Source organism: Lytechinus pictus, chromosome 2, assembly GCF_037042905.1.
Source record: "Lytechinus pictus isolate F3 Inbred chromosome 2, Lp3.0, whole genome shotgun sequence".
Taxonomy (NCBI): Eukaryota; Metazoa; Echinodermata; class Echinoidea; order Temnopleuroida; family Toxopneustidae; genus Lytechinus; species Lytechinus pictus.
In genome coordinates, this window is record NC_087246.1 from 61,995,106 (window position 1) to 62,067,194 (window position 72,089).

Genomic DNA, 72,089 nt, shown 5'->3' on the forward strand with positions numbered 1-72,089 from the left:
AAGGACCAATCATTTTACACCCAAAAGAAAACACAAAATAACAAAAATATGTCCTCTGGAACCATTAAAAAATGAAATTCATGCATTTTATATTACATAACTTTATTTGGCAGCTGCTCGTGTGTGTGACGCCACAAATCCAAAGGCTAAGCTTAGAATTCTAATAAATTTTTTAATATTTAACAGATTTTCCTCAAACCTTCACCAATTTTTTGTCTCACCTGCATAGCAGACTTGTTTTGTCCAAGTGAACTTTCATGTTAAGATTGAATGAGTTGCAATTATCTTAACTTAAATATATTTGAAAAAATTATTTGCTTCTAAATTGAAGACAAAGTGAAGATTGAAATGGTTTGATTTGTTTCAGTAGCAAAAGAGGTGCAGACTGCAGAGCTTCAAAATATTTGATATCGCTATAATATTGTCAGTACTCTATATCATTCTTATCATTCCAACTATTTTGAGGCCGCCTGAATCGCAAACCCTGTATGGCCAGTTTTTGTTTATGACAAACAATGATGAGGGATGGCTGAAAATCCCTCCAGGTAAGTTGGGGTTTATGTAATTGACATGGTAACCAAATATGAATTTAGTAATTCATAACAGGATGTATATTCCTGAAACAAAGTGCAATTGTTTGATAAATGTTAATTGAATTGGCCACTATTGTAATTTTAAGATTGTCCTTATTGTTAGCTTTACATAGACACCAAAACAGAGGATATTGTTCCCAACTGGAATTATGATATTACTATGCTATTGTCATATTCATCATCATAATAATGTATCTGGTAATGTAATGCTATCTAAGGGGATGGTCTGGGCTGAAAGTATGTGTAGCTTAATAAATAGAGTAGAATTCACTGAGCAAAATGCAGAAAATTTCATCAAAATCGGATAACAAATAACAAAGTTATTGAATTTTGAAGTTTAGCAATATTTTGTGAAAACATTCGTCATGAATATTCATTAGGTGGGCTGATGATGTCACATCTCCACTTGTTCTTTTGTATTTTATTATATGAAATTAGGTTTATTCAATTTTTTTTCCTCCAAGAACTAGAAAAATTGGATTGTCAACTGAATAGTGCATTAAATATTTATTGCTGCAACTTATTTCATTATAAGGGGGACATTCAGACAAGTATGAAATAATGAAAAAAATATGATTTTATGTAATAACATAAGACAACAGAAAGTGGAGATGTGACATCATCAGCCCACCTAATGAATATTCATGACAACTTTTTTCACAAAATATTGCTAAACTTTAAACTTCAATAACTTTATTATTTGTTATCCGATTTTGATGAAATTTTCGGCATTTTGCTCAGTGAATTATACTCTATGTATTAAGATGTAAATATTTTCAGCCCGGACCATCCCTTTAAGTTTTGAACCAGGATTTGATTTTTGTGGGATATAATATACATGTATTTTATATACACCTCAGTTCAATATGTGTTACAATGTAACTGTACATCTGATTAAGTTTATCTTATTGTTACTTAATAAAACCACTTTACTCCAAAGAAGTATTTTGAATATTGGGTTATTTCACTATGAAGTATTCTTTATCCCGCTTAATATTCAACCTTTAATGAGAGATGTGGTAATGAGTTCCATGACATTTGCTCTGGCGACAATTGCTCCGCTGTAAATTCCACACACTATTCAGCTTCAACCCCTAAACCTACCATAAAACCCTATTGCAACCCTGACCCTTGAAGACAGAATTAATCCTGGGGCAATTATCGCAGGAGCAAATGTTGGGTCACCTGGTAATCAGATGGAAATGATTGGAGAGATGAAGATTAAATGGGGGGGGGGGGTGGTGGAGATGATGAAAGGTGGGATGGCCATGATGATGAGTGATGGAGTTAAGGGTGGGGACGACGAGTGGATGGAGATGATGAGAGGAGGAATGGGGATGATGCAAGGATGGATGGAGATGATGTGGGAGGGATGGAGATGATAAAGTTTAGAGATGAGTGGGTTACAAGAGACGAGCAGGGAGATGAGGTGGATGGAAACGATGTGGAAGGGTTGACATGAGGAGAGGTTAGAGATGAGAGGAAGGATTGAGATGAAAGCTGGAGATGTGAAAATGGTTGGAGATGAAAAGGGAGTGATCATCATCAACTTCATCAATATCATTGCCATCACCACACCATCATGATCATCGTCACTATCATGACCATCATAATCACCATCATTATTAATATAATTACTTTCATTATCACCACCAAATAAATTATCATTGGCGTAATGAGCCAAAGATTTTGAGAGGGACAATATATGGCAGATTGTGCCAGTATTTTTTTTTTTAAATTGTGAGCAAGCAAACTTTTCTATATTTTTATTACATAATTTTACGTTTTGATAGATTCTGACATAATACTGAAAATCTTCTCTCTTTTCTTTCTCTTATTATTTATGTTTTGTATTTTATTATCATTTTTTTCGGGGGAGGGGGGGGGGGCTCTTTCCCCCAAGACCTCACCCCCACCATCATCACCAATTTCATCATCACTATCATCAAAATACCCGTCAACACCACTGGCTTCATCATCACCATCATCGACACCATTACTATCACTATCCTCATCATCACCACCCACCTCATCACCATCACCAGTCTATAATTATCATCTTCACCCACATCATTATCCTCATCACCACATCTTGATCATCATCTTCACGATTATTTCATCTGTGATTTCATACATAGAAACTACATGTAGTACTAAGTATATGTCACATTATTTTTTACCATGCTTGAGATTATACTTTATATGACTTGACTTTATATTATATTCTCACCCAAAAAGGACATTTCAATGATTACTAGTAGAAATCTATGAAGATGATTTATATCTCCCTTATCAAATCAGCGCGTATTGAAAAGCTTTGACAATAGAACCAGAGAATAATGTATTTCAGAACTATTTGTGAGAATTAATGAAAAGTAAAATATCAAAATGCAAACCGGCAGCAAGATTTGCGTTAAAAAAGGAATATTTCTGTTTGTTGGAATTTTTAGAGAATTAGTATGATTAACATCAATCAAAAAGTGGCATGAATATTCATCCCTGCATAAAGACATGCAAGATTAATTTTCTAAATGTGTTGGAAACTGCATTACCATGGTAATAACAAGAGGTATCCCTTTTCAGCACTGTTATTCTTTTACCTTTTCATTTTTTTCAATTTCTTTATCCGCGCCCCTTTTCCCTTTTTGCACCCCCTACATACGACCCTGACATTGATACAATAGTAATATCTATTTGATGGAAGCTCCTGTACAGTCAGTGCGTCCAAAAAAAAACTATACACTTTTGAAATGGCTGCCAAACAAAAAAATATATCACTTTGGGGGGGGGGGGGGAAAGCCAATAAAGTCAACCTTCAAAGACACCCATAAGTGTTTAGCGAGCACTCCCCACTATGTTGATTTGAGTAAATAGAGAAAAATCAAACTTGCTAAACGCTGAAGATTTCATCAAAATCGGATGTAAAATAAGAAAGTTATGACATTTTAAAGTTTTGCTTATTTTTCACAACACAGTGTTATGCACAACTCAAATGAGACGGCCGATGATGCCCCTCACTATTTCTTTTGTTTTATATTGTTTGAATTATACAATATTTTATTTTTTTATAGATTTGACAATAAGGACCAACATGTCTGAACAATATAGTATTAAATAATGCTAATTCTACATGTTCAGGGAGGAATTAATCGTTGTTTCACTTGACAAAGAGGAGAAAAATAGAATATTCCATATTTCACATAATAAAATACAAAAGAAATAGTGAGTGGATTATGTCATCAGTCTCCTCATTTGCATACCGACCAGCATGTGCATAACTGTTTTGTGAAATTAAGCAAAGATTTAAAATGTCAAAACTTTCTTTTTTTACATCCGATTTTGATGAAATTTTCAGTGTTATACTTGTTTGATATTTCTCTTTTTATTCAATCCACTATTTGTTGGGATGGACTTGTTCTTTAAAGAAAGGGTATGAAAATAAGGCTGGGCATGAATTAGCCTTACAATTTCTGCCAGTTCTGAGAGGCAAATCCTTTAATTGAAACCTGAAAAATTAAGGGTGTTGTGATGAATTAATGATCAATCATGACCAGTTTGGTTGTTCAAGTAAATTTCATAAATTATTAAATTGAACTTCAATGCATGAGTGAACACAAATTGTACTTTTCTGGGCAGCATTTTAACTTTATCATGTGGATCTTCATGGGGGTCGGGATAATAGGGAGTGAGATGGCACTTAGTGGGAGAATTAGGTTGATGGAATAAGGGTTAAGAGAACATTTAGCCCCCTCCCTCCCCTCCTGTTGACAGACAGATTGCTATTACATGTGCGTAAGAAAGTCAAGAGCACAATGTTGATTTAATGATAAATAATGAAAATCGGGAGTGGTGCATCAAGTTTTACATATCAATCATTTATTAAACAATTTATCAATAAGTCTACTCATAATCAATGTGTAATGTGATCAATCAAACATTCATATTTTTCAATAAATTATTAATAAATCAACATAATCAGTCAATATCTTGGTAATCATTCCATGAAAAAACAAGTGGAGCGCCTCTGGCAGTCTCACTCGCATCAAACGATTCACACTCTGAAACATACTATGAAATAATTATTCACAAAAACACCATTCATGTATAATGATACAATACTACGTTCATTGACATTTGACCTTGATCATGTGATCTAAAACTTGTCAGAGATACTTGATTACCCCTATATCCACATTTTATACACTATATCTATAAACTTTGAGAGGTCATGTGACCTGTACCTCACACAAAACATTCAGTGATATTTGGTTACTCTTACATGTATGTCCAAGTTTCATGAATCAGATCCATAAAGCTCTCAAAGTTATGATGGTAATTCAACAGATACCCCCATATGGCCAAAGTTCATTGACTCTAAATGACCTTTGACTTTGGTCATGTGACGTGAAATTCGCACAGGATGTGTAGTGGTACATGATTACTCTTATGTCTAAGTTTCTTGAAACAGATCCAAAAACTTCAGAAGTTATGGTAATTCAATAGATTATGGCCTAAGTTCATTAACCTTTGAACTTGGTCATGTGACCTGAAATTTGCACAGGATGTTCAGTGATACTTGATTACTCTTATGTCCAAGTTTTATGAACTAGACCAAAAAACTTTCAAAGTTATGATGGTAATTCAACAATACCCCAAATTTGGCCAAAGTTTATTGACCCTAAATGACCTTTGACTTTGGTCATGTGACGTGAAATTCGCACAGGATGTGTAGTGGTACATGATTACTCTTATGTCCAAGTTTCTTGAATCAGATCCAAAAACTTTCGAAGTTATTATGGTAATTCAATAGATTATGGCCTTAGTTCATTGACCTTTGAACTTGGTCATGTGACCTGAAATTCGCACAGGATGTTCAGTGATACTTGATTACTCTTATGTCCAAGTTTTATGAACCAGACCAATAAACATTCAAAGTTATGATGGTAATTCAACAAATACCCCAATTTGGCCAAAGTTCATTGACCTTAAATGACCTTTGACCTTGATCATGTGACCTGAAATTCACACAGGATGTGTAGTGGCACAAGATTACTCTTATGTCCAAGTTTCATGAATCAGATCCATAAACTTTTAAAGTTATGATGGTAATTCAACAAATACCCCCAATTTGGCCAAAGTTTATTGACCCTAAATGACCTTTGACCTTGGTCATGTGACTCAAAATTCAAGCAGGATGTTCAGCAATACTTGATTAACTTTATGGCAAAGTTTAATGAACTAGGTCCTTATACTTTCTACGTTATACTGTCATTTAAAAAACTTAACCTTCGGTTAAGATTTGGTGTTGACGCCGTCGGAAAAGCGGCGCATAAGGTCTCACTATGCTTCGCAGGTGAGACAAAAATCACTTTCAGTCACAAAAAGTTACATGTTGAAAGGTTTTACTAGAAGCTACATATACATTGCCACTACAAGCATACATGGCAGTATTAAAAAAACTCAAGTTAAGGATAGAGATAGAGAATTAAAAAAGACACTGTGGAGACAAAATTATCTCAAATTTACTTCTTATGCCAGGTGTAAATTAATGCAATGAGTCATTATACAGAAAAGATAAATAATATCAAGCTTCTATTTTAGCTTTGTTCCTTTAAAAAATACTTAAATGAGAGAACAAATTGTTCTTTTGTTTTACAAAAACAACATTGCCATAAGTAACAAGTCACACTCTGAAAAAAAAACCACAATAATGATAATAAAGCATGGAGTGGTTTTAAAATGAATTCTCTGTAAACTTTCTAAGTTCTGTCTGAACATCTTTACAAATCAATGGTTATAAAACGAACCCAACATGTATCTCAATAGATAATAAAAACCTATAGCTTTTTCCTTGAAGTGTTGATCCTGACCAATCACATACTTTCCATCAAAAACTTCGCATTCAATGAATTGTGAAAGAAAACATAACAAAGTACAACTTTACAACAATAACAAAAGAAAAAACCACTCCTAAGGTGGTTTCAGACCGCCTCGAAGTTCGCCAGTTCCAGGTATTCTCTGATCGGGAAATTTACCCCGATCAGAAAATACCAGGTATTTTGGCGGTCTGAAAGCAAACTACGCGTAATATCCCCGAAAGAAAATACCCGATAAATAGTAGGTACTTGGCGAAATTACGAGAACTTTCGCGGGGATTTTTCCAAGGTCGTGGGTATTTTGGCGGTCTGAAAGCAAATTACGGGAACTTTTAGCCCAGCGTGTCGTTGGGTGCGGCGCCGTGCATGGGTTGCTGCTGGGCTAGTGATTTTGAATTTCGCGCCTTGCTGCTTATCAGACCATACTGCGCATGCTCGTAACTTCAGGAACTTATCCCGAAGGGTATGTTTCAGGGCGGTGTGAATGCAGGAATAATTAATGGGTATTTTTCAGCCTAAAAAAGTTCTCGTAATTTAACGGGGATTCTTGTGATCGAGGCGGTTTGAAACCACCTCTAGTCTCCTAATAGCTTTTCCTAGTATTTATCAAAAAACGTCTACAAAGACAATATACAATCATGTACAGTAACCAGGGCAGTATTGAGCTCTATAATACCCTATAGGCCAAGATGTTCAATTCACAATGGACTTGGAATAGATTAGTTATTATCAAAGTATAAACACAAACAAAATAATTGAAGAAGTGGTTACATACATCAAGCTATAGCTCTTAATGTTTCCTTACACCAGATGTATGAGTTCTTACAAAAAGGATGATGCTTTTACAAACAAAAATGTATTGTAAAGTACAGCTTTTTTTTCATCAATCCTTCGGGGATTTGTTTAAGACATACATCACTATCCTGACTACTCTGAGAAACACAGAAACAATAACAAAAGCAAAAAAGAAAAAAATTTGTATTCCATTGAACATAATTTCTCAAGGATAACGATGGTACATGTTTAAGCCGCTCAATGAATAGCACCATATGTCTACATAAATAATATGCACCATAAAATTATTGGAAAAGTGTATCCTGTCAAAATCCTTGATTTATATGTATTTTCATTCAAATACCCTAACCACTTTCATCTTCATGAGGCCAATTGATAATGGAACCAGCCAGGAGCCCCAACAACTTGGAAACAGTCGTGTAAATAACAAATACATGTGTAGTAATATTATGATAATGGCAGATCTTTCATATGAAAGTCATAAAACAATACCTTATTTTTTGTTTCTTGTAAGAAACCAAAAATTAAATAATATGTATGAAATATAAATTGTCAGTTATCAGTTTCAACTTAAACGAAAGAGAGACATGTTGAGATATCAACACAATTCCTATTTACCAAAGGACAGGTCGTGACATAAAAATAAGAAAATCTCAGACAATTTTTCATCATCTAAGTTTCCTTTAACATTTAAAACTTTGCCTTTAAAATCTTCAGTAGCAAAACCCCTTTGATCATAAGAGTGGGCTATACATGGATCAAAAATACTTTTTTTGACATTTTAATATGGCAACAGTTTTGATCTATTCCTTGTAATGTATCTCAACATGAAATGACAAATATTTTTTGCCTCGGGTCCGAGAAAAAAGTGTGCCAGGCCAAAATCCAAAATGGCTGCCAACCCCCCCCCCCCCCCCCAATCAAAGTTTTGCCCACATATAATATGTTGGGTTTTTTTTTGGGGGGGGGGAGCAGGCAATTTGTTTAACCTGAAATGATTACTTAAAAACCATTAATTTTGGAGTTAAAAGGTGATTTTACCTACATTTACACATACAATACCCTTTTCAGCCCCAAATTAGGTTTCTTGTGGTTCTTGGATATTGGACGATACCAGTTCCATAATAGCAAATAATTTCAAATAGCTATTTGCTCTTATTCTTCTACTTTGGTTTTTACGGATATTTGCGAAAAATATATTATTGAAAAAAAAAATTGTATTATCCATAGGGGCTATACAGTATACATTGTATTGTACATACTACACTGCATTCATGTATATTCATGCATTGACCATCATGACAAGGTCTGTATATAAACTATAGTGTGATACTAAATGATTTATTGAGAAATTGAAGATACTGTATGTTTTGTCTCAGATTGAAGACATATTTTGTCAATTATGCTCATTCAGGGGGGGGGGGGAGGAAAATATCTTTAACAATGGATTAAAGTCACCCCCCCCCCCTATTATGGCACTTACACTGGCTTTCTGATTATGGTAACTTTGCCATCCAATGGTAACTTGCATGGAATCCTGAAAGCCATTGACCAGCATTACCACATGTGGTATACCTGACTCCATAATATAGGATTAGAATACCAGGTAAAAACAAGCTGCCAAATGAAGATGTGGCTGAAAATATGATGTACATGTATGTACGTACACTACATGATGTTTACATGCAATTTATGTTCATCATCGGGTTACATCATGTTCATCAGCTAACAAGCAATCAAATTCACAAGTCACAATCTAATTCTAAACATCAGAAGCTCACTACTACATGCATGCCACTGGTAAATATATAAAGTCCTAGTTGTATGCCATGGTGGTCAATGCATGGATATGTATGCAGTGTACAGTATGTACCATATATTGTACACCGTGCCACCCCTATGGATACCGTAAATTACATTTTTTCATTTGATAAGATGTATTTCGCAAATATCCGTCTTAAACTCAATTTAGAGGAATAAAAGCAATATAGCTATATGAAGCTGCTTACTACTGGTCAACTGGTGTCATCTAATATCCAAGAACCACAAGACGATGGAACCTAATTTTGCTTAAAAAAGGGTCTAAAAATTTGCAAATTTAAGTTAAATCACCTCTTAACTTTACAAATAATGGTTTAAAAGAACTAATTTTAGGAAAAACAAATTGCCTGCCCCCCAAAAAAACATGAATAGACACCAAAACCAGATAAAATGACCACCAAGAAAGAAGTTGTGGCCAAAACTGTGATTTGGGGGGATTTTGGCGGCCACTTTAGATTTGGGCCCGGCACACTTTTTTCTCGGACCACCGTGACCAGAGACAAATAATATTGTCATTTCATGTTGAGATAAGGTTAAAGGAATACGAAACAAGTGGAGTGCTTCTGGCAGTCTAGCCTGCATTACGCGATTTAATATAGCAGCAGTGCTAACTTTGGAAACTACTATAAAATAATCATTCACAAAAACACCATTCATATAATGACATTATACCACGTTCATTGACTATAAATGACATTTGGACGGTGAATAAAACTTGTCAACTTCATTCACTCTATCCATAAGCTTTCAAAGTAATGATGGCAATTCAACAATTACCCCAACATGGCCTAAGTTTATTGACCTTAAACTGACTTTTGACCTTAGTTTTGTGTCCTGAAACTCACAGGGGATGTTCAGTGATACTTGATTACTCTTATATCCCAAGTTTTATGAACTAGATCCATAAACTTTCAGAGCTAGGATGGTAATTCAACAAATACCCCCCAACACGGCCAAAGTTCATTGGCCTTAAATGACCTTTGACCATGTTCATGTGACCTGAAACTCGCACAGGATATTTGGTGGTACTTGATTAACCTAATGCCCAAGTTTCATGAACTACATTGTAGATCCATAAATTTTCAAAGTTATGATGGTAATTCAACAAATATCCCCAACCTGCCAAAGTTCATTGACCCTAAATGACCTTTGACCTTGGTCATGTGACCTGATACTCAGGCAGGATGTTCAGTAATACTTGATTAACCTTATGTCCAAGTTTCATGAACTAGGTCCATATACTTTTTGAAGTTATGTCATTTCAAAAACTTAACCTTGGGTTAAGATTTGATGTTGACGCCGACGCCATCGGAAAACGGCGCCTATAGTCTCGTTTTCTATGCAGGCGAGACAAAAACTGTTGGCACAGTAAAACCAAAAATCACCCATTTATAGCACACTCCTATTGATAAACACAATGTATTGATGATTTTGATGATTATTCTTGTAAAATAACTTTGTAGATGAATAAGTGGATTCCTTTTCTTTCTCATCACAGGAACACGAGTGAAATAATAAATAATTTGAGAATCGCAGACTTCACTGTCAAACTTTCTCGTAATCCTTTGTTATGGAATTATTCTGATAATATCGACCAATTATCTCAATTAATCACTGCATGCCATGGTGAAGATGATCCCTTCTCTTTGTACTCTGCATGTACTATGTAGCTGGAGATTTGTACCAATAAGCCTGATGCTCGTAGATTTGTTCTCACTTTTCCTCAAACGATATACCTGTTGCTCGAACAAGAAGCGCTTTTTGAGCGATGCTGGCAGATCCGTAACAAAATGGACGCTATGACGAGGGGCTGTCTGGCCTTCACAATCACGGGTCGTTGAATGTAAATTGTAAACATGCTTTTTTGCTGATATGACTATGAGGTCAAAACACGATCTCAATCCATCATGGCCCCAAAATGCATTATGATTGGGTCGTGACCATGGCCGACATTCTGCTCACTTCCATGACCATGTGTACATGTAGATCTTCTTGGGCTTGGCAACCTGTGGCCGTGTGGGCATTAGTATTTGAACATTTTCTCTGTCTCTGACTCTTCCTTTGACAGGTCAATGCTTTGAGAAACCCAACTCTTGAATCGCATTTCTCACCACCTAGCTGTAGCACTTTCTCATCTTTTTTTTCTCAAAGGCAACGCCATATATGAGCAAGCTCATTTTTCTATCGTGAAACTCTAAGTTATAGATCCAGAATTATTTGTGTCAGATCTGTCTTAACTTAAGCTTTTTTTGGCGAGCATTGCCCTTGCAGTCAATGACTAACGAAATTCATCCATGGCCATACCCTTTCTCATGGTAGTGATATTTAGTATTCAGTACCGTAGGTCTAGTTTTTCTATAATCTTATCCATAGGCTTTACCAATTCTGCGGACTCCGGCTTGGCTGTTTCGGCTCACCGACAGTAGCTGTAGCAACGTTTTCGACCGAACTTTCGCCCGACGACGCCCCGGGCTGCTCTGCTCAGGCGCTGGTACCGTATGACCCACTCACACGTATTGTTCATTGCACCGGCTCGAGTCACCGACGAAGATTGCGTTAACGTTAGGATTCCTATCCCTCAACAAATAAGGTCGCTGGCTAATTTCTTGAATCTTGCTCATAATCTTTTCTATTAAATATACAGGATCATATCTTGTTCTCCGGTCCGGTAAAAAGGGGGGAAAAACTCAAAATCAAACTTAGTTAGAGCCTTCCAATATTCTCCATGTCCAGGGTCGAATGGCGCCCACTACTGGCATAACCCTGATTATCGAAATTGAAAAACCTAGTTTATCGAATCGAAAAACCTAGTTTATCGAATCGAAAAACCTAGTTTATCGAATCGAAAAACCTAGTTTTTCGAATCGAAAAACCTAGTTTATCAAAATCGAAAAACCTAGTTTATCACTTGAAAAACCTAGTTTTTCAAATCGAAAAACCTAGTTTATCGAATCGAAAAACCTAGTTTTTCAATTTCGATAAACTAGGTTTTTCGGCGATAAACTGAGTTTATCGCCTTTATGGGACAAATGGCGTCCTTATGGGACGCCATTTGTCCCATAAAGGCGATAAACCTAGTTTATCGAATTGAAAAACCTAGTTTATCGAAATTGAAAAACCTAGTTTATCAGATTTGAAAAACTTAGTTTATCGGCGATAAACTAGGTTTTTCAAGTGATAAACTAGGTTTTTCAATTTCGATAAACTAGGTTTTTCAATTCGATAAACTAGGTTTTTCAATTCGAAAAACTTAGTTTATCACTTGAAAAACTTAGTTTATCAAATAACTCTGTTTATCAAATGAAAAACTGAGTTTATCGCTTGAAAAACTAAGTTTATCGAGAAAAACTAAGTTTTTCACTTGAAAAACCTAGTTTTTCATTGAAAAACCTAGTTTTTCATTGAAAAACTTAGTTTATCAGTGAAAAACTTAGTTTTTCGACGATAAACTTAGTTTTTCAATTGAAAAACTAAGTTTATCAAGAAAAACCTAGTTTTTCAATCGAAAAACTAAGTTTTTCGGCGATAAACTTAGTTTTTCTTGATAATCTTAGTTTTTCAAGTGATAAACTTAGTTTATCGGCGAAAAACTAAGTTTATCGGCGAAAAACTAAGTTTATCGGCGAAAAACTTAGTTTTTCAATTGAAAAACTAGGTTTTTCGATTGATAAACTAGGTTTTTCGGCGATAAACTGAGTTTATCGCCTTTATGAAACAAATGGCGCGCCGAAGTCGCATCTCATTCCTACGAAGCCCCAAACCGGACATTTTTGACAACCAAAAAAAAAAAATTATCACGTACGTACGTAGTATTATTACGTACGTACGTGATAATTATTACGTACGTACGCAGTATTATTGCGTACGTACGTGATAATTATTACGTACGTACGTGATAATTATTACGTACGTACGTGATAATTATTACGTACGTACGCAGTATTATTACGTACGTACGCAGTATTATTACGTACGTACGTGATAATTATTACGTACGTACGCAGTATTATCACGTACGTACGCAGTATTATCACGTACGTACGCAGTATTATTACGTACGTACGTGATAATTATTACGTACGTACGCAGTATTATTACGTACGTACGCAGTATTATTACGTACGTACGTAGTATTCTAATTTTCATTGGTCTATGGAATCCGATATTCGCCGAATGTGGCCGACATCGGCACCCCGCATTGGCCCAACCAACGTCAGCTTGCTAGCTGGGACCATGGTTGGACCATAGTCATGCTGGTGATGATCATGACTTTTCATCGATTATATAGGGCCTATATAACAGGGACCTGGGAACGATTTTTTCAGTGGGGGTGCTGAAATCTCTCCTCAAAGGTGGGGGGGACACAATAATTGAATTTTCCATAATTACACACACACACACACCAAGGGCGGAAATCCCAGAGGGGACAGGGGGACGTGTCCCCCCTACCAAAAATAGTAGGGGGACACAATATCAAATGCCCCCTACTATTTTTGGTCTTTCATGGAGAAAAATACATCACTTCACAATCGAAATAATAGCTTTTGGACTAAATGACCTTACATTTTGGGTGAAAAAAATTTTTTCTTTTTTTTATGCTTGTCAAATTTTCCATGCAGGCCCTGGTCCCTCTACCTTTGGGAAGAGATTTCCGCACATGTCAACCCACCTATTTAATATTCATGACGACATGCATATCACCATTTTCATAAACTATTGCTAAACTTTAGAATTAAATAACTTAACTATTTGTTATCAGATTTTCATAAAATTGTATTTGATATAAATATTTTCAGCCCGGAGTAGCCCCAAAAACAAGCTGCGTATCTGAATAAACATGCGTGCGCGTGTTTAGAGTTAGCCCTTTAGTATCTGGGCGTTGTAAATACTTTGTTTTTATTATAAAAATCAATAATGCGAGCGCGAAGCACGAGCAGAAAATATTTGATATTCCGATTTGAAAAAGGGTGAATTTAAACACTATTTTAAGTACTGTGTCGGAAAATTCTTAAGGGGGTGGGGGTCTACAAAACGTCGTTCATTTTCATTACATTTCTGTCATTCATCAACTTACCACTAGATTTCCAGGAGGTGTTGCCTATGGAAAATAACACATGCAGCACCCCCACATTTTGGGGTGCTTCACCCCCAGCACCCCCGCTTCCCAGGGCCATGGGGCAGGGCGAAAAAGACTGAAATTTGATTTTTATTGTCTGAATTGTAATTCTTTATACAAAACACGGGCGGTCGGGCTCGCCCACACTTGATTTGACATAAAACCCTCTAAGTTTCAAGTCCAACCACACCCTTGTCCCTCCGCGCTATCGAGTAGTCATGGTAGTGTGTAAACTATATAATGGTTATCACGTATCGCGCGCGACTACGTCTCATATGTATCGGCGTGCCGGAGCTTGATTGAGTCGCGTTACATGTTATAGGATCGAGGGATGTTATTGGAATATGTGAAAGACGTTGTATGATTTGCGATTGTCGGATGTGATAATTATGTACATTATAACATATATAAAAAATACAAAGGGAACCTGATTTCGTGGGGGTGCTGCCTATGGAAAATAATACACGCAGCACCCCCAGGAAAAATTTTGGGGGTGCTTCAGCACCCCCAGCACCCCCGCGAGTTCCCAGGTCCCTGCTATATAACCCACAATATTCATATGATAACCATTTCATTTGTTCTCGTCATCAGGCTGTGTTTTCAATTAAACCATTCCTTTCAGAAACTGCTAGAAACACATTGGGGAAAGGACAATTAAAGGCCTATTATGTTAGTGTTTTGGCGAGACAGTTTTTTTCAAAAATGTACCCACACGCGACTGGGATGAGCCCCTATTATTTTACCACCCTTTTGAAATTGCTTCGTTCTCTGCTTAAATTTGAATATGATATGGTATTAATTGATGTAAATTAAGTGAAGATGTATAGGTGTTTAAAAAAAGAAAAACTATTTGAAGAGGCTGGTATTTAAAGGGAAATTATATGCGGGAACAATCAAAGCAGAAGGCCTATTGTAGGCCCACATAAAAATTTAAAGCCTGCGGGCTTCGCGCTAGCGTGATCAGATTTCAGTAACTACCGGTATTTGAATTCATGTATGACCTTTTGGGAGATAACATTACGTACGTACGTAATAAATACTGCGTACGTACGTGATAATACTGCGTACGTACGTAATAATTATCACGTACGTACGTAATAATACTGCGTACGTACGTGATAATACTGCGTACGTACGTAATAATTATCACGTACGTACGTAATAATACTGCGTACGTACGTAATAATACTGCGTACGTACGTAATAATTATCACGTACGTACGTAATAATACTGCGTACGTACGTGATAATACTGCGTACGTACGTAATAATTATCACGTACGTACGTAATAATACTGCGTACGTACGTAATAATACTGCGTACGTACGTAATAATACTGCGTACGTACGTAATAATTATCACGTACGTACGTAATAATTATCACGTACGTACGTAATAATACTGCGTACGTACGTAATAATATTACGTAATAATATTACGTACGTACTTAATAATACTGCGTACGTACGTGATAATTTTTTTTTTTTTTGGATGTCAAAAATGTCCGGTTTGGGGCTTCGTACATTCCCTTCACCCAGATGGGAGTATTCCAATCTCCATCATCGACTCTGACTGTCCGATCCTCGGGGGCGATGTTGGCGGGGGGAGGGGGGGGGGCATGCTAATCGGAAATATCTGCACAAACTCAGCCTTTGGTGTCTTGAAGGCCCGGCTTGAAGGTGTACTCGGGGCAGATAATATTAAATAAATAGTGTAAAGTTCACCTAGCAAAAAGGTGAAAATTTAATCAAAATCTGATAGCGAAGTTATAGTATTGTATTTCAAAGTTTAGCAATATATTGTAAAAACGGTTAAATGCAAGTCGTCATAAATAGGTCTATTCATTAGGTGGACTGATGATGTCACGTCCCCACTTTCCCTTTTCTTATGTGAAATCATAATTGTTTCATTCTTTCATGTGAATGATATGTCTCACTTGAATATCTAATGCATTAAATCAGTTGTCAATCCATTTGGGGGTTCTTGAAGGAAAAATATAATAAACCTAATTTCATATAATATAATGCAAACGAACAAGAGGGGGATATGACATCATCAGTTTGCTCATTGAATATTCATTAAGGCATGCTTAGAACTGTTACACCGGAATAATGCAAATGTTTAAAATGCCATAACTCTGTTATTCCTTGTCCGATTTTGATCATATTGTCAGTTTTGTTTGTCTGATTTTTCTTTATTTCTTCAAAACTTATTATTTTAGCCTGGAGTACCCCTTTAAGGACGTTCCACAGTTAAAGTGAAATCCATGTCATTTTCACCAAACTTTGCACATAGATACTTTAGAACCTTAATATTCGAAATATGCAAAAATTAACATAGGTCCATGTGCTTGATTTTTTGCTATAGAGCTTCAAAGTTCACCCAAATTGATGTTCTTAAAAATTGCGCATTCAAAAGAATTTGGCATTTTTAGACCACCCAAGATTACTACAATGAGTTTAAACCTCTATTACTCAGTCAAAATACATGAAAAAGTCATCAAATTTCGCAAGAGAGTTAATAATTGTATCGATAGAATGGAGAATCTATTTATAGTGCTATTTGTTTGCAATTTTAAGTTTAACAGCACTGCCATTTCTTAAAAATTGCATAAAAGATAACAAAATCCCAATCTAAAAAATGTGAAATTTCAGTAATAAACTACAAACGTACAATAAATGCTGCACTTTATTCAAAATCCATGTCATTTTCACAAAAATTTGCAGAGTTGTAGAGGAAGGTATACCTAAGCGGTACAAACATAAAAAATAGGGGTTCATGTGCTTGTTTTTAAACTATCAGCATTTTTATTAGAGCAAATGTGCTTTTTAAAACACCAAAAATGCGCCGAATGCTTTGTATCTATGTGAAGAAAAAATCAAAACCACTCTACCATTTATTCAAACTCGGGGTAATATTCGTGATTCTTGGCAGCACTGCAGAGTAAAGTATTTTGAAATTGTAGAGAATGTTTTTTTGAATGGTCCATGGAATAATTCCACTTTATAGCTTCATGAAATAACACATCGGATCTGCAGTTAAAGTGCAGAAGATGAGAAAAATCAGCTCATGCCCGCAGCTAATTAATCACCTGTTCATCCATTGTGACGTCAGCGCGCAGAGTGTAAACTATGCGCAGATCATAATGCGCACAAACATAACTGTGGAACGTCCTTAACACCCTACACTTGAATCCTCATTGAGAGTGCTTTTTCGGGACGATTCTCGCCGATCTTCAATGGAAGTGTAGTGACCTTATTAGCACAACCCTGGCCGCAATCAAGGATGAACAAAAAATAGTGATTTCTTAATAGAGTGCAGTAATAAACCAAACTATTTGAGGCAAATGATGGAATGAATGAATGAATAATAATAATGATAACTAAGTCTTAAATAGCGCTTTTCATGAAATCCATATCAAAGCGCTTTACAATGTAGAACACAAGAAATATACAAACAAAAGTGAACATAAAAAAAATATCAAGGACACTGTAAATGGGGCTATGTTGAATATGCTTTCTTTATGAGATGCGTCTTTAAATCTAATCTAAACGATGTGATATTTGGGATACAACGAAGGGAAGCTGGAAGAGTATTCCAAACACGTGGGGCAGAGCTTGAAAAAGGACCTATCACCAAAAAGATTAGTTTTTGCTTTTTTGACCGTTAAGAAATTTTGATTTGCAGAACGAAATTACCTACTGGAAGTGTATGCCTGGATTAATTCAGAGAGATATTTTGAATTGTATACGGATTTAACGGGGAGCCCAGTGCAATTGTTTAAGGGTATAGGCAGTGTATGGTCATGTGTTTTAGTGAGGGAAACTAGACGGGCTGCAGAGTTTTGAGTTTTCTGCAGCTTTGAGATATCCTTTTCTGGAATTCCATGGAGCAGGCTATTGCAACTGCCAAGAAGTGAACTAATAAATGCATGAATGAGGACTTAAGTAGATGACTTAGAGAGATATTTACGAATTTTACCAATTTTTATTTTGCCCAAGGATACTTTACGACAAATGCTGTTGACATGGGGACGCATTGAAAGGTTTTTATCAAACAAAACACCTAAGTTAGTAACGCTTTGGAGGGATGAACATTTGCAATATGAATTGGAGGTAGCTCAGGGGTATGTCTATACGGTGGGAGGACAGATGCAGGACTTCCATCTTGTTATCGTTAAGGAGTAGATAGTCCAGGAACGAACGAATGAATGAATGAATGAATAAATGGATGAATTAATTTATTCCCATCCGAACATTTTTCATTATAGGCCTACATGGATCACTGTTAAAGGTCAAGTCCACCTCGGAAAATGTTGATTCGAATCCATAGAGAAAATCAGACAAGTAAAATGCTGAAAATTTCATAAAAATCGGATGAAAAATAAGAACGACATTTTAAAATTTCGCTTATTTTTCACAAAATAGTTACATGCACAATTTAGTCACATGCAAATGAAAGAATCGATGATGTCCCTCACTCACAATTTCTTTTTTCTTTCTTTTTATTGTTGAAATTATACAATATTTCATTTTTTTCAGATTTGACAATAAGGACCAACTTGACTGAATCATACAATGTTAAACAATTGTGCGCACAGCTTTTTTGAGGATTTACTTCCTGCCTGTACCCATTTACCTCACCTTGATCCATGGCGTCAGCTAAATCCAAATTCAAAATATTGTACTTGGAGACAGCCCACACCATTAAAGCAAAGTAGATTAGATTATTTTTTGATATCTTCAGATATTTTTCTTTGGTTAGAAAATGTGATATTGATTTGGGATATCGTACCGATCACTCAATGATCAGTATAAAGATTGTGTTATAGATAAATGTCATAAGCGATTTGATTATTGGAAGTTTAATAACTCACTCAATGAAAAAAAAATGAATATGTCGATCTTATTAAGGAAAAAAATGATAAAAATACTGTATCAGAAAAGGGACCAGAATGCATTTCTAGTGTTATAGTCAATGGGAAAATGACATTAAGATTTCGTATTGAAAGAGGATGTATAGGCAAGGTAATCCACTATCGGCATTATCTGTTTTTGTTATGCGCTGAAGTTCTTGGGTTGTTAATTCGAAATTCACACTCTGTCAAAGGAATTTATGTTGGCTTAAAAGAATACATCGATGGTACAGCTGTCAGTTTCTGTAATGTACTAAATGTTATATATAAGAAGAATTGTAAGAGCAATTACATTCATTTATTTAGTTATTTTCTCTATAAGGATATTCATAGCATAGAATGATTAAGAATATTCCAGAATGTCTCAGTAAAGCTTTGTTAGGCATGTTCTTTAATAGGCTGAGTAATCTTTATTATTTATGGAATGTAGACAATAGACTAGTGGCAGTAAAAAGGACAATAGGATTAGTTATGTTGTTTACATTGTTAATTTCACTGAGGTCATTCAAGAGTCTTCTGAAATCAGACTGCTCTAGAAATTGGCAGAATGTTCTTTTTGTAGACAGTACTAGAAGCTTCCAGAATAGTGAATAATTTGTATATAAGCTGGCAGTTTCTTCAATCACATCACATCATATCAGATCAGAACTCAGAGTTTCACGCCAGACTTTATGTCAGAGCAGAGTTTATTTCCACCCGGAATACAACATTTATCTTCTGTGTAATTATTTGCACGCCATCAATGAACTGTTTGCAGTTACTTTGAGAGAGGAATTATCAGTTCTCATCAAGATCATCAACCTGTTTTAGTGAACGCTTTTCATCCCATGGATTGCTGAAATTAACTGTTAATCATCAACATCGTCTTCACAGACATTTCAACTCGTTACAGTGACTCTTGCTATTCATCGTGCTTCAACATCAATTATATCATCGCCATCATTGTGAACTTTAATTTAAGGAATCTTCGCCAACCAACTTGGATTTTATTTGGATTAAATCATAACCTTGGATTGCACATCTAACTCTTCAAGACATGTAAGATGTTTTGTTTTTTGTTTTGTTGATTGATATATTTCCTGTAATAAAAAAACTAAATATTAATTGTTATTTGTTGCAGTATCGTAACATAAATATTTTGGATTCATTTGTTGACTGTATTGGGTTGAAGGTCAATATGCAAAAAATAATGCAATTGCAATAAGTGCTTCAAAAAGTGAAAAAGACATACAACAAGATGGAAATCAAGTTAATTTTGTGCATAAAGATTTGTTTTTGGTACCTTGGTACAGACTTACATGTTGTTACTGATAAAATAACCGATTATAATTATGATAGAATTTTCGACAAAATAAAACGTCAAATGATCTCATGGATTTAACGAAATATCACTGTTCTTGGTAGAATTCCGGTTGTGAAATCATTATTACTGCCACAATTTAATTATTTGTTTATGTTAATTCCATCTCCTTCTGCTAAGTTAATGAAAGCGAAAAGGCAAAAGTGTTGTCCTTTATAACATGAACGACTAATTTGTAATATATTTTGATATATAGGGCCTATTCAGAAAATTATATCATACTTTACACTTTCACTTTCCCTGTCTTTATATCCCTCGTATTGAGTCCTTGGCAGTCGAAGTAGTAGGGCCTAGTAGTTGTCACTGTGCCCGTCCCTGTGTTGTAATAAAGTCGAGTAGAGTCAACGCGGTGAGTCCCGTTCATTTTGGCACAATTTTGAAAATCACTGTCAGTTTTCTTCATTCAATTTCATAATATGAAAAAGCTTAGTGGAAAACATATATAAGATATGAGATTTAAGGTCTAAAACAGTGTATAAAGGGAAATAACCATGCATAAAAACCGACAAGGGTCTCAAAATAGCTCATTCACTTTTTCAAAAGTTTTAGCTCGCGCTCAACGTATCGCCCTTCTCGTTTTTATGAAGTCTTGATGTAGAAATAAAGCTAAAAAATACTTAAAACTTCAATCTTAAGGACCCACCCCCTCCACTGGTGTACAGGTGTGGGACATGGGTCCATGGACCCCCCCCCCAAAAAAAAAAATAGTCTGCTTCGGCATATGGATTAAAATAATCATAAATAGTTTAGAAAATGCCGTAGAAATAAAATCGTGGGCACTGACGAAGAGTGTGACTTTACCTTTCATTTTGAGAGCTATGCTCCTTTTAAAATATACGATTTTATTTTTACGGAATTTTCTAAACTATTTGACATTTTATATATATATATATATAGAGAGAGAGAGAGAGAGAGAGAGAGAGAGAGAGAGAGAGAGGATCTAATAAAATATGGCAAACCATTCCATAATTTGGGGGCTGCACAGGAGAAAGCACGATCTCTAAAAGTAATTTTGTATTACGAGTGTGGATGTTAAAGAGCAAATTATCGTGAGAACTGGACAGGTTGTGAGTGTGTCTGTGAACATTTCTTTCACTTTGTAAAAGCTAAGAATTATAGCTGGGGGCTTGGGCACTTGGTGCCTTGTATAAAACTAATAAAATCTTGAAAGATATTCGTTCAGAGATTGCAGAGTTCACTTTTTCTTTGGTTAGTATTTGACTTTTTGTTCTATTCCCCAGGTTAAATCGAATTTGGTGTTTTATTTAGTTTAGTTTCCATAATTATGTAATTGGAGAGTTGAGTTTCATTTTTGTATTTTTTCATGCTTCATTGATTTGATATGGTTCCTGTATCTGTCCTTGTAACTATGGTCTTGCGGGGGGGGGGGTACAAAAAGGAAATTGAAATTTGATAAAATATGACCATGTTTAGTTGTTTACAATATACAACCATTATTATAAATGTGTGTGGGCGTGTTGGGGGAGCGCATGGGGAGTAGTCTGCTGTGCAAACCCTTCACTCGGGTAAATGGTCTGAATTGCAGCCTACTCATGCCTTGTGTACTGAAGGCTGAATTGAAACGGCAAGTTTTGAATGTGCTAGTCTTTGCGTGGAGACACACTTGTTGATCAAAGTTTCAATCAGGGTCTGTGCCTGCAGACTACGTGGGGAGAGGGATTGGTAGGCTGCTGTGTATCATGAACAATCGAAATGCAATCACAGTAGTAGGTATGGACCATTGCCTAAAGTGGTATAGCGACCTCTCGCATCATGCACGATAATATGTTTCAACCATGACAAACAGCAGCCTTCCAGTAATAGGACTTAATTCCCCTCCTCTATATTGTCTTCTTTCCGTCATCCCATTCCCACTATCGTTGCCACCCCTCTCTGTGTTTTTTTTTTTAATTAATTAAATATCCAGGATAGCCATTAACAAGTCTTTTGTAATTCATTCGGTCAGTTAGTTATCCCAAATTTTACAAATATTTTCGGACCCATTATTTGGGCTAGTTGTTCAGTACAGCAATTACAATACCTTAATCATAATTTATACCACTTTTCTATAAGTGTAGAGTAAGGAATCACAACCCATTAATCCACTATCTTAATCACCTATAGCACCACGACCATTGTAATCATCATCATCTTCATCATCATCACCATCGTGCACCGCCACCCCTATGCCCCACCTTCAAAATCATCATCACTACCACCACCGCCACCACCATCACCACCAACACCACCACTATCCTCCTAAGCACCATCATCAACATTGCCTTCTAAATCATTACCATCAACACCACCACCACCACCACAACCATCTCAACGACCATCACCGCCACCACCACCATCCTCAGCACCATCAAAACCGCCTTCAAAGTCAACTTGAACACCATCATCATCAACACCACAACCACCACCATCACAACGACCACCACCACCACCAGCACAACGACCACCACCACCACCATCCTCCTCACCATCATCAACACCGCCTTCAAAGTCAACACCATCTTCACCACCACCATCACTATCCTCCTCATCACCATCATCTACGTGATAATCATGATTATCACCACCACCCTAACACCAACACAACCATATTTATACAGTATCATATATATATATTTCACCACTCTCTTCCTCTTTCTGCCCATATAGACAAAAACAGTCTAGCAATCCCTACTTTTTGTGGGGAGGGGGTGATTAAATGCCGGAAAAGGTTATTAAAAAAGAAGAAACAACGTTATATGCTTTCATCTGTCTGTCGCACTTTATTTCATGATTTCATCTCATACCCATAATAATTTTAGTATAAGAAGCAAATTTAAATATGAGTTTCTTCATAGCATAACAGAATATTAATTCAGCAAACAATAGGATCAAAGGTTATAAAAGTGGTAATAAATGAGTTTAATAGAGCGCAACATAATCTGTGAAATATGTGTTTTCATATTTTGAAAACAAAGTTGCAATGCTATTTTAAAAAATAGCTTATTAGAAATTTAATGCACATAATTCATATGTGTATTTGTTCTACTAGATTGCCTATGGCTATTAAACATAATGGACGTTAAATATAAACGTTGAAATACAGACACTGATTTCAATCATACATGGAATACAAAACAAGTATATGATATTTTCACAAGGAGTTACGAGAAAGATCCTTCTACATTTAACATTATTTACCCGTGTTCAAAATAGAGTTACATTAGTACATTGAGTTCAATAATAATGGCTGGCTTTTCAAAAAGATAATGGGGGAAAGGATATATATTTCTTTGTAATTTTATCAACTGTTAACAGATGACTATTTAGAATAAGGGTTTGACATTCTTTCCAAAGGACTTGGTATATGTGACTTAATCAGAGGACACTGAAACATCGGTTGGGTTTCGCTCCAAGGGGACCTGGATAACATTACACAAAGCTAAACAATTGAACTAAGGATATAATTTCATGATTGATAACTATGAAGAATTAACCATTACGATTAATCACTTGGTATCATGTTACAGGACCCTACATGCGAGGCCAACTGCTATATCAACAGATACATCAAATCTCCTTGAGGATAACCCATTTAGCAAATATGTGGAAATGACTGAAAAGAAAAAACAAACTGTATTGAAAATTTGGGCAATGTTACAATTTTTGTCAGCTACCCTATGAATAACATGGGGGTACAGTATAATGTGTTTCCTTGTATAACTGCCATTTGATTTACAATAGGCAAGCCAGTGATGCAATGATCCTTCACTCTTGTCTCAAAACGCAACAGTTGCTGCGCATGATAGTTACTCTGCACCAAATGCAATGGCGAAAATTATGTTATTTTGAGGCGGAGTTATGACAGTGTAGTGATAGTGACGGTGTAGTGATAGTGACGGTGTAATGATATTGATGGTGTAGTGATAGTGACGGTGTAATGATATTGATGGTGTAGTGATAGTGACCATGTAATGATAGTGACGGTGTAGTGATAGTGACGGTGTAGTGATAGTGACGATGTAGTGATAGTGACGGTGTAGTGATAGTGACGGTGTAGTGATAGTGACAGTGTAGTAAAAGTAACGGTGTAGTAACAGTGACAATGTAGTGATAGTGGCAGTGTTGTAATAGTGGCAAGGATATGTTTGAGGTCTCAAGACCATTGATCAACATAGTTAACGAACATAACATGGACGTTGATTAGATTTGATTTTTTCTATACAACTTTGTCACCTTGACCTTGCCTTCCTGAATAATTTGTTTGAAATATTCACAAATATTTGAATTCTGCTAGTTATTCATTCATTTTATTAATTTGTTTGTTGTTTATATCATAAGCCTGGTGACAAATGAATTAAAGTTTGGACTCCTTTACCACAAATTAAAATTCTACTTACATGTATATGTTCAGGCAAGCAAAGTATGATCTCTCTTAGAAATTTGGTTGAGAAAACTGTGACACATACCACAGATATGCCTTCCCGTCATTTCATGATGATAGTACAATAATGAACTTGAAATAATGGTTTAGTTAAACATTAAGACTATAAAGTTATTCTACATGACAAAAGATACGAATGATACTTCTCATAGGCAAGAAAAATGGCTCGTGAGTCAAAAACGCAGTAAAAAACAATCCTATTCTTCATGGATTAGTGATAGTCTTGTTTCAGTTAGTTCATATAAGTTTTAAAGAAAAAAGACACGCATACAGGGAGTAGAGTAGTTTAAACGAATTAGTTTCAGAATGACCATTAATCAATATCTTTTCTGATTAAGCAATATCAACCAGGGGCGGGCAATAGGGGTCAACCATCACCAATTGGAGGGACATAAAGGGAAGAAGAGTAAATAGTGTAAAGAGAGTTCTTGGTCCTAGAATATAATTTCTTTGAAAAATATAATATGTCTTCTTAAGGTTGTCAGTCTCCCCAGTAAAAATACACTTGCACCATCCCTATTATTATGCAACCATTTGATTAATTTTGAAATTAATATCTAAACCCTTGTGAATTTTTGTGCTCTGCTTGAATTGGGATAAATGACATCAACCATAATACAGAGAAAAAAATAGAAACTGATCCCCTATCCCTAGATAAAAGTAGAAATATGAATACAGTCAAAATATGCAGTAAAAGGTAGGATCACGGCTATCAATATTCTCATAGATTAACGAATACATTTTGATAAATTTATAATTCATATATTTGAAAAATGGGGATAAGAAAACACAAATTGAAAGAAAATTAATACATCCTCCTTATCAACATTGTGTTAAACGCACGCAGAGCAGCTGCAAATAAATACGTTTTAGCATGTAAACATTAAAAAAAATAAAGATAAAGAAAATGCATAAATTTGGCAATTTTCCTAAATCAACAGAACATAAAATTAATGAAAAATAAAACTCCAATGTGTACAAATGTGACTTATTTGTAAATTCAGATCACAAGCACTCATATTTTCTTTTTTTCCTGTAAAAAATAACATGCTTTTTTGATATAAGGTGAGTATAATAAAGTATGAGATACATTTTTTTTGAGGCCTTTAAAATATAAATGTCATTTGAAAATGATATTTACATATGTACATAGAAAGTGGGAGATACTAAAAAAAAATCGCCATACTATGTACATATTTACAATAATTTCATATACAAAATACTGTACAAAATTTAGCAATGAATTACCACACAAACAGTAATGCATATCAAAACATATGCAACACTCGATACACAAAGGTAAAAAAAGGTGCAATTTGATAATTTTGAAAATCATGTTAATGTGGGTTCATAGCATATCATATTTTCTGAGTATTTTCATAAGTTCACATCACAACATAATCTACTGAAAACAAAGGATTGTCGAAGAAATAATGCACTAAGTGCATGACACAGGTAGAATTTTAGAATCAAGAATCAAGTAATCCAACTCTTCATGTCTTTAGGCCAACCCTTGGAATTAGCAGACAAATTGCTAAAAAAAGAGGGCCACAATCCAGATAAAGTAAATAGAGGTAAGTTGCAAACCAACATATTTAGCAAAAGATCCATGGATTTTATCTCTTTGTTACTTGATACATGCAAAAATGCATTATTTTTCTAACCTGTTTCACTCTTAAAGTGCATTTTGTTCTATTTCATAAACATGAGCCAAAGTTGCTCATATACTCAAAAGCTGATGTTCAAATTGTAGAATAAATTAACAAACAATAATTTTCTGAAAATTAAGTATAAGAATATAAAACATTGTGGCATAATCCAAATGAAAACACAACACGTTACTGCAGTTGAGGCACTTACATGCAAATGCAAAAGTTTGAGTCAGAACTATGTGTACGATTGAACATCACAATCACTGAATGAATATATACCTATATAAGATAACCTTTTTCATACATATAAATTTTCTACAATATACCACACAATTTGCGCGAATTTAGGACAGTACTTGGAAGATGAACACATTTTGTACAATACAACAACATGACATGGTCATTCAAAGTATTCAAACTTGCTCCTTCTCTCATTGGCTATTTGACAGGACACAAGGTGTACAAGAGAGAACCTTGATTCAAGTTCAGGATGGTACCCCTATTCCTATTCATTATACTCACTTGGAAAAGATGTTCATACGGAGCAGACATTTCTTGGTCTTTATGCTCGGTGATGTCTTTGGCAATGACCATGGATACTTTTGGAGGAACTTTGAAAGTCAGCCATTCAGTGCACAGTTTGGCAGAAGAGAAATGTTCCATCCATACAGTCTCCAACATCAACTTTGATAAGAACAGCACAGATGATCGTATATAAGGTCTAGTGGGCAACACTGCAAACAAACTTTGAAATCCTGAAGGCCACAAATCGACGCTGAAATGTTAGCAACACATCAAGAAGAAAACCACTGCTTAATGAACCGATTGTCTTTGAACCTCTGACATATCATCAGATAATCTGCTTGCATGATTGATGCTACATCGGTTTCATCTGAGGTGCTCTGATTGAGAACAGAGGTGGATTGTTGTTTACTAGGTTTGTCACATAATGTTCAAACAGACACAAGATGGTAGATAGGTACATAGTTCTAGTTGGTTTCTAGAAAATATCATGTTCTACTGATGAATCTGAACTGTGCAGGCCTGTCAGGAACATTTGTGAGTCTGAAGATAAGTTCCATGTCTTCCTCATGGTGCCACTCAATCTTGAAGTTCTGAACAATCTATGACAAAAGAATAGAGGTTCACAGATTAACACTTGGGCAACTATACATCTATACGAACAATCTCACTATCCCATCCAATTTCTTAAAATGAAAAAAAAAATTATGTAAAGTGCATGTAGATTTGTCATATGAGGGCGGAGGTGGTGGTTTATTTGCCATGTATTTTCACAATCAATTATGGAGGTGCCGTGGCTGAGTGGTCTATGGTCCATGACTAGACTTATGAAAGGCCGGGATGATCCGCGGCTACAGCACCTATGCTCTTGAGCAAGGCATTTAATTAACATTGCTCTTTTATCCTATGTTAAAAAAAACGAAAGTGCTATAAGCATTTTTGGTAACTACTGGTAACTTCTCTCCTAAAATCTGTGCATATAATTGACTGAATGTTGGTGGAAATCACTGACAAAACATTTCATGCACTTCCCTAGGGTATATTTATTTCGGTGGCAGCGGTGGGATGAACTGACCCCTCTAAATACAACCTAAATCCAGTTACACAAAAAATACCATCAATCATACAAAGAAGTGTATCTGTAAGTCTACAGAAAACAATGTACAAAAAGTTACAATCAAATGTAAATATTGAGCTTATCTCTTCTCGTTACCCCCGAGTACTTACCTTGATGAGCATGATGTATAGGTCTTGTTCAGCCATCCGCCTACCCGTACACATCCTGGAACCATGACCGAATGGGAGGATGAGATAGGGATCAATGTTCTCACACTCTGCATCACCCCTCAGCCATCTTTCAGGTTTGTATTTCTCTGGTGAAGGAAAGTACTCTTCCATGAGCCCGGCAATGCAGTGAATTCTGACGATCGTCTATGATTAACAAAATAAACAAAGTATTCAATCGATCAGAAAACATGAAATGCTTTCAACTGAGTAACTCAAGGAAGTTTCATCAATTTTTCAAAATCAGTTTTGAATGATCTGATTGCCCCCAAATACATCACATATTAAATTCTATAAATGGTTGACACTGCATCTGCAAATTCCCATCAAAAATAATTTAAAAGAAGAAATTTTTCAACATAAATTGTGATTTGACTTTAATATCAATCTACATACAATGGGCATCTTTACCACGTACAAATGACTAAATAAATATTCAATAAAATGAGTTGAGACAAAAGGACTCTTAAGAAATAAAAAATACATTCCATTCAATGCATTGTTAAGACATTAAAAACAACTTACATCCGGAGGGATTTTGTAACCAGCAAGGGCAATTTCTCTCGATGGTATTCTGTTTGTACCATCAACAGTTGGGAAGACCCTGGCAATAAAAAAAATTAGAGAAATTGCACAAAGTTAGTATTGTTTACTGATGCACGCCGTTTAGAAATTTGTAATCAAGATAATACTAATTATAACAACATAATTTTGTGTAATCCATGACAAAAAACTTTTAGAAAATAACAATTGAGAAAGTTCAATTTGCAATGGAATACATAATGGAAAAATAATCTGCTTTCAGCTGCAAAATAACATCTATGAAAAAAAATCCCCGATGGCATTCATTAATTAAATTTGGGCTAACATTTGACTGAGTTTAAATGACAACTGAAATCTTTTTAATCCCCTTTCCCATATCTTAAACAATAAATTCTTCTTCAGACAAGCTCAATTTACCCTCAGTTCATTTATTAGTCTAGCGCCCTCTAACGGGATAGCCAAAAGTGGCCACCATCGCCAAAACATCTGAACAGGAGGGGTCTCATATGCACAGGGGGAGGCAAATATCATCTCAAAAGATGGAAACGCCACTCATCTTGAACGAGAGTAAATTATACACAAGGGTTCTTCAAGGGTTCATTCACTCACCTGACAGTTTCTTTTATGCAAGCCTTGAGGTAAGGAAGATTCTGCAATGACTCTGCAGTGACTTTTGTTCCTGGTGGTATAGCTTCGTTGATCTCTTGAAACACCTTCTCTTGGACATCAGGGTTCTTAGCTAAGCAGTACAGGTTAAACGCCAGAGTGCTCGCTGTCTGCAAAGGTTGAAAAAACGTTTCAAAATCAATCAAATTGTCCTGCTATATATTGTTCTAATCAGTTAAACCCAGCAATAGTATAGATTCAAGTGACAAATGTATAGGACACTCGCCAAGTACGCCATAGAGAAAATTTCTAAAACCAAATATTAAAATATTTTTTGGGGGGTATTTCGTTATTGCACAATTCCATGAAGAATATCAGAAATTAAATTTTAGTCAGTGGCGCCGGAATATGATTAGCAAACAAAATAATGAAGGGGCTCTTTTGCTTGCCCTTCCCATAATTTTTGCAGTGCGTTCCATGTTACTGAATGAATTAAGTTTCACTTGTTAAGAAAACTCACCGTTTCAACTGCTGCAATCATGAGATCATTCATGAGATCACATAGGCTATCAATATCAAAGTCTCTCCGGGCCAGTAGGCATTCCAGAAAAGTTCCTTCAGAATTTTGAGGTCCAGTGCCGACAGCTGTCTTCATCCTTTCAAGTGCTAGTGTGGCATACTTTTTCGACATTCTGTAGAAAATGCAGAGAGATTAATTCATTTAACAGGTGTTGTTAATGCTTGCTTGAAGTCTGGAAAAAATATCAGATTTTTGCCATTTTTGTTTTTAATAAAATTGGTATTAAATGAACTGTGGAAGATTCAGTCTATAACTTTTGATACAGTGGTATATATAAAATTCTGAGATATATATTAAAAAAATAACTAAAAATTTGTTTAGGAAAAAGATGAAAAATGATAAATTAATGCTATAATAAATAATGCAAAAATATGGTTCAAATCCTTTTGCAGGAGCTTGCCCGATTATCTTAAAGGAAAAAATTGGTATCTAGCATTTGATTCTGTTCACATCTTTAAATACTGATTCGTTACATCATAGAGACTAGCTCATGCAAGCTAGTTTAACTTTTGACCTAATTAAGTATAACGGAAGTTCTTCATATCCAGGAGTTGGCCAAGACGGTAATTAGGTTCCCGGAGACACAACAGGGGATATCTAATTACTAGTCAAACAAGACTCCATCAACACTATCATACTTCCTACTTCACCAGTGAGGAACTTTTCTTTCCCCGATACAGAGAGATTAAAAGCCCAGTGGTGCAGTGTCATGTGTCACTTAATATGTCAGTAGCTCTATAAGAAAATGGGCAATTTGCAGAACAAATTGATTTTGTTGTGTTGTTTTGAATCACAAATCAAAAGTGTGACACAAGCAATATATAAGTAGAATTTTAAATGCAATCAGTTTACGAGATAAATCAACATAATCCAATATGTTAAATGACAAATATGATTCCTAAAATCTAGTTTTAAATATCAATACTATTATAAGAGAAAATTTCAGAGAAAGATTCAATCTTGCTTTTTAAGTTCTGTTGCACTAAAATGACGTTATTTATCAAATTACCATATTGGAATTCAAAACTTCTGTCATATCAGGATTCTGGTTAAATATCTGCCCCATGAAGTGAACTTACCCGAAGAAGTAGTCCTGTGCCTCTGTGAACTTCGTCCATGCCTTTGTGGTGATGCCAAACTTCCAGAAGGGAAAGCTAAAAGTAAGGTCTTTGAGACTGTCAAAGAAGTTGGACACTGAGACGATCATCTCCAAGGCTTCAGGGTTGTTGTCAAGACCGGTGTTCAGACACCCCATCCTTGTGTCAAAGACAATGGCACATGTGGCTGTGGACAAAATGGGGATGGGTGTGATTTAGATTAACAACAAATAGGAACAATTTTTTTGAAAGATGAGAACAATTGATTTAAAAATTAGAAAGACAATGATTATTCATGGTGTGAGATATTTTATTCTTCTACAAGATTATGAACAAATACTGTCACTTTTGGATACCTAAGCCTAGATCTGATATCAATTTCAAGAGCATTGCAAGCATACTCACTTTGTCCTAGAGTAGACATGCAAAATATATATCAAGATAAGACCATTTAACATTTCAACCATAGGTTCAGAAAAGACACGTCTGTAAAGAAAAAAGTTCAGATAAATTCCAAGCAAGAATTGAAATAAGGAGGCCTATTGCTCTAGAGGTCAACATACATTCTAACGTCCATCTTTGCATTTTGTGGTTGAAATCTGGCACTTCTTTAGATTCCATGTCTTGCGTTTCCCTCATCAGTGTCACAAAGTCATCTGCACATTCTTCCATGATGGGAATATAAGCATTCACACTGTGAGGCTTCATCAAGAGATGCTGAACCGGTTTCCGAAGCTTCTGCCATTCGTCCCCCTCTCTGTGAGTTTCAGGATAAAATATAAACGCACAAAACTTTAAGCAAGGAAAAAAAGTCAACAGTAACAAACATAAAATGTACAAAATGAATAATCATGATTGATATGTAATCACTGCCAAATTGATTTTCAAGGGCAGAATCTTCAAGTCTTTGACCCATAAACAGGCAGATACACCTCGTATGAATATGAATTATGTTTTCAAAGGGTATTATCATGGATTGTAATCAATAATATTGACGAACCACACAGTTTGTCTGAAGACAATTTTGTTGTTGGAAAGAGTGCCAATTTCGACGGAGGTAACATACTGTATCAAAGTTCATACCAAGCACTCAGTAAAACTATGTCAGGTGTAATTCTTCTAAAAAAATCTCTGCTACTAATACTTCAGTTGATAGGGTTGAAAGGATTGAAAATTGAAAACAATATACCGGAAAAACAATCTATATTTAATGCTGCCCATGTCCTCCAACTTTAAAATCATTTTTGGAATTTGGTATGGCAAAATATGCACAATGACGCACTTCAGGATTTAAAGCATACTTGATCTTCTGACAGTGTAAGACTCCAAACCTTTTTTTCTATTTGTTTTCAACATGTCAGTCGGCATTATGACGGAAAGCCCTTGACATATATTTCTTCCATAATGCATAACACGTTATAAAATGAAAAAGGAAACTATTACAGTACAGTACGCCATTTCATACTTTGTCTTAAAATATACCTGAACATATATAATAACCAAATAGCTATTAATAGGAAACATAACTTCAATAAATTTTCTTTAGATAACTTCGATTTTGTTCAGTGGTTGAACCTAGCTTTATCTGTCTGTAGACAACACAATCTAACACCTTATGAATATTTGAAATGTACTGAAAAGAGAACATAGACATTCTCTTGCAAAGTCAAAGTCTTATGGCAGGATGTTCTGAGCTAGGCAGGGAGTAGACCAACAATATATGTGGGTGACCTACGTGTTTGCCATGCCAATGTGTCTGCTCCTTGTCTGCCTGTATTTGACCATAGCATCTATAGGCGTTCTCTTTGGACTCCTCCCCTCGTTTCTGAAAAGTTCCCGGACATCTGTAGGGTCAATGATGTGGACATGCGTGACACCTGCCAGAGTCTCCTTAAAGATGGGTCCAAAGTTGCGGAATCTGTCCACGGTAGCTTCGTGTAGTTTGTCTAACTTGTAGGGGCCTGTATGAATGCAAAATGTTGACAACATTCACGATCTAAAACATTACTTCATCATTCTTATATCATGATTTAAGACATTCACTTGAATTCAAATAGAATGATCAACAGTCCATGTTGTTTTATAATATTCAAGCAACGATTCCCTAAGCATCAATTTTTTTATAAGGTCAATTAATTTTGAAAATTTGTGTTACATACGTCTTCATTTGTACAGCTAGCTAAATGATAATCAAGAAAGTATATATATAGAGTGAATGACTTATATATAAAACATATTTTCTAACTGCTAAACTGTAGATTTCTTGCTTAAAACAAAGAAAGAAAGTTGAGATTTACCAAGGCCAGTGTAGTCAAAAAGTGATCCAAAGAAGGGTACACCTTTAGGTCCAGGGATCTGATCAAAGGGTTTGACGTCTTCTGTATGTTCCGAGCTAACCATTGTACTAACTTGTCTGTGGAGGATCTGTTGAGCCATGGATGCAACACGGCAGGCCGATGTCCGGCCGACGCTTGATGGCAACATCTTTGACAACTTTGTTCTGCAAAGACACACAAATAATTTGTTACACTATGAGATTCTGCAATGATAGGAATAAAAAATTCATTGATCTATGACTTTATCTGTGCACTCTTGGTGAAAAAGGGGTAAACCTAGCACCTTAAACGATGCTTGATTGGAAGCCCTGAAGGCAACCGTTACACTTATTGTAATTCTGCATCTTTATTCTAAAAGATGCAAAACTGCTTCTTTTTTAAAGGTTGCATCTTTATAAACGCAAAGTTGAAGCCGATATTAGGTGATCTCGAGTATGAGACAACCTGTATTCAATTTTTCCTGATATACTTGAAATGAAACAAGTTATTTCAGGAATTCAATGTTGCAAAAAGTTATTCCAGGATGTTTGCTAACATGATATAAAGGCTTAAAATAGATGCCTGGGATCTGACATGATACGTTATGTACACACTGGGATAAGAAATGGAATTCAAGCTGGTGGAGGGGAGGAAATGGCGTACTCATTTCATTGACTGAATCGGTTTCCGTGACGTGACATGAAAACCATGAAGCATTGAAGAATGTGATCAAGAATATGAATCAACATTGCTGTTTACTTAAAGATACATTCCTTTATCCGCAGTGTAATGAACTCGCGGTTACTTCCATTTTTTCTATGAAATGCCCCCCGAAATGCCCCAATCTCATGACTTGTTCTCCATCCATCCCCACTCTCTCCAGCTTATTCTTTCTTTATCATCTTCTTCTACTCATGTGTAATTTAGATGGCACTGCTCTGGGAGTCATTCCATCGAATAAATATCGTCCTCCACCTTTGCCTCAGGTTTCAAGTTCAGCCTTCGTTGGAAGCCGGGGTGATTGACTTGCTACGGGAGCAGGAGGGGACCGAAGCTGAGCAATTTGTAAACACTTAACACCAGGCTAACGGGGACAGCGTGCATTGGAACAGTTGATATATGTATAACTATAAGCCCCTCTCCACTTTCTCCATCTTTCTCACGCGCACACTTGTGCACAACGCACACCCACCATAGCACGCATTCCCAGCGTTACAAGAATCGTTCCTCTTACACCCGGCCATAACTCAACACCTGGTTATTACAGTTAACTTAAAATGGCACAGGCATTCACGTTATTCTGTGTCATGAAAATGACATTTCTATTCAAAAAACGTATCAATACTTTGCAAATTAATGTTAAAGCTCACTTCCAAAAGCTTACAAAATAGGGCCTACATACATATATGTTTAAAACAATGGACAACATCCTACCTGCATCCTGCGTAGCCTAATACCCGTTAATATTTCATTAATGGGATTAAGAATAGCCTACAACTTGGAAAGTCAATCGCTATTCGTCATAAAAAGAAAATGTAATTCAAAGAAGCGAATAATCATGTGAATACATTTCTGAAATATCATTTTGACATGCAAAGTAATGCGACAAAATGTGCAATTGTACTAAAATTTCTTTCAAATCAACAATTATCCCTTCATTCAGGCAACCCATTTTCCCCGATTTCTGCAAAAAGGAGGGAGCTTTAAACATGACTTGTCTTATAAAGAATCTTTCATCCAAACACCCGTTGGTATTGAACCATGAGACACCCGAGGTATAACGCTCCGAGAAGAAAGAGGGAAGAAAAGAATACCTCTGAATTATCCATCAAATTTGAGCGAAGAATGGGGAAAGAAATACCATGTGTATAAATTCCTTTTGACATGATTGTAACTCCCTCTTCATTGATTTATTGACCTACGAAGGCAGAGGTTCACTGACATCACCAAATACTAGTCTCAAACCACCAGTCGCTTGGCATCTAGCTATTCAGTCAGACCGCAGGTCCCTATGCTAATGAGCAAAAAGGCCAGATTCATCCAAATCATCTCGCGGCTGAATCCTCCTCCTTGCAAAATCTCATGATTCGTGAGATTTTCTTTCTCTAAGAATTTACATGTTTTAACCTCAAGTTAAATGAAATATTATTGCACCATCAGGTAGAGTAAAAGTTACTCTTTCATATTGGTCATTTATTTTGTATACAACGTTTTGTTAAATAAGTAAATTTCTGGCCTGAAAATGTGCCTCAAAACTGAATTTTCTTCCTCTGTTTTCTTTTGCAAATTGTGCAAAACTTTTTATTTTGAGCCTCAATGATATCTTTATCATCATAAAGCTGAACTTCTGTACTTTCTCACAATGCCACTCTTGATATGCGGCACCTTTTAATCGGGTCAAGATCACACTTTTCCCACCAAGGTACAAGACGAGATTTCTAAAATTTTGTACTTGCAAGAAATCCAGAGTTCTGATTGGCTGGATAAGGTTCACAGAACAACAGGCGCGGGGTATTTGAGGAGATTACCACATGGGAAGTGTGACCTTCCCACGAACCCAGGCACTGGGACCGTTGGAATTTGCCATTGTGTGGTCTCTTTGACCAATCAGAGTGCAGTATTCTTGTTTTCAAACTGTTTTATGTACTTGGCAAATGAAAAGTGTGATCTTGACCCGATTAAACCAATTCTTATTTTGAAACCTATATCATTTCAAAGCATATATATTCAGCTTTATCATGATATAAAAATCATTTGGGCTCAAACAAAAATAAAGTGTGAAAATAGCAGCTTTTGTCAGGTGAAAATATTTTTTTTGTAGCATATTTTAGATCAAAATTTTAACCTATATTACAAAATCTTTGAATAAATCCAAACACATGACCTGAAAGAATGATTCTTCTTCTTTACAATGGTACCAAATTCATGAAATTCGATGTACAATTAGAGCAGCAATGACCGAATGAAAAGAGGTGTTTTGGTCCGCATCAAGCTCATTAAATATGCAAAACATCTCAAGTCATGAATATCACTTGGATGAAAGAAGCCACTTTCTTGGGACCTGCAGTCTGACTGTATTTGAATTCGAGAAAAGTTTTCCAAAGTTACTGGGAAACTTCGAAAGCAGTTTGTTTAAGCACGAATGTAAGCACTGCCTGCAAACAAAGATGCTGGCTCTGAGAAACTGGTTTCCTGAGGGGACAGTGCAAAATTAAAAATATGGTTGGGTAAGGGGGGGGGGTGCATTACAACAGAAGGTTCATCGGACTACCTTTCTTTCTCTGGTTTGCTCTTCCCTAATCGGACCCCAATCTGAGCAAACACTTAGAACAGCACTTGGGAGTTCAAGAGTTTAACTGCAGGATAAGATGACAAAGACGTTTATTTCTAGTTTGATAAATTAGTTCGGTTGTTGTACAAAAAAGAGAAAGAAAAGAAAAGAAATCTATACCTCGTGGCTGAATATTAAGCCTTTGAACAATTGAAGACCTTGGTTTCTTTGCCAAGTTTATTCTCCTTCTATTTTGGTCGTAAATACTTGATAATCGGCATTTTGAAAGAGTCGACGAAATAGGTTAATACTTTTGAAAGGTAATAATAACAACTGGTTGATCGCATAAACTTTAGAGTTTGGCCCACATACCTAATACTAAATTTCCATGTCGAAACAAGTTTATATGTAATTGCGAGCACAAACTTTAATGTGTAATTGACGTAAATCAAGCTATATATAGGACCTACAACCTTAAATCTGCAAATACTACACTAAATATAAATTTTTGTTCAAGCTCTGGGGCTCTAGAAAAGCCACATTGAAGGATTCCACTCACGTACAAAGTAGCTATTTATGTGAACTACGTCCAGAGAAGGTAAACGAGTTTGGTATTCTTTCTTTTTCAGACAAGACCAACTTATTAAAGCATATAATGATGCAATTTCTGTCTGAATTCAAAGTAAGTGGAAAACCAAGGTGTCACGACTCATCTCAATTTTTTTTAATAGCTTCATGTGGTATCAAACAGAAAATGAACAAGTAGAACACAAAACCTTGGACACAAATTGCCTCAAAATGGTAGATCGACAACCTTCCATAAATGTCTTATCATAATTCGTAAACTATAGAAGCGATTTTTTTAAAAGCATAATATACTTCTCTTAACAAATTAAGATTAAAAACTCACATTCTGACTCTACGTAGAAGTTGAAATACTGTTTAAAATGGAAGGGAGGATGTCTATTGGTTATGAGTTATCTGCAGTCGCTTTTCGAGAAATGATTCCACGGACAATGACACTCCAATCCAAAGGTTGACACATTTACTCAATCTAAACAAACGAGGTACCGTTTCCCATCCTGGGTAAATATTTGATTTAGGTTCAGTTGGAACAACTCGATAGTGCACATATACTTCTGGGAAGTTGGTTTATTCCTATCGTGAATTTTCACTTCTCCTTATTTCAATGATTGTGACAAGCCAGTAAATTGCTTTACGTTTAGATCTATCCCACCATTGGAACATCAGAGAGATACTGTTAGAAACGAAATCTAGAACTTTCAATATGCGTTGTCTGCTCAGTATAGTTCATGGGGATTAAAAAAAACACCAGAAAGAAAGAAAAATCGGGTGAAGGGTTTGCATAGCAGACTAGGAAACAATTGGGACCTTACAGCTGGAGAGTAAGCATTGTCGACCAATGTCTAATGGCAGCCAAAAGCACACCAATCCGACATTACCCAAGCCTGACGGTATACTGATTACATGTAGTCCCATTATCAACACTTTCCACCAAGCGTTTAATATATTACTTTCGATATTTTTAAAGTATTTAATCCGTATAAATATTACGTAAAGGTGCAAAAAGTGTTCCATAAGTATAAACACGACTTTGCTTAGTTATTAACAGTATACTTTTGTGAATCAATGTGTTTGATATGATATATGAACATCTTTCGGTCCTAACCTTGGAGATTGATACTGGTCTCTGTACCAGTTTTCCAATATGCACACAATGTTCGTCACGTTTCAACAGAATAGTTCATATTAATTTTTCTAAATGCTCCATTTCAAAGAACAGCATTCAAAACTCGTATCAATTAGATTCAAGAAGTTACTGTTCCCTTCAACAACTCTATTGAGCGAGAAAGTTTTGTTATTCAAGGAGGTTAACCGGATAAACGTGAAAATGCCAAAATTTCAGACTCTAAATACAGCCTTGCATCGACTTTATTAATCCAAGGAAAGGCGGGCAAAGAAGGCAACCCGAAATCAGATGTGCTAGAAAGATATAGGTCGCACTTGTCATCAGGATCGTGCAGCCAGTGTAGGTGTAAGGAAAATAACCCAAGGGGAAAGAAGACACCTAGCTTGTATCTGAGACGCTACCATCCCTAAGCTTATATCAATACAACCAGGCAAGGATGAAGGTGTGAACGACAGTCTCCTATCTACGGTACATGTGAGGGAGGGGGCAGGAAAGGGGTTCAGGTCGTACCATCGAACTCGTTTCACTTGATAAAAAGCGCGTACTCAAAACTTGGGATGTGTATTTGGTTAATACAAAACGTCGTTCCCTTTAGTGTTGTTTTCGTCTACGGTAGATCGAAAGTCATTATTCTGGTTGATTACAGAAACAAGCAAGAATTAAAGCTTCAGGTTAATGTAAATAGGGATAAACGCTGGTTAAATTAAGAATGATCTATTTGGAATCGCAAGCATTTTATACTATTTATTTGAACCACACCAGTACTCTAATTATTGCGTCAACATGTAACGAATGACATTACTCCAAGTGAAAAGCAAGAACACAAGAAAAACCTCAATAAATGAACTGTACAAACATAAAACTAACCTGACTGTATACATGGCGTTTGAAGAATAAATCAAAGACGTTATGATTATGGTGTAGCTATATGACACTCTCCCGTCATCAAGAAAAACACCTCTTGTCTGAACGAAAAGATATATCCTCGTTTTGTCGAAAAATCATGGTGACAATAAATACACAAGATCAACCTTCTTTTTGTGACGCTCACTGTGGTACCACTTGGAACCAGGTCTCTATGGGACAGGTAAGCACTATCATTAGTGATCTCCTCATCAGCAGCAGCTTCGGTAGTAGCAGCAATAGCAGCGGCTAGGGACGATGTGGTATGACAGGACTATCTAAGCCACCAATTAGCGCGGGACCCTGCTTGTAAGGGGGTGATTGGTATTAAGCTGTCACTGACACTTGGAATGCGACACGTTTCGACCATTCCCCTCCCGCCCTCCACCACCACGAGATAGTGCGTGACAGATTATCAGCAAAGAAAAGGGGATCCACTGGACCCCGTGCCATGTTATTCTAACACCCAGACGCCATGGGATCCAAACGCCTCTATCCATTCTCAAGTGGGCAAATTAAACTAAATTCGACAAATCTTAACTGAGAACGAGACCTTGACTAACTTTAAAGTCAGTTGCTTAACTGTTAATCGTTTCTTATTAAATTCAAGAAATTATTCAAACTTCCCTCCTTTCGAAATGGAGACTGCAGTGCTGATAGAGTCCTCCTGATCTTCGCTAGCCGAGACCGACGTGGATTAATCACCATTTAACATGACCGGGTTCGGAATTTCAGATATTCCTATCCCATCGCTAACTTGGCCCAGTTTAAGGTTAGCCGCACGTGGTTGGAATTCACATCTAGTTAACCCCTCTTAGGTACCCCCATTCCTGGATAAACCAGTGCTCGAAAAAAATCCGATGACTGATAAACCATCCATCTATAAAACTGTTTCTTTGTCAAGTTTATAGGCAATGGGGAATGTGTGCGCGTGCGTGAAAGTGTGCGCGTGTATGGGTACGTTACTTTCGCATTCCACATCAAATTATGAACGGGCCACCGACAGGGAAATCAACACTTACGGAGTTAGTTCCTATATGCACCCCATATAGGGTCAGAAGAATATCACACTGCGGTTAAACCACAGTTTTCTTGGGAGAACTTTGCCTCCTGACCGGCAGCAGGGAATCAGGGTTATCGAGACCGAACGGTTTCCCGGAGGATGCACTTTAAAACAATGACCTCAATACTTCACTGATCCTCTTGCTCTGCTCATGCAGTTCAATGTACTTTGCCATGGTAAGCCCATGTTAAATTAACTAATATGGAAAGGTAGATGTACCAATGGGAGAAAGCTGTGCGTGAAGCGACAACCCGCGGCGAGAGATTTGACGATCTCATAGCAGTCAATATAAATGAACCATACTTTCGTAAAATCACTTAAATACACGTGAAAATATTGTAATTTTAGATATCACTGTATAATTGTTCATGTGTTGGTTTGCGAAAGGAAGAAAAACATTATCCAGCATGATTTTTTCTCTATATTTTGATCTGTTGACTGAACACGAATTGCAAAAAGGTACTTTTCTCTCATTTGACTTTGTATTCCAGAGATCATGGAAACAGTATCTAATTAATTGCAAATGCAGTCGTACGTTTGATCTTTTTTCATGAAAAGTATATTTAGAGAGATATGGTTTCATCACGAACTCGTAACTGATGAGGCTTAATACCGTGGTTCACGGCAATGGCAAGAGCCATCGGCGTTATAAATTTCAGAATATTGCGCGAATTTCTGTCGTTTTCATATTCATTGACTATCTATTCATCACGTTTAGCCGACAGTGAAAGCAAACTTCATGAAATATCAACATTTTTCTCGCGCTTCATGGCGTACAAAATAGTTTTAGCATATCAGATCTAATTCTATACGGTTTCTGTTAGGTGTGAACAAACTTTAACACAATTTACTTTCGAAATATTTCATGCAACGTCGCTATTAACTGCCATTCATGAACGATTCTGACATAGCCTAATTTCCTGAGAAGCAATTAGCACATCTCCTGTTCATCGAATCCAATGAGTGGAAAAATCTGTCTTTCGAAGTATTTGGCGCCACCGAGAAGACAGGAACGTATCACTTTGACATATAACTGACACTTTGCTTGCGCCTGAAGACTAGGTCTACTTGGCAGCTGACAAAAGCCTCTGACGTGAATGAATGTACACTCGTCAGTGTAACATACCTTGTAATAGGCTCTCATTCGTATGCTCGCTGGCGACTGACACAAGTCAACGACCCCCACACGGAAGTAGATCGGCATGCACACGGGAGAAAGCTGTCTGTTTGAATTACTTGCACTACCCTCGTAAATGCCGCCAGTTCACTCCTCGTGCTGCTCCATAACCTGAAGATCACTCTCACATGGGCTACATTCTCACTGCCTATCATTTTTTATGGCATAAATGAGTAGCATTCAAAGGCAAATGCTTTTGTAAGGATGAATAATGTTATGCTACATAAAATTGAATAATTACAATGCCTCGCTCACCACTAGTCCAAACCATGCATGTATTTTCCTCACCGAATTGTTCTACCCCATGAGATCACGATAATCTTGTCCTTTTCCATCTACCTCCTGCTAAATCACACTTTGCTAAAAAGGGTATCAGACGATTCTATGGTTATAAACTCTGTTTTGAGAAACAAAAGTGAAGTTATACATGCCTTTTAAACATGAAAATTGTTTCTTTAACTACGGATAGGGACTTGTATAGCTTCGGATGGTCCTGTGGTAGTTCTAATGATATTGTTTTTGACAGGTCCTGAATAAAAACGGTCTGGTAAATGGGGGAAAATGTCTACTGAATCATAGAAATTGATGGCACGACTCGCATGAAAGTGACACCATAAGAGACATCGAAATTACAGCCACGCAAGGCCGGATCCCCCTGGGTAAAACGTCTATCATTGATTTGTCATCTAAGTTTTTCTGTCCGATTTGTCAGGCAATTACGTGCTCTGGCACTGGTGGCAACATGACAAAATAGTTCGATAACTGAGAATTCCTAAATGTTTCTCGTTTCTTAACGGACTCTTACAGGAGACTTCCATCGGAAAACGAGACACCATTCTGATTTTACCTTTGAATTCTTACGAAAAGGAGACTCCCATCCCGAATTCCTAAGACATAATTTTGTGAGTGACCCAATTAGCATTCCGAAAGAAGGAGGGCATATTGCTTCAGTTGCTGAGAAAGTAAGAATTTGTTGTGTAATTACGCGAACATTCACCGACCTCCAAAATACGTCTAGTGAATGAATGGATAATTACAGAGGGTGGGTGGTATTTTTCGCGATACTGTTATTCTATTCATTGCGATATGAAAAGGATATCATTACTGACAGCCATGCATAGCAAGAAGGTGGGAATAAAATAGCAAACACAATCCTTGAAAAGCCGAAGGACATACCTGAAATCATCTTCAGACAAGAAGAGAAGTGAAAAGAAAAAGAAAGAATGAGCACCAGAATACAACTTTATCTGGACTTCCCATCGACAGATAAAATAACAATTCGTCTTACAGCGGAAGGGTGGCACAAAGCATGAGCAAAATTCAAGATGATGTTCTGCAATTAATCATGTTACCATCCAACGACTGATGCCAATGTTTGCTGCCCTGGCAACAAGCAAGACAAACACAGCGTTTTCAACGAACAGCTGACGGGGAGAAGTGACGTGACGTGGGAGCAGCGAAAAGTGAAGGAGCTAGCCCCTTTCAGCTCGGCCTGCGATGCCAATGACCTTAGGGGGAAGTCATTCGCTATGAGTCAATGACACTATCCATTAAACGGAGCTCTTTCCTGATCAGTCTAATGATACGAACCTGTTTATAGTCGCTTTGAGAGTTGACAAGAACAAGAATGACAAGCCCCATGTTGCATGGTCTCGCTTTCCTAATTTCACAAAGCTTCAGAAAATATTTAAGACGCGCGATGACTCTGAGTAATGTCAAGCTTGAAAATAAGCAAATAGGTGTCGACAGTTTACACCGATATGTAATGTCACGTGACCGAATTTCTAAAATCGAGGGCAATTATCACGAATGTCCGATTAAATAAACCATGTGTGCAGTATGAGATTCATGAAGTAATTCAATCATAAAGGGGCTAATGAAGTAGTAGCATACGTTTTAATCTATATGTGTACTACTAACTACTAACTAATTTTTTAAACAGGGGACTACTGACGACATACTAGGTATATTGACAGAGCAGGGAGAGGCAGAGATGCGCGAGGAAGCTTATCACCGTGCACGTGAGATAGCAGGGGTAATTTGCACTCATTAGATGAGAAATTGATGATTCTAGAGCGAGGATAGGTGATGGCCTTAGATACAGGTGTGTGGCACAGGCAAAGGCCAGGGAGGACAAAACACACAGGATATCACGAATGAATTGATTAGGAGGCAATCAAAGGTTTACCCAAGTGCTAGGTTGTGCATTCAGCCTGCTGGTATTCACGGGCTTATATACAGTCCCATCTGCATCCCAAGTGACAGGGCTGTGAAACACTTCAAATCTTCCGCATCAATGAATTCCCCGGGAATTGCTTCATAAGTGAGATTGTAATCACGGCGCAAGTGACCGGAAGTGCATAATCATCGTTCGGTTTACATTTCTTGATGATCTCTGTACACCTTGAAGGCGACTACGGCACGGAGTGACCGTTAGTATGGGGCTAATATTTTGATTGATGGGGGCATGAAGATGTTCATTGACCTTTTCAACTGGAAGTGCTGTTACCTACTGCTAAAAGAGTGCCTCCCTGACGACGGTCTATTCAGCACGGATGACAGTTAGCATGCCACGCATATCATCAGACTATTCTTAGGTATCAAGAAGGGGACCATATCCTTATCTTACATCCAGGCACTTTGGATTGCACTGGGTTTCCTTTACACAATTGCTATCAATTACTATCCCAAGTATTCATTTCATTGACCTTGCAGAAACTAGGGAATAAAGTGTTCTGTCAAGACAAGCCGAATGCGCTATCTTCTGTAGATCAAGAACTATTATTGGGACAAATCTATCTCACCGGTTCCAAGTTATGCAAACAACGCGAATGACACAATTTCAGTGCGACAGTGACCTCTTTACTTAAAGAAATAAACTCTGGTCCTCGCTGGACCCCGATGTAAAAGATAGTAAACTGATGTGGAGCAATTGATGAATGATTGATTGGGGGTAAAAGCATGGACATTGAATAGTTTTTATATGGGGATGGTGACGTGAGAATTCTAGGGTTGTGACGTGACACGCAACAATCATCACCCTGAAGCCCCAAACCCCGATCTCTTCACGTCATTTTGAATCCATGTTGAACAGTTGCCAATCGTGTTTCATCACTGGTGTATGATGTTCATTTTGATGGCTTTATAAAGAGTACATTGCTCCACTGGCTCTGATCCCTTTCTAGGAATTGGTGTAAGAATGTTAAAGCAACATTTCTTGCCTCGATAAAACAAAAACAAATCACACAATCTTTTTTTAAAATCCTTTATATACAAGTAATTTATCTGGTTAAAAGGTATTTTTGTAACTACCCAACAATCGATGTCTAATGAGACAAAATAATCAAATCAAAGTGGAATTCTCTTGCGACGTGATTGAGTTTACAAGGTCCTTACTCATTTTTATGTGACTTAAATTGGAGCAATTTCTTATCATTTTCTGTTGAAAAATCTAAAATAACATATCGCTTCCAAATCAATTTCAACAATAAATCATCTCCCTCTTTAAGACATGTCAACATGTTGAGTCCTGAGATCAGATGAGAATATTTGTCAATGACCAAATAGACAGGTAGAATCCATTAACAAGTCTTTAGCATCTGGAATGAGACCATGTGCGATCTATTCGTTTAGTCTGCGTGGGTGTCCTGTCGGTTGAAATCATAACCTGTCCATGAAAATCGATGACGTTACAGATGGCATAAATGACGCGAGAAAATACTTCATAACCCGTCTACATGATTCAAACGAGCAGTGCACGACTCCTGTTTCAAACAGAGGGTCGTATGTTCGAATCCCAGCCATGGCGTATTTTCCTTCAGCAAGAACTTTATTCACACTGAGAGCGTTTAACAGGCCTTTAAATAAAGATTTGTTATTATGTGTCAGAAACCATGATCGATAGTGAAGGTACATGGTTATAATTTACCCTCATGTGACATGAGTTTTTTGCAAATTGTAAAAAAAAAACTGAGTAAATGACATCACTTTATACACTTTTTACTGAAGTGGTTTTCAATTATTGAGGTTTACGATATTTAAACTTAAGATCGAGAAAGATGCTTACCAATATAAAATTGAAATGAACTAAAAGAATACGAAATAGAGGTGCGTGAAGAGATAGAGCAGATTGTGTACGCATTTGGAAGGGATTCAAACGAGCAGTGCACGACTCCTGTTTCAAACAGATGGTCGTAGGTTCGAATCCCAGCCATGGCGTATTTTCCTTCAGCGAGAACTTTATTCACACTGAGAGCGTTTAACAGGCCTTTAAATAAAGATTTGTTATTATGTGTCAGAAACCATGATCGATAGTGAAGGTACATGGTGATAATTTACCCTCATGCGAAATGAGTTTTTTGCAAATTGTAAAAAAAAAACTGAGTAAATGACATCACTTTATACACTCTTTACTGAAGTGGTTTTCAATTATTGAGGTTTACGATATTTAAACTTAAGATCGAGAAAGATGCTTACCAATATAAAATTGAAATGACTAAAAGAATACGAAATAGAGGTGCGTGAAGAGATAGAGCAGATTGTGTACGCCTTTGGAAGGGAGAGCGGGTAGGGTTAAGGTGAAACTGGAAGAAAGGATGGGGTCACTCGAGGTGAATAAGTGACCTCAAATCGCAGGATTGCTTAACACGGTCAGCGCGCTAATTGGAACGCTGCTCGGGGCCATGCAGTGCAGTGTAAAAAACTGTCCACTTGGTGAAACGTGTGATGATGACGGTGACATGAAGTCTCCGGCATCCGTCTTACTACCAAGACACCCTTTATTGAAATTCAAGAACATTCCTCACAAATAGACATTTAATAAATGAGTTTAGTTCGCATTGTCAATTAGAACAGAGAGTGAGACAAAGGTTCGCTTAACCATTAAAGTCTTTAACTAAATTATTATAGAATTCTAAACCATGGACAGTATTTTCTGAGAAGCCATATTTTTAATGACAAAGGGACATAAGGTGGTAATTCGTTCTGCGACTCCTAAATCCCAGTTGAGGGAGAAACCTTCCAAAAGCCTCCGTCAACTTGAGAGTGTAGCACTTGAACTAGACTTCGCTTTCCCGGTCGCTCGATATAAGAAATATATACACTGTCCGCTTGCTGTACGATGCATTTTAGTAAGCTTTTCGTGTCCATGGAGAACATTCTGTGTATCAAGCAAGTCAGTTAAGGTTAAGTCTGAATTATTGGGCGGAAGAAATGCTGAGTTCCAGGAAAACGCTTGCTTTCATAGCTACCGCGGTCGTCGGGCGCCATTATTAAAACGAGTTGTTTAGCATGCGGTGTTGGATGCGGGCTATCGGCTTACCTTTACAAATTGCATGTACTTGCCGGTGGGTGAAGAAAGGATGGCATCTGGATATTTTCTTCAAATTGGAATTTTACCTTCGAGGCATATATACGATTAGGTGGGTTAGTATGCCGTATTACAGAACAGAAACCTGCTTGTAAATACTTATGCCAGCTAAGTTTCCGAGGAAATCAGAAACCACTACAGCACTAAATGCATGAAATAGAACAGATTTGGTATATTTGACTAAGATTCAGGGTTCATACAAACGTACAATATGCAATTGCAGCTACACAATATCAATGAATGTGATCAAAGTTTCATATTTTAATGCTTTTACCGTCTGTATTATTAATGTAAAATTATAATTTAGCTCTTTATTATACTAAAAATGCAAACATCTCACTAAAGGGCTTGCGACCTTAGTTGAAATTAACATTGAACGCTTCAAAACTAGGCCTCCAGATTTTCTTCGACGAAATTCGTCTTCTGCTTTATATTTTCACACCAACTCATCAGCGAATGAGAACGGAATAAACACTGGGAAAAGAGACAGGCAAGTAAACAAGAACTGTTGGTGATAGATGGCTTCGAAACAGAAGGAAGGTTCAGAATTGCAACGAAAAAACTGAACCATGAAGATCCAGAGAAATGCCATGGCCATTTTCTTTTTATTGTGGAACCATCGACGATTTTATTCTGCAGTAGTCACAATTCAATATATATAATCATTTTAAGTACAAATTTGGCCGGTATCTTTCAATAAGATGGTATTTCCTCTAAAACAATCAAAATTGCAGAAAAGCCATGTATACTCGAAGCTAAAACACCAACTTAGAAAGGTTTCTAGAGTCAAATACATCATCAGAAATTAGAGTTTTGTTAATCAGATCGCGATTGGTCAAACTATAATATTCCTTGGAAGAGATGAAAAAAGGGCACATATCAATATCGATCCTCTTTTTAACACCCCCCGAACAATGACTTTATTAGATACCCAATGGGACAGATAACAGATCATTAAGTAGGAAAAAAACTTTTAAGGTTTTTCCTTTTTTTATGAACAAATCCAAAGGAATGTTAAGTCTTCTTTGAAAAGGGTGCTCAGTGATGATGCAAGACGTTTCCGTTTCATACGATTCAGTGACTTTATTACAATTATTCGAGAATCAACTAACTGCAGTGATAATTGAGTAATCGTGTTTCATGTTTTTCTTTGTTCATAGTGTCTTTTATTTCATAGTTGTAAAAAAACATTGCTTTATAAATCCAGAGAGCATTGGAATAGTTTGAATAGATTTTACTAGATATAAAATGCAAAAAGCACAGGCCTATTTAATTCCACCTTAGTACTTGTATAAGGTAGTGGGGTGTGGTGGACTGTTTCAGTATTATTTGCTCATTTTCCAGATTAAACGATTACTAGATGCGAATTATACACATCCAAATTCCATAATTCCACACAAAAAAACACACGACAAAATAAGATGGTATAGATACATGAATAAATTATAAAATAAGCAGTGTTCAGCAATGAGGAAGTTAATTGCTCTTTATTCCAAGATAGGGGTAAACATTAATACGAAGATTATAATCATGCATCCATCACCAATCGAAGAAATCACAAGCACGTCAACCTGTTTTCTTGGTCGAGTGCCCTTGACTATTGAACACCATAGGCGCCCATATCGCATCAACTCCATCAAAAATCAATCCACGAGCTTTAACGGTTCGTTGTAAAGAGGTCAGGCAGCGGTCATGTACATGTAGCATCTATTTTTTTAAATGGTTCCTTCTTGAATGAACGACAGTTAATACAGGTAATATTAGTATGTCGTTTCAAACCATACTGATGTATCCAAAGGTTGCAAAGAATGTTATAGTCACAAGCCTTTAATGACATTGGCTGAATCTGCAAAATAGTTCTAACAAGTAAAATGAAAACGTTATATTTTCACGTTATTTGAGTAAGTATGGAATTGTGTTTGAATTTTGACTCCAATGCGGCTCAATTCCTAGCCTATACATGTCTCGAAAAACATGAGCATGTGATGGAAAGAGTGATTAATCATCAAACATGTCATACTCAATCGTATCTGCTGGAATGTGATTTCAAATTCCCGTCTGATAACCATCTCTTCATCTTCAAACAAAGCTAGTATGTTCTACAGGTAAATGAACTTGGAGAACGCTAAAGATTCGGTCCCCTGTTTGCCGTGTGCTGAGGGGTCACATTGAGTTAGATGGCGAACAGGGAGTTTGGGATTCAGGAAACAATAGTTGGTGATGAACTGCTCGTACTGAGGCTGTCAGTTCGTATTACCGTCAGTCCCATTCTTGTCACACCGATATCTCCGCCAAGGAAAGCACGCGTGCTATCTACTGTAGAAAGCTGGCGACATCGTTTCCCCCACAGACCGTTCCAGAAAAAAAAGACCCCTACAACATACCCTTCAAAGGTGATCTAAAATAAACTGGGACATCGTTTACTTTTGATGAAGAATCCATAAGGATAAAACGTGGATTCTTTTTCTTTAATAAAAAATATTATATTCTACGGGGAAGCTGGATGGTTGTTTATGCTCATACTCTCTAAAACATTGATTTGCATTATGTCTGTGATATTTACATTTTCGAATCGAGTGGCGATTCTCTAAAGCAATTAAAAACAAAATATGAAAGACAAATTTCTATTCAGAATACGCTTGTGATGCAATCTATATAGCCCTATAACTTAAACACGAATCTCTTGTGTATGGGGTTTAATAAAGAGGTCAGATATTCATGGCAGTGTAACTTCATTAATCGCAGAAGAGACATGTGCATAGCGCCGTTTTTCTTTTCTTCAATCTAATCGTTTTCCCTAGGCATTTCTGCAGCTCCCCTCCTCTCCCTTTCAACCTCTATTATTTCTCCATTGATTCCTCATTGGTTCATGTCAAGTTTAAGTTTCTCTTCATCAATCTGTCATCGGGTCAATTATTCAGAGGGAACCCAATAGGAGAGAACGAGCCACTGCCCTGGAGATCATTTGCCTTCCATCGAACGTGCTTCAGGTTACTCAAGGGTTACGAGCGGCAATGATTCTCTCGATTGCTCCTAAGAGTAAGAGAACAAAAGCTCTCCTAAAGACCACGTAACATGGAAAGGCATGTTGCATGTCACATCCTCTTACAGAGTAAGAATCGCCTTGTGCAAATTTTCTTCCTGATTTGAAAGTCCCAGAGATCCCGATCTTCGTTACAGCTGATCAACGATTGTAAAGTAAGGGGCCCTCTGTGGTAGCTGTGAAGCATGAAGAGAAATATGATTCACACCAGGCTTTCGATGTAGGGGTATGGAACTTCAAAGAAAAGGGGGGTGCAGAGGCTAATTCAACATAGATTCTTGCATCGCATCTGTGTAGAGTTGTAGGAAAGGCTATAGAGTTACATTATTTCTTCTATTTATCACATGATGATAATAACGACAACAATAATAACAATGAAAGTATTCGTATTATAATACGAATAATAAAAGGCAAATAAGCACAGGGTGGAAAGGTTATCCAACAATACTTACACAACAAGATTCTTGATACACGATTATACATTAATTAGGAGCTTTGAAAGTCATTCATTGGTATTCATTAATTGGTGTAGAAACGTTGACAATTGAAATTATAAAAGAGTGTGCAGTAAGCCAATATAAAAGCAAAACTCAACTCAACGGGAGAAAAATTTAAAAAAAAATATTCCGAGAATTTCAAGATGCTACAAAATTGATACCTATTCTCGCCTCAAAAGTCATTAACTCATTATCATCCTCTTTTGAAGTACCTAAAATCAAGATTCAAGATCAATGTAATGATCAAGCAAGCATTTGAAAACCCATCTTCTCCATGCACCTTGATCATAACAGAGTTCACGATGGTGATATACATAGTGGTTACATCAAGAAATAGCTTAATAGGGTTAATGCCTGAAAGGCTTCGAGACAACATGACTTTCTTTGATGCTTTGGGATTGGGGGGTTTTCCGTTACGGAAACCCACCCTCCCCTTCCGAACTAGGTCAATCGTTTAAAGGGTTCTTGCCCTAGCTATCCTAGACAGATGGGCTATATCATCGGGATGAGAGGGTAGGAAGGAGGGGTGGATTGGGGGAGGGGTTCTGATGAAGAGCACTGATTAAAAAGGCCCCCTACAATGTGAGCGTTTCTATTATTTTGTGTCAGGAGAAAGAACACCTCACCTTAACTGCATTTTATCATCACCGACTTCAAAACAAAAACACTTTCGAACCTGCATGTAATGTCAGTATCCTTTTTCAATACGGATTATCTGAAGTAGAGAGGACTACATGTATATTGCAGTGCTGCAACATAATCACGAGGTGTTGGTCGTTGAATGTTTCCTATATACTTACACTTAAAAGTGTAAACAAAAAATCCCCGGAAATACAATTCTTCTAGTATAGAAATTTCCTCGTACGAAATGATTACATTCTGATCACAGTTCACCCACTGTACAAGTAACATGTCCTTTTGGTTCATCATTTTACAAGGCGAGACACAGAGGCAAATGACCGCCAAAACATGCTCGACTAAAACTCTACAAATCAATTCGGTGATTAGGAGAACCAGAATACCAGATTGTGAAACATCGAGTAAATCAAAAAAAGGAATCGACGATCAAGTATACCGTGCGAATGAGACGAACATCGGCTAGTCATGCGGCTCATGTGTCGTTGCACTCTTATTTTTCGCTTTATTAAAATGTTCTTGCCCGAGGCTAGTTTCGCTTTTGGTGCATGATTGCATGCAAATACAGACACACTGGTTTAATGTTCTGAAACTAAATTTAGGTCTAATCAACAAAGGACGATTACCAAGGAGGCCCTTCACACATTCAGTTCAAGCATATACCCTGCAAAAACACACGCATTCGAAGTGCGAAAGAACTTGCTCAGAAGTTTCTATATGGGGTCCCTACATGAGTTGTGTATTTGTGTAACACGATAAAACAGTAAAGTTCATGCTTTCATTCAGCAAATATCCATACACCTACAATGTACCTATACACACCCATCCAAACAAGACCATAATTATCTATTATTATCTATTGTTATCTATGTGGGTGACGAAATCTCAATACAAAGCCCTGCTGTTTTGCATCTATGCTTTAAATTACACTAACTTATTTTTAGAAATTGTATAAAAAGAAATTCACCCTGGCAATCAAATTCAACTTTGAATTTAGTATCAAATTTCAAAACCTCTTACCTTCAAGTCTGTGAAAGCTGTTTAAATCTGGTAAAACCGGTGGAAATCTGAATTTAAAGCTCCAAATTGTTTACAATGGCCATGGAAATAATATTATTTATGCCTTATGGCCTTGCACGTGCTTTTTATGATGATTAATGTGTCCGCGAGTTGAATAAATTCTTCTCGCAGGTAACGTCTTTGCTGTTTTCGAATAATGTCGTTGTGAGTCTCAGGCTAAAGCAGTTTGTATCGGTATTTCATTTGATATTGGAATCGATTTTTTTTTTATAGTTGACACCGTTTCATAAAGTTGTAGAAGTATAAACAATGCCAACAGACTTCGAAGTGTACATTGAGGTCATGATCATCGGTGAGTTATGAAGACAATTTCTTTTTCTTCGATAATCCTGACAATGTACATCAAAATGATGTTGATGATGAAATATCTATTCTAGGTATGTTCCACACCCGTAAGAGACCTGCGAGAAAATGAACCACTTGACTATACAACTATAGTATCACCAGAAAGTCCGACTCCAATGGTTTTACTACACGCGAGAGGCCAACTTGCCGTAAGGATATAGGTTCCAGAAAGTAGAGGCAGGTTTCCGTACGTCCGCTCTGCATCACAGGATCATTGCTACTGACGATCGGCTCATACAGCAGCGCCCGCTAACCCTCGACAGGATACGACCCTTAAACAGATGTACATACTAGCATGATTGTCAGTTTACGATCAATTACCCACTGGCGGACTCACTCTATACAACGGTCAATGAACCAACCTTCCGCCCAGAATCTCCCTCTCACGACATAAAAGGCAAGGGCTAATGCCCTGTGATTATCGCCCCGATGAATAACAATGACTGATCCGAAGTGGCTTTGCCCCCTATTCTTACCCCTATTCCCATTCATCACCAGCCCCCCTGCTTCATTCATTCTATCACACAGACAATTGCTTCTTCTCTTACCCACTCCCCATTTCTGTCTCTCTCTCGGAAACAACCACTATGGTGACTTGCTCAAGCGTGGACCGATAAATAGTAAACCCACAGAAGAAATAGCGAGGGACCAGAATGCAACTATTCTGGGAATAATAGGCCTAAACACATTTATCTTCCACCTTTTTCTCTTTTGACGTCACTTAGGCAATGGAATAAATAGGAAAAAAGTAATGGGAATATGCACTTAATCGTAAACAACGTCAACATTAGTCACAATAAGTCGTGATTTATGCAGAAATTCGAGAATGTAATTTAATGTAGATTTCAAGAGCAAGGGGTCATTCACCGAGTACTAATCTTAATATGTATCTCTCTGCACAATGCACCGATCAAATATTTCTTCAAAACAATTTTAAGATGATAATCAAGATAACTTTACCAAATGGTAAAAAAATTATGATAAAAGTCATTTCATTCGAATCCTTCAAATCAAATTAGCCTTATGATAAACTAAAAAAAATGCAGTTCGCACACACCATTCATTATGTTCCGAAGAAGAAGAAGACGCAGAAAAGTGAGAAAAAAAATGATCATAAAATAGTAAGAGGGCTTTTATTTGACAAGAGACAAGAGTTATCCTATATATCGATAACTGTAGATAAATTATGTTATCTAGCTGTCATGGCTGTACTTCATGAAAGTAACAAAAAAGAAACCTCTAAACATCACTGTTTCTTGAATAAAAAAATCGGTGTACAAAGCCCACGCAACTTAATTTTTTTCAACGAACTGTGACAAAATATGAATTACCAGTGCACCAGGATATAACAGCTTCCTAATTTTCCCGCCATTATATGCCTATTTGTAAACTTGTGCATGTTAACTAGCAACTACAAAAACGTACACTTCTACATTAGTCTTGACGAAACAGACCTCGAATATTTGAATAATCGCAGTCTGATTCCGACTTAATCCTCTGCGTGCTGTGTGGGTGGATGACCCACAAGGCGACTTCGTCAAGGCGTTGTATTGTCTATATATTTTGGTGACACCGATTCACCTCCTTTCAGATCCCAGTAAAACATACATGACAGGTGAATGTATGCTTCCAATGAGTTCAAAATAGTTCCTCTTTGTGTACATCCCTCCCGGTCACTGACACTTACCGTAAGCTTAGAGCAGATAAGAGGATGCATGTCTTTAGCGAGCCATAGGATAAGTTAGTTAATCCTATAACGTGCCATTCACGGCCTGGATATATATTTGTGCGCTATGGATTGGGTTTCTCGGGGAGCACCCAAGAACGCCTGAAAGAGATTTTATTACAATTTCTCTCAGACATGATGGTGAAACACTCAGCGAATATCTCACTTTCAGTGAATGCATCTGGCTATTTCATAATAAATTACCTATATGTGACAAAAAATGTAATCTGGAAGATTTATGAATAAGTCTGAATTTTCGCAAAAACCACAAATGTGTTGAAATTGAGGAAAAAAAATCACTGAAACATAAAAACTAAAAACTTTACATAAGAAAAAATGCATATACCTGCTGAAGTCTAAAATGTATAAGACCTATACTCAACGAGATGTAGAAATGTATAGAATATGTAGAAACATAATCTGAGGCTCCATCTTTTGCATGACATGTTGCGAATAAATAATTGTTAATGACGACAATGATGTCGAATTGTCGATATTCTCTTGCAGAACTGGCCTTTCGCATCTGCAAAGAATAAAGGACATTCAGTATAAAATGAAATTAACTTAATAAAAGCGCTAAGATTCGAAATTTGTGTAATAGCTGCAGCGTACATGAATAAGCAGTCGGCAAGGAAAGTGCGTTTGAGTATAGTATAGCTTATTTTCATTGGTGATGGGTGGTGCGCACACTTTAAGCATGTTAAGGGAGGAAATGCAATAAGAGTGTTTAGAAAGCTGTGCGATAAATCTGTGTGTGACAACGCACACACTCCTTCCCTCAAACCACTCGCATCCTCCACACACAATCATGTACGATTTGATGCGGCCTCGGTGTGTGTAGTAGCATGGACCTACTAGGATGGCGTACAATAACAGAGAGGCGGTTGAACTAAATTCAGAATCCAAGTAATGAAAATGGTGTTATTAAAAAGGTTATTCCCCTCGTACCTTGATTCGGGAGAATGCGCATTGCAATTACCAGATTTATCATGTATTTGGTACACACAATCTTGCGCTATCATCCAGCTCATCTGCAACAATGTAATGCATTTTTGGTGGTCATGGAAACCAAATTAAAATCTGATAAAATAATGGTGTAGCATACAACATTCGATATTAGTTTAAGTTACATAACAAGCCTATGAAAATTGTTTTACATTCCCTTTGGAATTTTCATTTTCTTTGGCTATTTTCTCTCTTTCATCTTTTCACATATCGGGGTGGGAGTACGATCAAGAGTGTGTTTGTAAGGCTAAAAGCCCTACACTTAAAAACCACAAACCCAATAATTTACCAACAGCGTGAAATCCATTGAATTCATATTAATGGAACCACAGGAAGCAAACAGACGGATTATGAGGACTAATGTTAAATCATGAGTACACTGTGTCAATGACCGTTGTATGTATCATATTATCCTAATCATGTATTATCTTCACAGTGACTTTGTTGCGTATAGGCCAAAGTATAGATATATAAATACAAATACTATATTATATTATATTTATATTGATACATACCTATATATGTATATATATATATATATACACACACACACACATGTGTGTGTTTATTGAAAATCATGTCAAGAAGCTAGAAACTTAAACACTTATTGTTTGAATGAAATGCATATGATAACGACGATTCTTATTAATACCTCGGGTATATAGGCACAGCTCTTATGAACTGTACACCCAGCGGACCCTGCATGTCAAAATATTCTTTACCCGTCTTCATTCTAATACGTCGCGAACCCGATCCCGTTTTTAATCATGACTTCCGGTCCATGGGTGCTCTACCACTTAGCCGCAATGACCAGTCACCTTGTTTGGAACAGTCTTATAAAATTAGGAATGGATGAAAATCAATCTTGGATCTACTGATCTCCCACAGCAAAGAACTGAAAGAGCATAACACACTAAACATCCGATGTTCATAATGCTCAACATTTCTCAGTCTTCACAATTATGTTAAAGAATACAGGACCCACTGTACCGCCTATAGACCACAGAGCTCTTATCAATCAAAGACAAGAGGTTCAATAACCCATGGCTGAAGAAAACTAGATCTTCTTTATAAAGCTTGGGTTGTTTGTTCCAATCTATATTTGTTATTCAACCGCTCTTCTTTTTTACGATCCAAAAGATGAGGATGGTTCAATGTCTCTTCGTGCTCACCACTGCTCATCACGGGCGAGTGAATCCATGGTCGCTCTGCATGGCCTTGGCAATGAACTATTTGCACACGGCATTCATAGTCAAGAGCGCGAGGTAAGTGAACCATGAGGTGCTTATTTCCATAAGTGATAATGCAAAGGTGACTGACTGAATGCACTTGGGCCTACAATTTCTCTACCCCTAGCATCTGTATGGATTCAAGAGAGGTTCATTCACCTTGTAAATGTTCACCTCGTCCGCCTCTTGACCGTCAGGTCGTGGGTTCGACCCCCACCCGAGTTATAGAAACGGGGCCTTCTTGCCTTGTATAGCTCGGCGCTCAGTAATATGATTGGAAAAAAGGTTATACACGGATCGCTGGGAGACGTGCAGACCGCGCCAGTAAGATTATTTTCTGGAAAACCACATTTAACTATATATTCTTTTAAGTTTGTAAAATATGAATTGAACGGTTTTCTAGTCAGCGGTATATGTTCTAAAGGTGAACCGAACCAAGCCCTTCTCTAAACTTACCCACTTCGTCCCACTTTCGCAAGTGTGACTTTTCCAAGATCATGACATTAATTTTCTTGCAATGGAAATTCACCTGCAGTACGCTAAAGATGATGAGCGTGCTGAAGGCTTCGAGCTATCAACTAGAAACACAAAGAAACATTCAATCCACCATTGCGAGACGGAATGTTACTTCAAATCAGCTTGTCAGGTGTGTCAAGGTGGGCGTATGTTCTTTATTTAGACCTGGAAGGTAAACAATACCTCCATGTTCCGATTTATTATACGGTGTAATGACCTTGATCGTCGGTGAGTTGTTCTATACTCGTTATGTTCGCTTTAAATCCCCCGTCACACAAACGAAATTGACTAAACATCGACCCATACTTTCGAATTCAAAATAAAGCGACTGTTGTGATCGGTCTGATGTAATCAACGATGTAATCACCGATGTAAATGGAGCTTGAACTATGGGATAATCGAACCGAATCAATTCTGTTTCCCACGCTTTAGTAAGAGGCCAATGAAGGTATTGAAGAAAATGAAAAGAAATGTCACGAAATTGCTGTTGTAAGAAAATTCTAATTTTGAGGGTATATAAGCATTGACAACTATGATTGACAACAGCTATTTGCAGAATAGAGTTGTTGAGACTTCCCAGTCATTATAAAGAGACCATATTATTACCTGGAAAGGATATTTAATTGAGCCCCTTTCGCATATTCGTCTCAACGACATGAAATAATCGTAAAATAAAAAGGTAGAGAACTAGCGACCAAATTGGGAGTTGTTTCAGAAAGAATATGAAGCATATTTCTTTATCTATTCAAATATGACTTATTATTTCAAATGTTTAACATGATTCAAGTTATGGTAGGAATTAGCAATTTAAATTCGCGTTTTTTTCATATTTGAAACATTATAGAGCCATCTTTCTGACCTAGATAATAAATCAAATCATCTATTAGGCGATAACATAAAAATCATCTATTGGGTAATGACATCAAGAGTTCAACGACATGAGCTTTTTCTCATTAACTCACACATTTCTCTTCTAGTTTTTAGATTCGATAAAAGCACGTAAATAATTACCTCACATTTCAATGTCCCTGTGGTCTTTCTGGCTGAGTGGTTCGGTGGCAAGAGCCCCGCTTGGAAAGACTGGAGTAATGAATTAACAGCTCTAGGGACACTCAATGAGAAGGTGAATGAACGGAAGAAGTCTGCGAACTTCAATAGCTCAAGAGTAAAGATAATACCTTACTAATGAGGTTTATCGAGGTTTTAATCATTAATAATGTGTTACTGGTGAGGAGACCCCCACCCCTCCTCGCCCGATGTAGCAAAGAGGTTGTAGAACCTGCGGTACCTTGCTCAATTCTCTATACAGAGAGCATATAGGCATATTTTAGATAAATGGCCAAACATCCCCGAACAATAGCAATATTGATGGGGAAGTGATGCTGGCAACTACAAATACGAATGCTTGTTCATGTTGTTAGCAAGCAACTAAAGGACCGATTGTTTTACTTCAAGTGACCTGGCAATGATAAGGTATATTCATTTTAATATGTCAATGCACTACCAAAAAGTACGAGAGCAAGAAATCGGTTGTGAACACAAGTCGCCGGATTGTGAAGCAATTGCTCCCCACAATGAGCTATCTCGTAATTATTCTATGATGAACAAACCCGGGGAATAAACAGAGCAAAGTCCGATTCTAAATGTACAATATTGCCAATGCAAACATTTATAATTATGACTTTCAGATCACGTCTACTCTACAATCAGAGTTATTAGTTGTTTATTCATCTATATTTATCATCTACATGTATATCCATCTTGAAGGTAAAGGTGAAAAGGGGACTGGTTCAACGTCATTTGTAAAGTTCAATGTCTCCCTTAGATCAAAGAAAAATGTAGCGATGGTCTGAACGAATCAATCATCCCATCCGAAATGGACTTTCCGCTCCATAATGTACAGAAAAGGCGATTAATGACAGTAATTATTTCCGAGTCCAGGATTATCCAGTAAACCGCGCAATAATTAATCTATAGTATCTAGTGTAGTCACTATATTTCTGCGATCTCAGAAAAGGAGACGCCATCTATGATACCACGATCAACTTGCGCACAAACATCGCTCAGTGTATTGACAATTTGTGTGTCCTCTCGGACTCAACAGTTGTAACTTTGCCACAATTGCATCTACCATGGTAACAGGGCTCAGCTGCCAATCATAATCAAGGTTACCATGGTTGTTGTCGTAATGGCAAAGTTACAACATTTGCAAGTCCTTTATGAAACGGGCCCCAGATGTCAAAACACACCGAGCCCTTTCTTCATAAGATAACAGAAATTGCTTAGGAAGACTACAAAGTTCATAATCATGAACAATTTTGCTTAGGAAAAAAATAAAATTGAAAGATAATAGGTATCACGATATGCTGAAGTAAATGACGTGTTTTTATCACGCCTTAACGCTGACGTACTCGCTATTGCTGTAATGGTAATTAAAAAACAAAGATGTCCTGAACGCTTCCCGCTTGGTGGATGCCATATTCTCTGCTGATTAAGGCGGTGACCTTGGTGATGTCGTTAGCACATTTTCCTTGATGACAAGGTGGTAGGAGATGATCGTAACTTCATTAGGTTACATACATAGAGCAGATATCACTTACTCTCGAGTTTGGACACTCTGGTTATTGAATAGAACATGAAGCGAAACGGTTGATGATGAGAATTGCTTCAGACACCCGGATGATTTCATTCCAAACACCTTGTAATCATAAAGCTTTGTAATGAAAATGCGGACGTTTCGGTTTAATGGTTAGAATTCTGGTCTGCTCATTCTATGAACATGATGGAAAGAAGGATCAAATCCTACTCAAACTGTAGGATGAAAATTGCTGGATAAAACATAAATAATCACATAGGACTTAACAATTCTAAAATTTCATCCCATCAAAAGTCACGAGCATGATAATCGGTGTGAAAATTTTGTTTCACATTGCCTACTGCATTCTAATACAAATTAACTGAAAAAAACCCTAGGTATTATGAACTGACTGACATATAGCAGGGTGCGACATAATATCCACTGGCGAATATACGTGGTCGCGAGGGGCCTATGTAGTATTTTAAAAAAAATAGTTTTGATTGAGTTATACCAATCTACAAATGAGAATACAAGTGTGTGATGGGGGTTCAACGCGCAAACCTGGAAGGTACCGCTTTATTAATATGATTAATGACTGCATGATCAATAGTCGGAGACTCTGAAGACAATCTCGTAATGTCAGAGCTTTGATAAACAAAAAATCCCTCGGTAAATCCTGGATATGAGACTAGTAATGTTATGACTGATTCTGTGACCTTGCATCCACAATGAGAGTATGAACTTCTGGACGAATAACTTTCACTCCGAAGATCGTGATTTCGACGCCTCGTAGACGGTCGAGGAAGAGAAAACGTGGTCGATAGAAGCATGGACATATAGGCCCATGATAAAAGGCAAATCTACCCCCTAACAAATGGAAATCGTAATTGAATTATGATTCTTCTATAATATTTAAATGTTGAATTGTGAATAGATTTTGATCAACGTTACTTTGTTGCTTCAAAATCGTCGGTAGGCACATAAAAATTAATGCAAAATGAAGATTACTAAAGAATTCAACGCACTTGTTATACGTGACACGGGTGCAAATCCATTTTTAAAACTTAATAGGTATCCGATATCATGATATAGCTACCTTTTTGAGACAAAATTAATTCCTTGATTAAAAACAAAATAACTTCAGGTAGATCCATGCCCTCACTCATCTTCAGTAGATGTAGAATGAGTTATTTTAAAATGTCATCAATCAAGGTCTATCGCTGCAATATTTCGTAATTCATGTACAACTGTCTGATAAAAGCAAATCTCGGTTATCCTGAACAAAAAAAATTCAGTTCATTATGACACATTTCACAAGATACTACAGTAACGGCAAAGACCTCACCATTGTCTTATTGTGATAGAATTGAAATCCTTCGCGATCATGTTTTATCTTCCATTTTTAGTTACCTTAAAAACCCAAAAGAAACCGCTAAAACAAAACAACCACATAAACAGCTGGAAGCACAAGCTCGGGATCTTGTATTTACCTGCTCACCAACAATATTATTGCACGGGAAGAGATTGATACCTTCTTGAGGACTTATTCAGAATTAATGATACACAATACTCACCTGTTCCAAAAAGCAGGTAAACCAAGTGAACGTTCAGACATATAGGAACAAAGCAAAAATCTATTGTATTACAAAGCTCTCAGCTCAGTAATGTATATACATTACATTAATGCCTATGCCTTTGAAGTTTGAACGGTGGCTCTTTCGTGGCATGGCCGGTCGATATTTATTGTACTTTTGACCCCGTGTACCGGTTGATCAAATATTGTTCGCTGGTAACATGATTATGGGTAACAAGCAGGTGACATAAATCGGTGACATGCGTGGCAAATGTACCCATCGATCGGTTGCAAATGGACAAAAGACGAAGCACCGTAAAGTAGAAGGAAGGACTGCGATGGATTGCACGGTGTGTTCCTGAAATCTTCTACGCCTGTCTTGGGCGATATGGGACGAAAATTATTGCAGAATGACGATGTAAAATCATGACAACATCAATCATGAATTGGTTCAATGAAACCACGCACACCTTAATTCAACTTACTGTTACTCATTCATTCATTTCATTTATTTATCTAATTTATTTATTATCATTACTATTATATATATATATATATATATATATATATATATATATTGGCGGGAGTGGTTAAGAAAGACAAAAACCGGATCGTTATTATCAATACTATTTTGTTTTTACATATCATTTTATACATCGAAATGACGTCTCCTTTTAGTCAAGCGGATCATAATATGACATTCAAGATGTATTTTAAAAAGTGGATCATAATTTAGCCATTTACATCTAGGACAATTCTCCAACCTGAGCAATTGTTTATAACTGGGCAATTTCAAGAACATCAAGCGAATATATGACATCAACAAAATATACAATTCCATTTTAAAGCAGCCATCATAGTAGAGCACTTGGCGGCTTGGAAAGAAGAGATCACCCCTTGTAACTATAATAGCCTATCTGCACAAAGTATATATGTGTGGATCATTGGTCATTTCTTTATTGACCATTAAGCATGTTCAGTAATATCATTTATCAGTAATATGTTGTATTTAACTGATTTTAGGATGGAACTTTGTTTTTTGTGTAATGCGTTCGTATAGGCTGTAACTAATCTTCTGAATCACATCCAAACGATTTAAAACCCAATATGCGACCTGACATATCATACATTCTAACCCAATATTCCGAAACCCCACCCTGTAATTAGGTTGTGATTTGAGTGCGTCATGTAGGTGCCTCGAGCGAAACCCAAAATGCATCACAATATTATATTCATCCCCTTGGGTTTTCATTTATCAAGTATTAGAAAAAGTGTTTGTACACTCTATCGAGCTTAATCATAATCATTAATTTTCTTTAGGATGCAACGGTCACATTTCTGTTAATATTTTGGAACGCTGGATTAACGAAACCCCGCCCATCTCTTATTTCATAGCAACTCATCTTTTAAGATCGTTTCGCTACTCTCAAAGTTGTTGTTGTTGTTGTTATATTGGGTTTTAAGGCGCGTACCATTCAGATTTGAATATTTACGCCTGCAATCTATTTGATTTAGTAGCCTGCAAATCGTTACCGGTGTGCTACGTGATTTAGTCTTGCACAAAGGCGCTTAGGGATTACAGAATTAATAAACGTGATTACAGTCATTGCGAAAACTAGTATTCTTCGGGTTGCAGTCTTTCACATCTCCAGTGGACATGAATACTTCCAGGTATGCATATCTTTCATAAAATGCGAAAAAAAATAAAGTTTGATATATTGTAAGTTACCATTTTATCAATTTGAAGAAGCTTTATGAAAAATAGGTACTGGATTTGGTAATTGCTACCTTAATAGTCAGCATGGCAAAAATAAAAGGTTTAGTTTCAAGAACACATTGTCAACTACAACTTCCACCTTGTCTTCTTGATTTAAAAACGAAACGTAAAAATAAATGTATACTTTTCATACGATATCCACAGACAATGCTTGCCATATTTTCTAATGGATGATTACTGTCGTCAAACGTATGGGGAATGTTAAAAATATACCTTCACTACAAACACCTGCTAAAATTGTAGTCAACTAACAACGAAAGGTAAAAATTACTTAAGGAGACGGTATTTAATGATTATTATAACCGTGATCTGTTTGACTTCAAGATGGCTAAAGCATATTCACGAAAATGCATCAAACGGCTGGATCTTAAAGACTACCGAGGGGTCTCGTTGGAACGCCGCAACCAAAAGTGCAGTCGCCCCGACCCCCTAACGTGAAGAAGTTGATCTCATTTTGATTATGTCTTCAGTTCACGGGGCAACACGATTAACATCGGATTCGATTTGGAGAACACACCGGTAACGATTTGCAGGCTACCACCACAGAAATAAAAATATATAAATAAATAAAAAAGGAGGGGAAAACAAACACGCTTGAGGCTTCAAGAGCATTTTGAGTGAATTTTTAATGGATGAAACATGGTTATGTATCCCTTGATTAATCCACTTCATGGGTTCGTCATGAAAATTAATCAGGGTTATAAGCATGATGAAATATTGCTACAGGCATTGTAGTTTTCTCCATCTTACTTCGCTATCTGACGCAGATGCACACACACACACCCTCCCTACGCACACATTTCTGCCTTCTACAATTGCTCTTCCTTATATTCGTAAGTTCTACGAACATTTCTTTCTTGCCATCAAACAAAAGTGTGTTTTATTTTGCTTTGTTTGCACTTTCAGTAATGTATTTCTTTCAGGGTAAGACGAATAAAGAATCTCCACAAATTAATGGATGTGTGACTTTATCGGAAGAAACACAGGCTTTTACTAAGAAACTAGACAAATAAATTAGGGTGAAGCATCATTTTTTTTCTGTGAACATGAATGAATCTTACCTTTACTCGTATACAGGTATCAATCATTAAAAGCGATGGTCAGATGGCCGTCGAAATCCTGATGGAATGAAAATGAAAGATTGAGAGATTGTTGAAAAAAATAACCCACAAAAATGATAAATTCCAAAGAATATATATATCCATAAAACGTTTGAGTTCACTCCAAGAAAAAAGTCAAGAAAAGAAAGGGAAAGGAGATATTTGTACATAAGACGGTATTACTAGTACTTAATTGTTTAGCATGCTCTAATTGAAAACGTTCTCACGAAGGTTACAGGAGCCTGGGAAGGATATTCTAAGAAGGGGTGTTGGTTTGTGATGTCATTAAATATTCGACACGCAAGCAAAAAATGATCTTCACTCCCGAATGGAAGTGATTTTTATCAAGCAAAATTTGACAAGCCAAACAATAATAACAAATTATACGAATAAGATATTCACTCCTAAATAATATCGACAGAATCCACAGTAAAGTAAATGGGAAATTTTGATAGGGTAACCGTCTGATGGTATATACACGCATATGGTTATTTAACATGTTTAACATAGCAATCACGCTTTTATTCGTTTAAACAAAGTCCAATTAAGATTTGCTTCCATTACCAAATGCTTCGAGGGATCAGTTATGCGAATATCCCAAGGAAGACTTCGAATACGGAGTAACGAATCTATTAAATACCCAAATTAACTAAAATTTTATTCAATTAAAAAGAAAGAATTTCAAGTTCATTCTGAATCTTTAATTCAAATAAAGTGAAAGAAGCATAATTATGAAACACTAGCCAACATAGTTGTAAATGAGTTAAGCTGACAGTATATATGAGGATAAAACAGACAAGATGGCGATCATTGTTAAGTTTGCAATTGGATTCTTTTTTATGACGGTGTTTATATTTCTGTGACAATTTGGCTGGCTTTCCATCCATGTTTCCCCATTGGTACCCTCATGTTTTACAAAATTCCTAAGGATACCCGGCCCTTTAAGACACTTGAAGTTGTTTCCCATATTTCGAAGGATGCGATTAGATTTGACTTTAACTAGCCTTATCGAATCGCTTTAATCATAGCACATTTCCTCGCATCCTATTTTGGGTGAAAGTCATTACGAATAAACCACTTCGGAGCCGAGCTGAAATTCAACCAGTGTTAAAGTTGTGTAGGAATCGGATCAAGTAATAACCTATGAATTCCATAAAAGTAATTCAATCTGAGAAATATTTGATGGCGCAAACTATGCATGGATACACCGCAGAATACAGAATATAAGTCAAGCAATTGAAGAATTTTATGTATTAGGAGTACAAGCATTTCTACTTTGTTTTATATTAAGTCAATGACTGGATGTTGATGTATAAAGGCTATGACTACATGGTAAAAAACTCTTGCATTTTAGCGTGGGACCGAAGAAGACAGGAACATTCCGGGGTTTCTTTGACGCAAGTGCCAACGCCTGAGTAAACTTTGCCTTATCCCTGTCAGGACGACGAGCGCCAAACACCAGCATGCTCAGAATGACAACATACCGGGCTAGGAATTGCATTATCCCCACATGGCCACTCTTCTGTCAGCCATCGATCGTTTGGGAGTCAATCTGGAAGTGTAACAGGGTTTAAGAGGTCCCGAGGTCTACCTGCGCGGAATGTGCAAACACATGCTGAGAGACAGGTGAAAGAGGCCATTGAACTTGGTCAGCACACCTAGCTAAATGAGATAATTACGAGATATCACAAGTAGTCATGGTAGTAGCGCGCACAGGATATGGAACCCCTGTGATCACGGAGCTAGGTACACGCTCTATTCTTCGTCAAAGACACGTCATTAGTGAATTTTATGTTAATCCTTATTGCCCTTGTGATTCATGAAACATTGATATTATTGGTAAATGGTAATTGGACGGTAAATTGCCGATTCGTTTACACCCGCTTTGTCTACTTTGGTCTCATCCTACACGGTCTAATCCTACTTCGTCTACAACCATTTCGTCTACTGGCCATTTGGGTTAATTTCCATTAAGCCCATTTACCATTTTAGCTTTTATCCATGTCGTCAAATAGAAACTTGTTCAGCACCACATTATAAAAACACAACGTCTATGATCTTGACAAACGATGCGGCAATAGGACCAAATTGATAGTAGACCAAATGGGTTTAGTCTGTGTGGTTTTAGATTATCTGAAAGTAGACCAACTGGTTGTAGACCAAGTGAATATGAACTCTATTCTTCGTCACAGACCGCCATTAGTGAGTTTCATGCTCATCCTTGTGCACTTGCGATAATGAAATAATTTTATGTTAGTGGTAATTTGGAAGAGCATTCATATTTATAAAATAAAAGTCCATTCTTCGACTTGGCTTGGTGCTATAATTTCATGAATTTATTGATATCAATCAAGAGAATCGAAAATTCCCTAGCAATCGATTAAGATTGAAGATGTTCTTTACTATCTCGAAAACGTCATTTCAGTTTTTAACCCATTCTAAAAAAAATCAAATAGCTGACTATGTTTTCAGTCACTGACGTCTACTTTTTTTCCAACGTAAATAAAATGTCACTATCTTGCAAAGCAATGTATTGTAAATAAATATGAATGATTCCATAATAGATAGGTTGCTTATTGAACACGACCACAAAAGCACTCAATTCGCGTTGATCAAGCAGAATGCCGATTTTTAGGGAAAAGGTTTCGCGCCCTTTCCAAATCATGCGATCCTCATGCAAGAGAATCTGGCTGGGGGAGAAATTTGAGAGGTATACTGTTCTGTTAGGCCAGCAGGATCATGGCCAAAAATATCCTTGCCGCTAGAAGGAACTCCATCCACGGTCAATACCTCGACCCCGCCTCTGGGTCATTCTCAGAAAAATGCTACAATTGATGGGGGAAAAAATCGTAAAAATTAAGTCTACAGAATGGGTTGAAAAATAGATATTGTGAAAGTACCATGTATGAGAAAGTGGCAACAGAAAAGGGGCAAGTCGCTGTTGCGTCAATTTGAAGTACTGACCGGATTAACTCGAGCACTGTATATCAATGTTACGGAGGTTAATCGTTTGCATTGCTCACTTATGTTACTCAATTAAATCACTTTTGAAATGATTAAATAGAAATGCGCACCATTTAGATTCAGTGTGGTATCAACAATTTTATTTACTGAAGCCAAAATGTTTGCAAGATAGAAAAAATATTCAATATTGTTTTTCAGAAGCAGGATTTTACCAAATAACATTTAACTAAAAGTACCATAAAAAATATTGCAATCTTTCGTTCAGTTTATTGTTCATAATTTGAATGAGGCAACCTTAAAATAACTTTCATCTATAACCTGAGATCCTAAGCAATGCATGACCTATGCTGGGAATCCAAAGATAGTTTACCATTAAATCCTCTCGATGGCATTTAACCATGTCAACCTTCGTTACGGAAGTTAAAATCAAGTTACAAATTGCAATACTTATTTTGTTAGCTTAAGAACATCCATATTCTCTTGGCTTGCTTCGCGAACGAAGATTTATAAAGGCAGTCCACGTCGACTGCAGGCACGCATGTGACTCACAAGGCCGATACGTGATAGACAGGCCCGGCCACAGCGGCCGCAGTCAAAAGTCACGTTTGGTGTGGCTGCTGAGGCTTCGCGATTCTTTCTGCGGCGACGTTTCTCCCTCAGGTGATCTTTTCGGGATTCCTCGAAAGAAGAGGCAGCCTGATGGACTATATGTCGCCAGCTAGCACGGTCAGCAGCCAGAGTAGACCACTGGCAATGATCGATATGGCATGTACCGAGGGACTTCTTCAGGATGTCCTTGAAGCGTTTCTTTGGAGCCCCTCTGTCACGATTGCCAGTAGAAAGTTCGCCGTACAGGGCTATCTTGGGCAGGCGATGGTCTTCCATTCTTGAGATGTGTCCTGCCCAACGGAGCTGAGTCTTCAGCAGCAGCAGCTGAACATCCATATTAATGTATTGGTATAACATTTTTCATTTATTTATTGAAGATGAATGTGGAACGCATTGCTTAATTTTCCCATCCCCCCCCCCCATTTTTTTTAAATGTTAAAAACAGAACAGGAAAAGGACAACTGTCATTTTTGTTGTCGTTCTTGTTCACAGTTGGAATGAGAAAACCGAATAATCGGGCCACAAAATTGTAGTTCATCTTAAAAGTTTCTGGCCCTAAGTAATCATAAGCAAGATCCTAAGCAATGCATGACCAATTCTGGTAATCCCAGGATACTTTACCATCAAATCCTCAAGTGACATTTACCCTTATCAATCTTCGTTACGGAAGTTAAATTAAGTTACAAATTGTAGTATTTATTTGTTAGCTTAGGAAAATCCATATTTAGGTATTCGTATAACCTTTTTCAATAAATAAAGATAAATGTGGAACGCATAGCTTAATTTGCTACCCCTCCCCCAAAAAAGAAAATGTGAAAAACATAACAGGAAACGGAAACTGTAATTTTATTGTCGTTCTTGTTCAAAGTTGGAATGAGAAAACTGAATAACCGGGCCACAGAATTGCAGTTCATCTATAATTTTCTGGCAATAAACAAAATATAGCAATCGCAGTCCCGTAACCAGGATGAGTTCTCTGGGTTACGAGGAATCCCGCCGCTTGCCAAAAGCCAAAATAAAGATAGAAAAAAAAGAAGAAAAAACATTAAAAAAAGGACATGGGGAAATGAATAATAAAAAAGTAAGGTGAATGAAACATAAGGCTAAAAATTCACAAATACATAAATTATTAACGGAATCTATATGATCTAATCGCGATTTATTTTTATTATTTTGTTTCATCGAGATACACAATTACGCATCCTGTTCGTGATTTAAAAAAATGACGAATAGCCAAAATGTTTGATTATCGAAGTACGTATTTTATTTATAGATTCCAACAAACCGTGAGTGTTTAAAATACCCCTTTCCATGTTTTCATGTCAGTAGGCTTATATCGATTATTTCAACGCTTTTCATGCGCAGTAAAGGGGTCAACCAGGCTGAAAATATGATCTGAACAGATAATAATCAGACAAACAAAATACTGCAAAATCGAAAATCAAAATCGAACAAGGAATAACGAAGTTATGGCATTTTAAAGATTTGCATTATTTTAGTGACACAGTTTGGTCTATGCATATCTTCATGAATATTAAGAGTTGATTGATGGTGTACATACATGTACGTGTAATCCCCACTTGTTCTTATGTATCATATTGCATGAAATTATTTTTTATTCAATTTATATCCTCTTTATTTGAAAGTGTGCTTAAATGTCTGGTTTTCATATTGGAATGACACATATTTTCAGCTCGCGCTTCGCACACACTGCGCATTATTTCCTTAGCAAGACATCCATCCTTTTTATGATTACAAAAAGTTAGTAGAATGTCCCGTCTTGGGGACTAAACCTCAAAAAGCGCGCGTTTTACCTTTGCAATAATTGTTTATTGGATATATCTTGTTCTCAAATTAAAACGTCAAAAAATTATTGTTTTCAGATCCAAAAAAATCAGTCGTGTCAATAGAGATACCCATTATTGTAATTGGTACAAAGAGTGTTTAGAATGTCAAGCTTTCAGTCAGAATACGAAAAAAATCAGCTAGCACTTTGAACTCGCATTAATAGTTTATTCAGATAACATCCTGATCATTTTTACAAAAAATGCTAGAATTTCAAGTTTTCAGGTTAAACTATACACAAGTTTTAGCTCGCGCTTTGCGCTCACATTTTTGATCGATGATACATTAATCCTCCTCATGAGTCATTGCAAACAGTTTTTCTTTCTCTTTAAGCTTATTTTTTCTCCTTCCCATCCTCTACACCATTTCTGCCGACTTCAGCATTAGACAAAGCCATGTCACCTGTTCTGGAACTAGAATCGTACTGTCAATCTCAGCAAAGTACAGCAGAGAAGTGTATTAACTTCCGTAACAGTAATTGTTACGGAAGTTAATGCGCTTTATATAGCAAAGGAAGTTAGAAATTTTAAGTTCTAAAGAAGATGCCAATATTCAAAATTTGTAGTATGAATCATTTAAAATTCCAAAAACATTAAATATCATATTTAATTCTCGGGAAATTGTTTTCGCTGGCAATTTTCCCTCTTTTCAAAGTGATGTTGAAAATAAGGTGTGTAATAATAATTTGACAATGATGAATAGCTATGATTTTTATGGGTACCTAGGTGGAGGGTACCTTATATGATTTATATCTGTATGATCCAGAGTGATTAAGTAAAGCACAAATTTGTAGCATATTCAAGAAAAAAAGTTACGGAAGTTAATGCGTTACGGAAGTTAATGTCTTTATGCTTTATGGTCCAACGTGGTCCTTATTTAGCAGCCCTAACTTTGAAAATTGTATTTATCATGAAAGGTGTCTCTTATCCTATATAATACTGAATCCCTAACAGAACTGCCAAAGTGCATATTTTCTTAAGGTGCGTTACGGATGTTAAAGCTGTATAGTCATACATTTCATTTTTTAAGAATAGTCCTTCATTTCCGTGTAATACAGGAAACACATATGATTATTCCCTATCAATTATTTATTGATGAATATCACTCTACTTGCAGACACATTATCACATAATATCATTCAGTTTGAAAGGGAGAAAAAACTTGTGGCAGTCTTCGTTACGGAGGTTAAAATGAATTTGGGACAAAGTTAAAAGTGAAATTAATCACAAACGGATCATTAAGTACTAGGATAAGCGCAGTATGTCAGACGTTTACACCAAGCTGCCCTCACCAGACATTAATGTAGGTAAGAAATACAGACTACTTAAGAAAGAGAATGATAGTAAAATCTAAAACTGACCCGAGACAGCGTCGATTCTAACAAAAAGCAAAAATAAAAGGCTTTTGTAAAAAAATTAGAGCTTTATTAGTCACTGGTTGCATATGCTTTGTGGAGCTAGTCTATTATTGTCCTTTTCTTGATAATATTTTTGTAGAAAATGTTCAGGGTTGTGAAGCTAGCGGCCATAAGATAGTCGAGACACGGTTTTTGTGAATTGTAACATTTTTTTGAGAATGACCCCTCTGTCCCGGTCAACTACAAGCTAGAATACGATTACAGACTCAAGGTACGAAAACTGCCTGAAGGTGTGAGCAATCGGTAGTTGCTAGGACGCGCCGGCAGGCATTTTGCCCCTCAAAAATTGCTCTTGAAAAAATTCTCTGAAGACGTAAGGTCGCGGTGGGACTGATGCGACGTATTGCATTAATATGTAGGCCAACACCACAGAATCGCCATGAATAAAACACAGTTGTGTAATTGCATCACAATACCTTCACAGGATACACATTATATAGAATAGTATGTTGCTTCAGAATTTAAGCGTGACTTAATACTATTACAGATATTTTTCGCACCTGAACACTATTGATATAGGAGGCCTACGTTGAAAATGTTACGTTGATCACGTTATAATAGGCTCAGTATAATACTACACAAAATATTGACGTGGGTAGAAGTAATCTAAAATGGACAGATTTGGATTTCGACCAGGTTACAATTTCTTAAGTCGGTCTGATCACATAGACTAGATGTACAGGTATTAAAGGTCAAGTCCACCTCAGAAAAATGTTGATTTGAATCAATAGAGAAAAATCAGACAAGCACAATACTGAAAATTTCATCAAAATCGGATGTAAAATAAGAAAGTTATGAGATTTCAAAGTTTCGCTTATTTTTAACAAAATAGTTATATGAACGAACCAGTTACATCCAAATGAGAGAGTCGATGATGTCACTCACTCACTATTTCTTTTGTTTTTTATTGTTTGAATTATACAATATCTCAATTTTTAGGAATTTGACGATTAGGACCTCCTTGCCTGAACCACAAATTGTTAAAATAATGGAATTCCACGTGTTCAGGGAGGAATGAAACTTCATTTCACATGACAATGACGAGAAAATCAAAATATTTCATATTTCATATAATAAAATACAAAAGAAATAGTGAGTGAGTGATGTCATCAGTTCCCTCATTTGCATACTGACAGAGA

General features: G+C 36.7%; 2 protein-coding genes across 5 annotated transcripts; both read right to left on the reverse strand.

The window, feature by feature from the left end:
- Positions 1 to 22,805: 22,805 nt before the first annotated feature.
- LOC135153250 (eggshell protein 2A-like) lies at positions 22,806 to 27,164 on the reverse strand. Its single transcript, XM_064095711.1, has 2 exons — positions 27,093 to 27,164; positions 22,806 to 23,066 (listed from the first exon to the last, which is right to left on the reverse strand). The coding sequence occupies exons 1-2, from the start codon at positions 27,162 to 27,164 to the stop codon at positions 22,806 to 22,808; spliced, it is 333 nt and encodes a 110-aa protein (XP_063951781.1).
- Positions 23,230 to 51,592, reverse strand: LOC129253846 (cytochrome P450 10-like). Of its 4 annotated transcripts, none has more exons than XM_054892273.2 (10): positions 51,351 to 51,592; positions 33,500 to 33,702; positions 32,938 to 33,163; positions 31,766 to 31,959; positions 31,185 to 31,389; positions 30,046 to 30,217; positions 29,529 to 29,695; positions 28,902 to 28,980; positions 28,320 to 28,523; positions 23,230 to 27,694 (listed from the first exon to the last, which is right to left on the reverse strand). In XM_054892273.2, exons 2-10 carry the CDS (start codon positions 33,684 to 33,686, stop codon positions 27,581 to 27,583), a joined length of 1,548 nt encoding a protein of 515 aa, XP_054748248.1. In that variant the 5' UTR covers positions 33,687 to 33,702; positions 51,351 to 51,592; the 3' UTR covers positions 23,230 to 27,580. The 4 variants fall into 4 exon arrangements, with proteins under 4 accessions (XP_054748248.1, XP_063951401.1, XP_063951399.1 ...); XM_064095331.1 differs by lacking the exon at positions 51,351 to 51,592 and adding an exon at positions 42,490 to 42,532; XM_064095329.1 differs by lacking the exon at positions 51,351 to 51,592 and adding an exon at positions 39,367 to 39,662.
- Between the last annotated feature and the right edge of the window lie 20,497 nt (positions 51,593 to 72,089).

Excerpts from the sequence above, each read along its gene's own strand:
- LOC135153250 (XM_064095711.1), bottom strand. The coding sequence starts at position 27,164 with ATGGTCATTGCCAAAGACATCACCGAGCATAAAGACCAAGAAATGTCT. Across the intron at positions 23,067-27,092 it reads CGTATGAACATCTTTTCCAA|GGTGGTGGTGATAATCATGA; the intron begins GTGAGTATAATG and ends TGTTGGTGTTAG.
- LOC129253846 (XM_064095329.1), bottom strand. Across the intron at positions 28,981-29,528 it reads TGCATAAAAGAAACTGTCAG|GGTCTTCCCAACTGTTGATG; the intron begins GTGAGTGAATGA and ends TTTTATTGCCAG. Across the intron at positions 27,695-28,319 it reads TATACATCATGCTCATCAAG|ATTGTTCAGAACTTCAAGAT; the intron begins GTAAGTACTCGG and ends CTTTTGTCATAG.